This window comes from Pyxicephalus adspersus, chromosome 4 (genome assembly GCF_032062135.1).
Source record: "Pyxicephalus adspersus chromosome 4, UCB_Pads_2.0, whole genome shotgun sequence".
In the NCBI taxonomy this organism is placed as follows: Eukaryota; Metazoa; Chordata; class Amphibia; order Anura; family Pyxicephalidae; genus Pyxicephalus; species Pyxicephalus adspersus.
The window spans coordinates 38,102,452-38,174,540 of record NC_092861.1 but is presented as its reverse complement, the minus strand read 5'-3'; positions in this window follow the sequence as shown (position 1 = coordinate 38,174,540).

The following is a 72,089-nucleotide window of genomic DNA, read 5'->3' as shown; positions in this document are numbered from 1 at the left end:
GAAACATGCATTTATAAGATCCCTTATGAAAACAAATGCCAACACGCTCCTCTCACTAGCAGGATGGGACTTACCCATTCTGTAATGGATCAGGCATAACATAAGCCACTCTAACTCTTCTTTGCAGCCATCTGTCTATTTAAGGATTTAAACTGAATGAGACCCAACTGTTCTTGAGATATACACCATTTTACAATACTGCAGCTAAATATGGCTCCTATTTCTGAGATATAAATGTTATGAGTTGTAAATATTACTATACAATTATTCTCCAAAATGGCATAATCTTTCTCTGAATTTAAAATGCAAAAACATTGTAATAAAAAAACTATATTTAGATCTCTATGATACACTTTCGCTTGTTTAAACATCCCAATAATGTTGTAAGTACAAACCTAATACCTGTTGATCTGCCAGATATCCAATTTGTTCCTTATGTCTTGTTTATTATGTCAACTCACAAACCCATTAGCAGTTTTGTAATCTCCACCAAATTCTGTTCTGCAGGAATACAGAACATCCCCTGTCTCCTACTCTCTATAATATAAGGTGTGTATTGAAGTCAAACAGGGAAGAATTAGGAGCGTAATGCATCAAATACTTTCCTTTTTTTATTTTGTCCAGACAAATGCTTTAAGTAGCTGTAACCCCCAGTAGCCATAACGGGCCCATAAAGATTTATTCCACTCAATTAAGCTCACTGTTTCATTTGAACTTGACCTGCCTGACTTGGGAAAAAAGTCAAATTGTCAGAGAACATAAAAGTCTCCAGGAACAGAAAGCATGAATCCTTCTTCAATATTCCAAGGAAGAGGTGATCTTGATTGAGAGGAATGTCATCTATGAATCTTAGCACAATCTTCTACAAGGTCCATTATAAAGAGTGAGTTTCTGTCTTTGCATAGATAAGTAATGAAGTGGAGTGAATTCATCAGTTGTTATTGATGCTTTTTTGTTTTTAGATGCAACACTTGTTTATTCATTTTTATTAGGGAGATTGCAGTGTACACTGAAAATGAGAATGTGTTAAATTATGGTAACATAGAATTAATTCTGTGCAGAGGAATAATCATGCTGTGGCATTATTCAAGGGCATAGGTGTATTGGATTTGGGTTAAAGGTATATACTAAGTAAAGGCAGTCAAGGAAGTTATGGAGGTACATTTATAAAAACAATTTCATATTTGCAATCATAAGTTTCCATGTTTTTTATGATATACCATTGATAGTTACTTTTGGTATTTATAAATGTGTAACCTACTGTTTTCTGTTTGTCAACTATTTCATGCTGGGTAAAGGGTGTAAAGATACTGGCAACTGTGTCTTGCTGGAAATAGAGTTCAAAGGGTTGTTCTCTAAAATTCCAAACATTTTTTTATTCCCCTTTTGGAAATTATCTTGTAATTGACTTGAATTGATCATTGCAAGGTGCAAGGAAGTTGGTGACAATGGATCTGAAAACATAAAGAGTACCCAAACTCAGAAATTTCACTTTACACTTTATCACTTTATATAAAAAGGGTGCAGCACTACCCCCTAATTCTCGATCGCCTAGATGATGGAGAATGAATGGGAGCCTAGTGAGATCGGCAATTTTTTCCCCCCAATTTACGTCACCCGATATCGAGCCTGCGTCGGATGACGTAGTAAGAAGAACCCAGAAGAAGAGGGCAAGATGGTGGTGCCCCAGCTTGGAGACGGATACCAGGACGACACAGGACCCGATGGAAGACACCTCCGGACCGATCGACTGCGCTTTGAAGGTAAGTTTTTTTCGGTTTTGGGCACTTTACTTCCTCTTTAAATTTTGGTCTTCAGGTTCATGTAAACCTAATAATGTTGTGAGAGCAAACACTGCAAAAAACTGATACTGTAAATATTATTTTAAGAATTTAATTAAAAAACAAACTATACTGATTAGTAAGTAATTTAGCAAACCCTTTCTCCTGATAACCCTGCTACATGGACATATGAGATTCAACTCTTCTCTCTTCCAATTGGTGTTGAGCAGCCTTTTTCTCTAACTGGAAGCTGCGGAGCGTGGGAAAGGCAAGCTTCTACTGACAAAGTCAAGTTGTGAGCATCAAGGTGTGACAGGTTTGGAAGTCCCACAGAATTCCTGAAGAAAGTAATAGAAACCTAAGGGAATCTGCTTTGCTTTGTATCATATTAGCTCAGATATTTTGAGGACATTTTTTTTAACCAAAACCAATAAACATTGAAGGAAACAAAGCAAAGGGTTGAAAAAAAAGCTTCCTGTCAAATTCAGTGCTGCTTTCAAGTAGGAAATTAATAATGACTTAAGAGTATGACGTATTGTGAAAAAAAGTGTTTGGGAACTAATTTCAAATTAATATACAGTGCATAATCAGACTATATTATATCTAATACAATCTTGTAGAAATGAATGGAAATACAACACCATAGGTGGTCTTCATGTCTCTTCCCCCCAGGCTATTTCTCACATCCATGCTTGCCGTGAAACATTACGTCATGGCAGATAACTGCCAGTACTAGCCTTGTTTCAATTTAAACCTTAGGGAATGGAAGCCCACAATCTAAACACAGGTCACTTGTTCCCCATCACTCACTTGCTTATGTACAAAACCAGATTATTAAAATAGATAGGCATATTCACTAAGGAAGTATTTTCTGAACTATTGAAACATAGACATCCTCTAAACTAAACCAATCTGAAGACAGATAATTTGCTGAGTCTCTATTGTTTGTTTACTTAGGTGGCTTGGGAAACTTGAGTACCATATTGCTGGCAATGTACCAGTAAAGCCAAAAAATCCTGTGGTTCACGGAACTTTGCTGTATTCATTATGCTTTACTCTATTGATTTATTATTCTGTTTTATCATAATTTGTTACACCTAAGATGTCTGTATAATATATTCTGAATAGGATTTAAGATTGTGAGCTTTTTTGGGGGACAATTGATGAAATGACTGTCATACATACTTTTATTGTAAGTAATGTGGCCAGCTGTTTCTTGGTGCATAATTGTGTTTTTATCATTAAAAGAGACCTTATAAACAAGAACCACTTCACATGTTCTGTATGCTAAGCTGTCATCGGTGATAATGCAAGATTTCACCATCTGTAGTGTCCTCCAAGTTAGCTTTTTTCTTGCTCTTTTTTTCCAGGCTATCATTCAGTTTTTATCTGTGTTTTGTGAACGTTCTCTTCAGGTCTGGTTTCCCAATACCTATTTTTCTCTTTGATCTTGGTGTCATGTTTGGGCTTTTATTGCTTTGTTTTACAGTTTTCATCACTTCATCATTTTCCAACCTTCTCATTTTGTAATCTTTAGGGTTAGTTATTTGTGCAAGATTCTAGTTCAGTCAAATATGGCATCCTTTAGTGGAAAAAATGGCTTCCATATGAGATGTGATTGAGACATGTTTGAGATATGTTTACTGTATGTTCACATTACATTATCAGTGTCTTATATACAGCAATTGGAAAACAATAGAAAAGGAAATACTATATTTGCAAAAACAAAGTAATGCAACACAAACACAGCAATACATGGAGTTGAAAGCTGTCCCATATAAACTAGTTCATTAATAAAACACTGCATTCCAGATTTCCCACAAATATTTTGCAAGCAAAACATAAACAATGGTTTAAAATTATATTTAGTTTGCTAAAGTAGTTTATTATAAAAACTCCTTATTTCACTTTAATTTTTTCATTTTGGTGCTGCTGACTACCTCTACACTTCTGTTTCCAATTTTATATCTACATATTCAGCTGAGTAGGGTTCCCTTGGATCAGTTTCCTGGTGATGTCAGTTTTGGACTTTGCCTGCATAATGTGTGTACACTTACCTGTCTGGAGTCTAGACCAGAGGTGCATGTGACAGGGTAACAGCGTTGAAGCACAAATAGATGGGAAGATTATCATCCCACACCAATATGCCTGAAAAATAATCATTATAATACAATTCATTCACCACTGGTCATTTTTTGTATCACGGTCACCATTGGTCATTCACTGCTGTACACATGTCAGATTCTAGCCGAGGTGTGAATTATCTGACGTGTGTACAGATGTGTAGCCTTACAGTTAGTGCTTCCTCGAGGGAATGACAAGTTCCATGGTTATCCTGGATTCTGCCCAGTAGCCTTGTTCAATTGCAGCTTACTTCCCAAATGTCCATTTTATTGTCTTAGTACATGTCAGACACAGAAAACTTTACTCCAAAGACAGTTATATTCTGAAAAAAGAGGAATGTCCACACCAAGTTGTGATAGTGATATGTTCCATGAAACGTGCCTGACTATTGGTTCTATGTAAAATAGGAAACTGTAATATACCTAAAAAGGTAACTATAGATGGGCAAAATATATTTTAATATATGAAAAGCATTAGGTAGATTGTGCTAAATGTACAGAAAGGAGCACTACAAAGTGTTAATTTTGTGTAACAAACTTTTGTGCATGTTAGGTGTGTACTATTTGTACTTCAGGGAGTAAACAAGACAAAAGCACTAGACAAAAGAGTGTGCTATTTATACTTTACGGCTGGTGGGTGGTGAGTATTATGAATAGTAACACAAGGGCAAGTGCTCTTCTATTAGCTAAACCAAGTCATGACGTGTAAATTTAGACGTAGATCCTAAAGTAACCCATGGGGGAGGTGGAATCGTGACACTTCTGCCTATTTTCATACTATTGTTTTGTTTTTTAAATCTAAGTTAACTAAAGTTACATTAAGTAAAGTTAAACAATAAATACAGACTGTATATATTATTCTTAACATTCATTCATGTAAATAGGGCCAACTTATTCATCTTACAATAATTAAAAAGTGAAAGAAAACAGAGTCAGCCTCTTCATAAATCCTCCAAGTTTGCATTCCCCTGTAGAGTGTGAGAACATGTCAGCAGCAAAACAAATCTATTATACAAATGCTCAAACTAGAACCTAACAGAATTGTTCTGCCTTGTGCATTATTATTTCATAGATCAGCACTTTATCAGTTGATAGACAAGTTCAAGCAGATGCTGCAGTTAATGAATATGATCATCTGGGGAATTGAAAAGTGATATGTAGACAAAGAAGACTGTAGGGATTAATGATCCATTCTGTCCCCGAATCCCTGAGAGATTATCACTGAAACGAAGATGGCTCAGTACAACATTTCACAGATAGAAAAAAATAAAACCAACAAAATTATTTAGGACAGTTCTACACTTCTCAGAATTTCATCTGAAGCTTAAAAATTGCTTAAAACTTTTAAAAACGCTTTTCTTGGCGTTAGATGCATTGCATTTCCATCTGCCAGGTCCTAGCTCTGCCAAATCCATGATCAACACAGCAATAGAAATAAATTTGATTCTCATTTTTCATTCTAGAGTTGGAAGGTTGTGGCAGAAAACAAATGATTTATGAATTTTAATTACTATTGGCCAGAAAATCTCTAATAAATAATCCATAAATTTTATCATGCAGACTCTGCTTGTGTATCTGCCACAACATCTTAAAACTAATGGTATATGTTTATAATAAAAAGAAAACTTCTGGAATGTTGATATTTTTGTGTGCAAACATATTTAGTTCCAGTATTTTACATACTTTGTTAACCAAAATATATGCAGAATAGGTTAGTGTAGTGCTGATCTATTTCCCCTTTGAGTGCCAACTAAGGCCTACATTTGCCACCTGTAGTTTTAGGGACTAAAATGCTTTCGGCCTAGTGCATGCACACACATCCCTCCAATGAAACACCAGCAGCTCGAGTTTGGGATAAGAGACAGAGGGGTATTTGGTCTCTGGTCTGGTACGTATAAATTATGCTGGATGTGAGGGAAATGCCACTATTCAAACACAGATCCAAACATGATCCACACTTAGTGCTACATTCTGTCTGTTATATAACTACTGTTTATATATTATGGCATTAGACAGAAGAAAGTCTTTCAGCACCAATGTACTTTGAGAAGTCATGTGAATGAATGTTGAAAACCACAAAAGAGGCTAACACTGAAATATATTTATATTGTGTCACATAAAACAATGTCTTTTGATAACACCAAACTTAGTCCAAAACAAAGGAAAAAAAGGGTTACAGAAACACCAAGAATTGGGAACAACCGACTTTCCACATACCCGCCAGTCAGTTGGGCACCATGGCACATTTTGCATGTTACTCTTTGTTCATTGTAACACTGTAGATGGAACCCCTGTTAGATTCACAAATATCTAGAAACTGGCCATAACTACAAGCTCTGGGATATGCCCATACCCACTGCATACTTTGTCAGTCACTGACATATCCTATAGATATATCCTATAGAACCATGTTTTTTAATAAATGTAGTTTTCGTTATGTAAAATGTATAGGTAAGATGCGTCACCACCAAACCTATGCCCCAAATCGACTGATGTGTTTTGGAGCAAATGGAGTTCATTTACAGAGGGGCCTAAGGAGCTGGATGTGGTAAAACACATTAGAGACATAAGTCTTGTGCCGAGGCATCCTATATATAGTAGTATAAATACAAAATGTACTAAAAAAACCCAGAATGCAGTAGATGTGTGGCTTCTCCTGTGACATACATTTATTTAGCCCACAGAAATCCGTGACTACCATGAAAAGGCCAGGGGGTTGTACTTACACACAGGCCTCTAGGTTTTCTCCTCTTCCCTCATAGGTTGTATGAAAGGCTATGAAGAACAGGAATGTGATCTTTCTAGGAAATTCTTTAACAGGTGAATACATTCCCACAATTTTCTTGAATGGAAAGTTATATTGGTTGGATAAATGATGGATTTGGTTCCATATACAGGACAGTCGGCTGTTCTCTATATGATCTGGTATACTCCACACCGTTTGTTGCTGCCTACATACTCTGAGATGTCACATGAGCAAAGCATAGACCAGTGATCATATATATTTGATTCTCCTAAATAGTTGCATTTGAATTGTGATAGGTGTACTTCCTTGCAGACTGGTAGGTCTCTATGCATATATTTAGGAGATCATCCATATATTTGCTTTTTTTCCAGCACATTTAGGAAACACTAATGAATGCTGACTGCAAATTATAGCAGTTATATTCTGTTATTAGCCTTAGAAATTCACATGAAGATCTCTCTTTAAGAAATTTTTTTCTATAGGCAAAGGCCTATAATGCATAATTTTGGACCTTGGAGTGACCCCCCTATTTTGTTTTCTAATATTTAATGCAATACAAATGTACAATTATAAACAGAATCATATTAATAATTGATTCTGTATGCTCAAAGGAGCTTTCCTAATACTTTGTTTGAATGGCTTTGGTCATGATAGTGATTATCCATCCTGTACTTCAGAATAAGAATTGTGCCGGTGCCTTATATGCTGCTTTAATATTCTGCATACTGCAAAATATGTATTACAAAGCTGCATTAGTATTGGATCATTATGCATGCAAGTTCTGTTCATTTTGTGTAAGATCAGAACAGTGATTGACATATATAGACAGCCTTAGATCTTACAACATTCCTAGGTCAAAGAGCTCATGTTAAAATCAAATGCAGTATAAAGTGCAATGATTAGGTCTAAAGGGCAGCAACAAAAACAAAGCATGTCAAACCAAATCAGATGTCAATTTATGGATAGTCATTTTTTCTAAAGATGAAGTCTGACTAGCTTAACGGACAAGCTTGTATTTGCCTTTAGTTATTAATATAAAAAAGTCATTCGATTATTTGGAAATATCATCACTTGATGTTATTGGATTGTAGACATGTAATTTCTATGCGTATTGTTTTATGTTGCAGTAGGTTGGCTTGTACAGTTTTGGAATTGTGCTGTGATAATGTTTGCAATCTTTAAATCGCTTTTTTATAATAATGTGAAACAAATCATGGTAACCAGTCTATTGTAATAACGTAAATGCATTCACATGAAAAGTAAATGTAACTAGAAAGGTTGTATGATGGTTGAGTAATATAAGCTTATTCTGCAGCTTCTATTTGTGTTCTCATACATTACGTCCAGGTTTTTTTGATGTCTCGCCTTCTAGCCTGGCCATGATTTTACCCTCCCTACAGTAGTGATCTTTCCTTTGATTGCTCTGTATTTTATGCTTGTCCCAATCTGCCATCTTATCATCGCACCTTGTATCCTGACATCATCAACCAGTTCTCCATTTTATCTTCCCTCCATGTCATTATGTCATCATAATCCCTCTATGGATCTCCCTTTTAGTTTCCCTCTCCCTTCCCCCATCAGTTCATCCGCTGTGCCTCCTTTTCTAATAGAGGAAGAGACATCAGGCAGCATGCAGGGAGACACATCAGATGCTTCAGGCTTCAATTGTTTCTCTTTGTGTTTCCCCAGCTGCTTTCAGGCTCATTCACTACTAGACTGCTCTCCAGCATAAGGATGGCTGGGTATATCCATGGTCAAATATGACATGAACAGCAGAAAATGAATAGTTATTTCCTCTCTTTCAGATACTCCGCAATGTGTCCTTTTCTTTTCAAATATGTATCAATACCCCCAGTAGCCAAAACCATACTAGGCTATCTTTAATGAACATAATAGGAAACTCATAGTAACTGCACATCTTTTTCTATTTTATGTTCCACATATATAAAACTTTCAACTGAATATATCCAAAAATCATAGTTCTGATTACTTTGCAAAAATTAACCCATTTAATACTTTTTTGCCCTCTGAAGTGCAAGATACTCAATCAAGTCTATTGTCATTTTTGGGTATAGGGGACTGTTAGTACAGCCTGCAGATATTCCTGGACAATAACCAGTCCACAATGGTTCCCTCTAGCTGATAATACTGATAGAATTTCTGTTCTGTATTTAAAGTGGACCTCTCTGCTGCACGGACAATTGAAAATAATATGTCCAGAAGAGAAGATTTGGAATGTGAGTGTCACATCACTATGGATTTAGTTGAATAGGAAAGGCATTTAGGTAGGGTTATTTAAAGGAACCCCAGAGACCAGATTAAGGTAAGGAAATGCTAAGTGCATTGACAGTCAGAGAGTAATTATCTTAACCACTAGGAAATAATCAACCTTATTTAAGTTCTTATTTCCAAAGTTCTTATTAGAAGGAACCTATAGAAACTTCATACTGAACTCTAACGGATTGCTATATGTTACGGCGCAATAGAAATAATGAATGTGCTTTGAAAAAAGTCCAAAATCTTTATCTGAACTTATAATTAGGTGAAATCTAGCTGGTTGAAACTATAAAAATATTTACCTACACAAAATAACTTTTTTGGTAACCAATGTGCAAATTTGACCCAATAGGGGACATTTCCTATTTTTTAAAATGTCTTCTCCTTATCAGACTTGAAATTATTACATTTTACTGGCAGAAACTTAACTAGTTAAAAAGAGCAACTACATTTTTTTGTAAAATAAAAAAACACTTTCTGGATTTGTTCCCCAAATCATACTTCTAACTCCTGTGCTGGCTTAAAGCACATGGCTGTGAGATATAATAATACATATGCATTGTATGTCACAAAATCAATGAAAGGGAAAGAGCCTATTGCCAATGTAGTTAAAATACATAACCTGTGCAGCAGTTCATTATCCAAAATATTCCCCATATTCCACAAGCTGGCACTGAATAGTTTATGCTGTATATTGTCCCACATGGATCAATACTACATTTCATTATACCACAATGAAAGAGTTGGCTTATTGTGCGTTTGACAGCAAGTATCCATGTAACCCTTGAATGCTCTGTGGCACATTCTACTCAAGCATGTCATTACCAGATTGCACAGTGCAGAAAGGAGCGCAGGTCTAGTTCTCCGAAGAGAAAGAACACAGTCCTCCAAACCCTCTATTTTATGAAATGTGGTCATGTGGTAATGTTACAGTGGCATTGCCAAATGTTGAGAAGAAATCTAATGAGAGCAGCTGGATCTTCTCTCAGGGAGAAGCAGGGAATTAAAGGCTGCAACACAAACAGGTTACTATGCTTAATGACTGCTCCACGTTTTCTTTTTTTGTCCCTCAATTTTGTCTGTTTGATTGATCGGACTCTGAGACATTAGTCCCAAGGAGACAAAGTATTACCAAACCTGAATACAGCTTTAGTGTATTTACTAACCTAAGTCAGCATTCACTTTGCAAATTCACAACTAACCCTGCTTAGTATAGTTTCCACTTCTTTTATAAATCAACCCGATAAATTCTAAAGAGCAGAACTTACTAGAGTAAAACTGTAGATCCTGCAAACTTGCAATGGAGAGACAGGTAGGCTGCTCCTGTCCACCTTTTCTGCCAGTTTTCAGGCCTCCATTCAGATCCAGAGGTTTTAATACAGACTCAGAACTATTGAGTAAGTCAGGATATTAAAGGATTTTAGATATAATATTTAAAGAAGAAAACCTCCAACCCAATCTCATTCACTTCTGTCATTCAGGGCTAGGCTGTAGGCTCCTAATTCTTCAGCTGTATGTGTAATACATGAAATGTACCAAGTTCACCTATCTCGCCTAGAAGTGGTCTTACAGGAGGCTGGTTGCCCACCACTTGGATACTCAATGGAAAGGTGAGGAGTTGTGGGAAATATAATGATCAAAGCTTCTGGGCCCATGGGGGACCCAATGAGTATTTAAAGTATCAGAAGTATTTCATATAACTTTTATCTATGATAACATTGTATGATTGTCTGTATAGCCAAAACTTTTTGGTTTATTTTTCCTTTTCTCATCAGTGAGATTTGCTTACCTTCCTGTCCTTATGAGTCAAAAAGAAATGAGTGAAAATTCAGAAGTGAGAAAAGTATTTCAATTGTTTTCCTATTAGAGAGTTGTTGTCAGATCAGGATTTCCTGTTGGAAGATTTACTCTTACATCCTGTCCTGGTGACTATTGTAAAATTTAGGTTTCTCATCAGATCCTGTCTTTGTGATTATGGTCACCCAGACAAATAGAGAAGGTATATTTTGCCAGATGAACACAAAAAGCAATTCAAACCTTATTGTTAACCAATCATTCCCTACTTTAGCCAAAAGTTAAAAAAATATTTTAGCTAAATGGACACTTTGAAATGTTAAACTAAACAAAGATCCTTACAAAAATTTTCCTTGTACAGAGATTGTAAAGTGTTTTTTCATAACTAAGGCCTGGGGAAGTTTCAGAAGGGACAGAAATAGGTGCTAGAAGTCATCATCTTAAGATAAAAGATAAGATAAGATAAGATCTTAAGATAAAAATATCATAGTCAAAAGAAAACACTGCAAATTACAAGAAAAGTCACCAGCACCTGTACAACCCTCTATGTGTAGGACAAATAAATGTATGCCAATTATTAGAATAATTTCTAAAGAAATTACACACTTAGTGGCTATAATGTCTTCATCATTATTCTGAAGCTGAACATAGAAGAAAAAAACAAAAGCAATTGGTAACTGGGAGCTGTGACATTTCAGAAATGAATGTTAATTGCAAATATTTCCTATTTAACACCTTGCTAATTGTGATCAGTTAACTTTGTGACATTCAGCAATACACTGAAAGTAATGGCTTGCTAAAGAGGCTGGACTCTTGGTTTAATTCCCCAGTGACTGATTTGATTAGTCTATTTGAGTGAGAATAGGGCAACACAAGGCTATGCTAATGGAAACTAAACAATAAGCCATCACTAATCAGAGACCTCAAGGTTGAAGTGAGGTTAATTGTCATGCGGGTTGTATTTGGAAAAGGAGTATTGACTGCTATATTGCTCTTTAGGGTTTGTTGTATTTGAACATGTAGCCTTAGGGTGGAGGTTTTGTTGTTTTTTACCTCTGAAATGCAAAGTTACATCACTTTGAATGCTCTGTACTTACATTTCGAATAGACTTGAAAACATCAGAGAGTGGAAATGAAAACCACAAATTGGCTCATTTAATAAGTCAGAGCAAAGGACAAAGATGATGTGTGAAGTGCAAGAATGAACAGCAATCTGTCAAGCAATATCTTTTGTAGTTTCTTGTATACAATCTACAAAGATCCATGTTTACATATACATGTTCCTAATCGCTATCTTCCATGTTTGCCTGCTCAAACAGCGGACTAGTGACTATATGAAAGCAGTATTTATGCCAAGCACTGTGCTCATGTAGCTGTTACCTGGTATTCCTTTAACAAGTAAGATGAGCTACAGCAGAACTCCAGTGAGAACTTTTAAAAAAAACTTGGATGGACTGTGGAAATTTTTGGTCTTTTCTCAAGTTTTACTGATCTCTGTGTCCCATTTGGAAGATCACTTCCTCACTTCTCCCACTTCTTCTCTCCAGTGTTGTTTTAAAAAAGTGAAAATTGTCCAGAATATTAGTTTTAAATATAGAGATAGATATAAATATATAGAGAGCAGCTATAGTTTAGTGGGAATTGGAGAATTAAAGACTGCAATACAATCAGGTTACTGCACTTATTTAATTACTTTGGTACAGTAACAGTGTACTTAATTATTTGTAATTCTTCTGCCTTTTTTATCCATTCATTTGTATCTCTTTGAATCAGTCTGATATTAGTACATGAGAGCCAAAATTTTGAGGGTAATTTACTAAAGGAGTAGAGATTGTTTGAGTTAACATTCACTATACAAAAAACATACACTGAGATGTGGGTGAACTCCTATTTTCTTTAAATAATCCATTGTGTGAAAGAGAAACAAACAAAATGTGATCATGATTGTGATCATGATTGCAGTTAACATAGCTTTGCCATAATTATTATATTAAGTTAAGTGAACATTCAATTTGCAAAGTAAAAATTCATTCTTTTTAGTAAACAGTTTCTTCTCTTTTTTGTAAAACAATCCAGAATCATGTTAAAGTCACTGAAAAATCCATTTAGCCAAATAAATACAGAGAAGGTATGTTTGCAATAAATGGACAATCCCATGTAAAAGAAATAGATAATTAAAAAAAAAAAAAACAAGAAAACACAACTTCAAAGTACTCATAAAGCTAAGAGACTATGTACTCTGCAAAGTGAAAAACCTCTACTCCACGTTCTAAATCCTATTAAATCCACCATTATAAGTCATCTGAACATGATCCTGAATTAATCACATGAAAATGTATTTGTTCTCTTTAGTAGTTATGTAACAGACTAGTGAGAAGTATTTGTTCACTGCAAATGTTTGTATCTTAATCGGACTCATGAAATGAAGGCTGGTTTATTTTTTGATAGTTATGTGAAATTAAAGTTACGATTAAAAATAGTAAGGGATACAAGCATAGCTAGAAGCTGATACCTGCTGCTGAAACCAATAGCATATGTTGCATATCTTCTGCTTGTAGCTACACGCCATTGATTTAAATAGCCAGCATCGGCAGGTGTAGCATTCCGCCACTTGCAACAGTTCACACATTGTGCTAACATATTTAAAATGTTTTCAAAAGAGACAGAGTAGTGTACTTTTCTAAATATATCTACATACAAAGAGAAAACATTGTGATGTGTTAGCAATGACTACAGCAAAAACTAAAAAAAAAACTGCTAAAGGACTACAATAAAATGGGTTAACTACATTTTACTGATTTAGCAATATTTTCTGCTTCCCTAAAACAAATCTTAGAAGTTTAGCCCTGCATACACATATACTGACATTTCTATGAGGCCTGCCACATTATCATGAACAGAAAGGTATGGGGTGCCCTATACACCAACCTATGCAATGATAGGGGAAACAGAAGGTGCCCAGTTACATCTTCGCAGTGCATTTAACATAGACATGTCTGCTATGGTTTGCGTTCCCATGTGTTGCATTAGGACAGCTTTTGCAGCATTTTGGCAGCTCAACAATGCACATCCATCTGCAAGATCTGTTGGGGTACCATTCAATGAATAGATGGCACCTCAGAGCACCAACACATAACTTGTGTTACCACATATTGCACAAAGTAATGAGTGCATTACTGCAACAATATGAATCTGCCTCCAAACGGTCATAAACTCAATGCATTACAGAAATGGTTCTGTTTATAAATGTTTTGACAAGATTCACACATTTTTTTAACTGAATTCAAAGGTTGCTCTCTAGGTTGGTTATTTGAGAGATGCAAGTAAGAACATACCTAGATTTTGAGAACTAATGTGAAGTATTAGGATAAGGGAGCAAAAGTTTACAGGTTTTCAAAACATGTTTAGCCTGAATAATCAAAAAAATAGGAGCACTGAAAATCCATCTTTAGCGAACCATTGTCAGGATGTGTGCTATCTTCTATGATGTTCGGTGTCCCTTTCGGGTATCCCTATCATATGGAAGTATTTAGTAGTACATTTTACCCTTGTAGGTGCAGCAACATAGGCTGTTGTAAATTTCATCAACAATTGCCCTATATATACATGTCTATAAAATGTAATTACCCTCTTGGAAATGTTCATTTTTTATTGTCATAAAACATTAAATCATGGTGGATTTAATTTTGTTTTTACATTGGTCAGCAGAAAATTACTCTTTGATGTGAAAGTGAAAACAGATCTCAGTGAAGGGATTTTAATTAATTACAAGAATAAAACCATAAAAACTGACTGTAAAAGTATACACCCACATTAATATGAAACACATAAATCATCACTGGTGAAACCATTTATTTTCCAAAGTCAAATAATAAATTAACCAGAGATCACCTTATGTGTAGTGAAGTGTCCAGTAATAGTAAATACGTGTGTCTGGAAGAGTCAGTAGCTTGGCATAACATACACCATGAAGACAAAAGAACACTCCAAGCAACTCCATGAATAGGTGATTGAAAACAACAAGTCAGAGGATGAATAGATGGAAATGTCCTACAACAACTGTTGCCCAGGTGCTTCACTAGTTGCAGCTTTATAAGTGGTTGACAAAAGAAAGCCATTCTTCACTAAGGGCCCATTCACAACATTGTGTTGTAGTACATGTGTTACATGCGTTGGTGCAATGTGGTGACATTCGTTCTGAAAGGCACCACAATGTGCTTTGTTCGCGGACATGCTTTGCTGCTTAGCATTGAGTTGCGCTGTGATTTAAAATGCTGCATTTTGGTGCATTAGGCAGCCTATTTAAATTAGCAGGCTATCTTATATAGTTCACATCATATTGCTTGCTAACCAATGTAAACTAAGAAATCACGATAAGGTGAATTAGCAACAAAATACACATGACATCTTGCCTGGAGTCCAGTTGGACACAATAGCTCTAAAAAAGTTCTATGGCATAATGAGACCGAAACTCATTGACCATCAATCTAAACACTGTATTTGGTGCAAACAAAACACTACACATCATTATAAACACAATAATCCTATTGTGAAACATGGTGGTGGAGAATTATATTGTGGAGATGTTTTTTTGAAACAGGCCCTCAAAATGCCAAAAGAGGGTTAATACCTTGTGTGGGCACTGTATGGTAATGATAACTTTAAATAAAAATTCATATACTTAAATATGAAACCACTAGAATAATGAGTGTGGTCACACACTATATCTAACAGCATATGTGGACTTTTCATGTCAACTCTTATTTATTCCTCAACAGTAACTTGGCCAAGTATGTGGAAACTTGTGGTCAATTATGCTAATGTGAGCAACAGAAGGAACATATTTCAGCTAGGCTTTATGTGGACAGAATACAGAGAGTATCACCAACTTTAAGTAAATCTCATTTGTGTACTAGCTGTATTATGACATATATGAAGAATAATAAGTATTATCTTACAGTGAAATATAGTAAATCAGTTATTGTGCTGAGTTAGGGCATGTATGTACTGTAAAAACAATAAAAGGAAGGCAGATATTAGACTTTAGGTATGTAAACGTGAAAAACAGATTACTACTATTACATGGGGGAATATATAGATGATTTTCTGTATTTACATGTTAGCACAGATCTTACACCAAGGACAGTAATGATAGTATTTATAACATGTAGATGTGTCAACAGGAAGCTCTACTATAGCTTTCATTGTTTCTGATGGTTTGTTCTACACGTGCAGCAATGATATGTTGAGTGTGAGGATTCTCAGAGGAGTTACTTGTGCCATTCATACAAATATTGGATGTGTGGTTTTGAGGAACACATCTGCTCTTAGTGGAGCCAGTGATTTTCAGACCAGCTCAAATATTCTCTGAGTGTTTACTACAGACTGTCCCAGAGATGAGACTGCATTTTTTAAACAGACAAGCTTCATCAAAGTAAAGAAGTATTTGTAGTTTTTTTTAGGAACAGTGACCGCTTTTTATGAAATGGAAATGTTTTCTTTGGAAGTGTCTCAGGTGTTTATTAGGGAGCAGCCTTTGTTCCATACTTTCCTACATATAAAATATTTAGATGCTGCCAACTTTAGTTATTTGTTTTTGTCTTAGTTTATATCTTTAAAAAAATTAAAGAAAAAAAATGAAATAGTCTAATATGAATTAATAAACTTTTCCATGAGCTCAGAGTAGAATAAAGCTTGTAATATTTCACACATTTTTCTGCATATTAGATTCAGGTCATATCATATGAGTGTTCTTGTTTGACATTTAAGCTGATATTTAAATAACTGCTGCATTTAAAATACAAAAACATTTTCATTTGCTAATATACCAAACAAAGTAATTGGAAAATAATGGCTTGTGGTGACCTAAACAGGTTTTTTTTTGTATTAGAAGACTGAAAAAGTTTAACAGCTGTCGCTGGAAATTATTGCATATTATTTCAACTCAGTGATTGGGGACACATATTACTTATTTATCCTAAATTCTGTGCAATCTGAGTATATTTAAAGAGCTACCATTACCAAACCATTTGTTTGAACTAAAATCTTCCCAAACACTATTACTGTACATTTGACAAATGCTATTTACCTGTAAATCTTCCCTTGTGTAGACTTCCAAAAGCTCAAAGGCCAATGGTAGGTGCCTTTATCTTAGATGTGATGTTAGCAGCTCTAGCAGACTCCAGAAATTCTCATCTGGGTTCCCTAGAATCATCCAGAGGTTGCTAGGGGTTCTTTGACCGTATTTCATGGTTCTTTAACCAACGCCACATTTCAGGGCCAGGAGCATGACAGCAGAGATCAGTTTATCTGTCTTTAGGGTGGTATTCAGACCAATAAATTATTTCTGTTCACCACTAATGTAGTGAGCATTAATTTCTTGCATGGGCTCACACAAGTGTTCACGTTTATCTCTTTGAAGTTTACATTGCATTACCATTGTCTCTTAAATACTTTATCTAAAATTATTTTTAAACAAAACATTTGTTGGTAGTTAAAGTAATTTATTAAGCTGATCATTGATGTAGGTAAACTTACCATAAATAGGAGATACCCTACCTATGTTCTACACCGATGACAGGTCCAGAATCCCATTTAATGCGAAGGTGTTCTCTTTGTTGCAGCAGACTTCCAGGTCTTTTTCATGATAACAAAGAGAATATAGCACATTATATATATAAACAGCTACTTTCATTATATACACACAATCCCACCCAGTTAGAATAATTTATGTATCTATGAATGTGTCCATGGAAGAGATGGGTTGTCACCCCTGGCTCTTGGATCCTAATTTGTTCTACAATATCTCTCTGGCTTTTCTTCTCTATTACACATGGGCAAGGTTTTCTGTAGTTCACAGAGGTGAATTGGTCAGGATTGATAACACTGTTGAGATTTTGGTGCAGCACTGGATTTCTACAAAGGTCAGCAGGTATATTTTACAGGTCAAAAGGAAGCAAAGGTAAAGAAACATATAACTGCACAGCTAAATTAACCCCATTATGAAAAGAAGATAGAAGGTAATCAATTTTTAGCTGCCATTAGTTTAGAGCAGACAGAACTATAAAAAGCAGTTGTGATTGGTTGCTGTAAGTACCTCTGCACGTTGCTGTTTTCCTTATTTAAAAAAACAAAAAAAAACAATTTATGTAACTTGTGTTATTGGCAGCTGTACAGAAGTTAAAAGTACATAATACAACTCAGTGCATGTCAGTGATTAAATGCACATGCTTTTTTAAATAATCCAAGAAAATAGGCCTGCAGGGATTGACAATGTTTAGTGAAATGGCATGTTCACATCACTGAAGTTTCAACAGACTTCCAAATTAAGTTCGGCATCTGCTAAATTCATCTTTGGTGTATCTCCCTGTACAAGATGTATGTTCCTTGCTAAGGGTAATTGGCAATGCACACCATGCTACTGAAAAAGAGACAGTCCATGGGGCCTATGATCTGTCTAAACATGGTGGTCACTGAAAAAAATAAAGTCTGTATAAAAGTAATTGCACACTTCCATTTACATATACTTGAAACAGAGGACTGTGGATTGCTGTAACCCTCCAGGCTTCATATATTCCATTTACTTGTACTCTATATTTTGAATTCTGAATGCCTTCATTGACTGTGCAAATTTTCCTTTAGTATTTCTATCATGCTTAATTCCATGAGGGCTGTGATGTTTTCCTAGTTACAACATGTCAACAGTTTTCAAGAAATGATGAGTGATGATTACAATATATTATCACATAGCATAACATTTCATTGGTTGATGAATTGTCTAGCCTCTCCCTACTTGTACTTTGTGAACTCATGGAAAAGTCTAATAATTCATATTACACTTTTTCATTTCTCTTTCATTTTATATAATTCTATAAAGATGTGAACTAAAACATAAACATAACTAAAGCCGGCAGCATCTAAATATTTCAGTCTATAAACCTGTATGAGCCTAAAATTTAAATAAAAACCCTAGCACCTCCCAACTCGTGATAGAAATGATTGGGATTATCCACTGTTTTTACTTAACTTTTTCTGTATGTCTTTCCCTACTTGGAGAAGGTTGTGCCATGTCTCCAAATCCTTAAAAAAGCCTAACTTCTAATTATAACTAATTTCCTTCAACCTTCACATGGAAGGTTTAGTTTTAATTAGTTTATATATCGAACTAGTAATATATAATTATATGTAACTAGTTTAAATATTAAATATGAATATTGGTCATGTGCTTTAACATAGAAAATAATTTGGTAGATTTTCTGTAAATTTATAAGACTTTACAAATGATAGTTGGGTGCTAGATTTGCTTGAGGGCTGCTGCTGGACCAGATCCATTCCAGGTTTGCTGGATCACCCAGTTTCATTGATGAAGGTGTAACCTCTCCAGCAGTGGAGAGCTTTATTAAATCAAGGCCAATGTAACCATACCTTGTCCACCAATGTGTTTATACCAATATTATTGGTAATAATATTGGTTTATACCAATATTATTGGTCTAATTTAATAAAGCTCTCTATTACTGGAGAACATATCTTGGGAAAACCTGGGTGATCTAGAAAACCTTGAATACATTTCTTAAAATGATTTGCTTTTATTTGGCAAAAGTTTTCAACCCTGGGACAGATAAATTCCAGGTTTGCTGGTTCACCCATGATATTCTCCAGGAGGATCTTCTAGAGCTCAGGCCCACTGTTTGCAGTTGTTTGAAAATAGGTTCTTTTGATCCTAAAGAAACCATCATCTTTGACCAAGGCTGTTTAAAGGGCTTCCGAAATCTCCATAAGCCAAGATAACGTTCTGCCCCTTTCAGTGCTAAGCCATTCATCCACCACTTAACTGTCAAAGCCAGAGCTAATTCTTTCCTCTGAGGTTCCAGAAGTGAATATTTAAATTAAAAGGGGTGGAATTTAATCTTCTCTTGCACATAAATAGAGTTCATGCATGCAATATTTGTCTTGGATCTGAGGTCCTCCCCATGCATGCAGGACCTGATATATGTGCAACACCACAAAAAGCTTATATACTTGGGTTTATATACTTTGCAGGTCATGAGAAGCTTACTTTATGTGCAGTTAGATATTGAAATACAACACCAATCAATCAAAGAGTGATTATTGCATGCTGCAAAAAGTGAAATAAAAATGATTAAAAAACAGTTCCTTTTTTCATGCAATTAGACCAGTTACTCAATTGATATGCAATGTGCTTTGTTTCTTCTACAGAGGAGTAAAACCATTTTGCACAAGAAAAGGATCCTGAAAAGAAAAGGAGGTACTGTTTGTAATATGTGACCATGAACAGCACTTTGTTCTCTTGTTTGTTGTTTATTATGTAATCAAGTGCAATTTTTGTTTCTTCAAGTTTAAACAATGCATTTCCTTTGTAAAAGAGAGTCACCTACATATAATGTATATTCAAAAGATTACAGGTGACTTGCTAAAATATTATGAATAAGAAGAATGAGTAAATATAAGTTTCAAACTCCCTATGAGAGTATAAGCAAAATGGTGGATTCAAAAGAGAGAACTTACCTGAAATTTTTGGTATGCCTGTACTTTTAGGCCTCTTGTGATTTATTTTTGTACAGCATCACATGATTTAAAAAAATGAATAAGTCAGATGACATCACTTTTTTTTTTAATCGCTAAATGCAAAGTTCTATTATATTATCTTCGGTAAGATTAATTCTGATTGGTATTTGCTTTATATTTGTGCTTAATGCCCTCCATCCAGGACTGTTTATTATTAATAACATTATTATTATTATTATTATTATTAATATTATTAATAATAATAAACAGGATTTATATAGCACCAACATATATACTCAGCGCTGTACATTAAATAGGGGTAAGTGATTATAGCTAAAGAGTACACACACAAATTTAGATATACATGTGTATGTTTAAAATATTACCTATTAAAATGTACCAGAATATAAAAAGCTGGTCAGAGGGAGAACTGCAAAAGGCCTTACATATTAAAAATACACGTATGAAATGTTAATGCAATATAAAACAATGCAATTAATTTTTTTTTTTATATTTATTCATATATAAAATATATATAATACGATGCATAAGAAACCTGCTGATAACCAAAAACTGGTCCTATCTTATGAAGACAATACTTTCCAAGTGTTATACTTATTGATGTTAAAGAAACAGGAAGCAAAAGGCATTTCTAAAGTTTTATTTTACTGACTAGGCAGTTGATACAAAGAAGGATATTATTGTAACTATATTAATTTTATGTCATTTTAAATTTTGGCCAACTCATGAATGATTCTGAAAGAAATAATGCAAAGTTTAGCTAAAAGATGATCCACAAAAAAACCCACACTGGCTTTTCTGAAATGAAAACATAATAAAATGATCCTTTAATGTAACCAGAACATGTGTTTTTTCATGAAGAAATAAAGGCCATTTGTGTGTAATAAAACTTGAAGCAGTTTTAATAAAGTTTTAAAATTAAAATAAAGTAGTGCATGCATGCATGCAAATTTTTTACACTTTGTGTTTTTTTTCTTTGGCAGGAGGTCTCCTTGATGTGGAATTCTTTATGACCTTTTGGTTTCAGCACAACAAGCTGCACAGCCCAGAGGCAGTAAAAATCTCCACCTCTCTCTCAGTATGCCAATATTCACCTATAATTGTCTAGTGGGCAGAGACCAATACTGCACAGATCAATGTAACTCCTCCCAGCACTGTTCTGTCTTCTCCTTTGAAAAAGATAGCTACATTAAAGAAGACCCTTGGGCTAACCATAAAAAAGTCAAATATTCCACATGAACACTAGTTATTGTACGTTGTTTCCAATAAATATGATGTACAGTTTTGAAAACATATCTTTAAAAACTCATAAGTACAACTTTTATTACATCTTGTTTTAATATGGCAACCATTGCACTTTATCAGCACAGCATTATATGAAATAATATATCACCAAACCCCTTTTAGATGTGCCTGCACATTTCTGTTAGAAGATTGAACAGCAGATTTGCTGATAAGTTGTTTCATTGCACAGGAATGAGCAGGCATGTCTAATTGGATGTCAGGGATGTGTACATATACAATGATGGGCAGAGTGGTGAATGATGTGCTGCGATACGTCGTTTGTGAAGGCATTTCCTAGACTTCTAAATAGAGGGCAGATGCTGAACAACTCCTCCCAACAAAACTTTTTGACTCAAAAAAAGAATCAGAATCTGGAAAAGTTCATATATATGCTGATACAATGTCTCAGCAATTGGTAACCACTTGTTAGCTATGGCCTAAGGAGGGGAAGAGGTGGACCAAAACTTGCAGCTGGCCTTGGGTTTGTAAGTACAACTTGTCTTGCCATCTTCTGGCAAAAACTGCCACACTGTATTTACCAAAGATTGTTTTCAGATTTTATGAAATTAAGTTTTTAAAAGAATGGACATAACCAACATCCTGGTTATAGGGGAAACTGAACATGAGGGAATAATTCAACCAACCAAGGGGGCCTACTCAATGGATGACTTGGTCTTTTGCTGCTCTTCCATGTTTCCATGTCTAAGGGAGAATTTACCAAAAGTTAGACCACTGTTTCTCTACCTTTTTTTAAATCAGGGGAAATATTTACTATATTCACAGCTCACAGTATGGTGGTCAGAAGTGGTGGTCAGCAGGAAGAATGCCTCTTACATTGCAGGCCAGGGGGGGAAATGTCACCCTTATAGATAGCCAAAAAGATCATTGGTGTCCCTTAAACTGACCTCAGAGGTGCAAATTGTTTATTGCTCAAGGGACCCCTAACATCCTCTGGAGAAACCTTGCTTGAGAAACAGTGCTTTAGAGAGTAAACCTCTCACTTCCTATTTTATCTGTTATACATTATCTATTATATATAGAGGACAAGCTAAGAAAATCTTCCCAATGGGACACAAGCCTGAAAAAAACTTTTAACACTTTTCTACTTTATCCAAAAGAAAATAATGGGCTGTAGGTACTTTGAACATTTCTCTTCACCTTCTGTCCTGCTTTTAACAGGTACTCATAAAGGAATAGAAATCTGACAGTGGCTCTATCCTTTAACTACTTTACTATACAAAGCTTTTTAATGTTTGTCTGTATTGCTGTTGGAGAGACCGAATAGAAGTGAAAACCTGACAGGGGATGTGATCCTTACTCCCTCTGTCCAAAGCTAAAAAAAAATTTGGGCTGGACACACAGTTTAAGAAAACATTCCTATTGGTACACATTACTAAACTAAAGGTCTGCACCAAGGTTACATTTATTGGCCAGAAAATACTTTGTGACTGAGCAAGAAAAGATTCCAGAAACTAAATCTGCACAGCCCCGGGCTTTCCATTGTGCCCAGAAATTGCTGTATTAACAGGTAAAAGATTTCCACCATGTGAGAATACTTGCCACCTGTCTCAGAGCATTCACAGCAGAGACAGCCAACAGAACAGCTTGCTGGAAGGACTAATGTTAGCATTTGAGCTCCACAATGAAACAGCTAGGCAAAGCCAAGCCCTTCTCCGCAATATCCGCAACATCCTGGCAATATTATGTGAGCAGATGATCCAGTGATTAATAAGTACTCATTGGAAATTAGGTTTAGGTAGACAGGTATAAACCTGCTGTTTTGTACTAAAGTCTTGTAAAATTGCTATATGCACATATATATTCACACTAATAAAGTTCCTATTGTTTATTTAATCTTTTGTTTGTTATTTTATGAAAAAGAGTAGCATATTCAATTATAAAATAGCAGTCTTGCATAACCTGTAAGACAAAATTTATTATAATGCAACATCTTAGTGTTTTATTATACATATATAGGGACCAGATGATTTGTGTGACCTTGTATAACGTGGTATGAAACCAGACTAGTGCACTTTTTGGTAATGTTTGTACAGAAATCTTAGTAAAATATCTACTTCCAGGTAAAATTACAAGTTAAACATTAGTTATACAGGATTTTGAACAAGGGGTGATTAACAACAGGAATCAAATATGCTGAGAATGATTTTACCCTTTTTTAAGTGTTACCTCTTTAGTGCCAATCAGAGAAGAGCAATATTGTATACATAAAAAGTGGATTTGGGATGTGTTCTTTAACAAAACCAAGGCCACTTTTCAAGGTGTCGTCAATACTCCTAGTTCATGCACATTGTCAGGTACTCTGTGTAGTTGTGATATCAAGAAATGGAGACTCTATTATTAACAAATCAACAGATACAAATGTACATTTAATAAAATGTAATAATAAAAAATTTGATTAATATCAGTGCAGTATAGTAACAGGAGACATATTAAAATTGTCTTCATCAGGAATCCCACCTATCCTCTGGTTAACACCACAACAGTCACATACCTGGTGGATGGCAATAGAAGCAATAGAAGGATTTGTCTGTGTGTGTAGAAATTTATGCAGACATACCTTGGAGAACCCATATATGCTAATAAGACTAGCTGAAGTTCAGGCAGACAACTCCTATCTGTTGTCAGTACACTAGCGAGGGGACAGATGGATAATGCATTTCTTCAAGCCATTCGCAGCTAGGGTTCTATGAGACCCTAACATTCCAACAGAGGTTGCTAGGGGATCTTTGAGCTTCGACTCGTTGATCTTCTATTTTATGCTTATTGTAGTGTTTGGAGATTAATACTATTTGGCAGAGCCAGCTACAGGATACCAATGATTTTTGTAGATGTTTGTAGGGAGGCATTTTTTCAGTGGGCACAAATGTAAGGGCCATTTTGCTAGTGACCTTTAATAAAGTGGTCAAGATAAATAAAGTATTCAAAACATTCTCAGCCAGGGCCCCAAAAAAACCCTAGAGTTCTTTCAGAGGTTCCTAAGGGTTCCTTGAGTTGTGGCTGATTGATTTCCAATACCATTTGGCACAGCCACTGTCAGGACACCAGGTATTCTTTTCAATGGCCACCAATGTAAGGGGTATGTTTCCAACTGACCTTCAATAAATAGATCAAGATTGTTAATGCATTATCTATTCAAGATATTCTCAGCTAGTTTTCTATGAAACACACAGTTTATCCAGGGGTTTCTAGGGGTGTTTGAGCTGTGGCTGACTAATCTCTAATTTAATGTTGACTGTAGTGTTTGGGGACCAAAACCATTTGTCAGGGCCAACTGCAGGACACATTATTTTAGATGTTTTTCGGGAGGCATTCTTTCCAGTGGCCACCAATGTTTTTCCAAATGACCCTCCATAAATTGATAAACGTAGGGGTATCCTGAAACATGAATTATTTCAAATGTCTGTTAGGTCAAGGCCAAATAGCACAGGTCTCTAGTCTGCAACCATGCTATATAATTTCCCCACACAACACTGGGAAGCACAGGATGCAAGAGGAGGTCAGGCTGAGGAGTCAAATAGGAAGTGAGATCAAGGTACATAACTATAGGAACTTCTATTACAGAATATCCAACAAGTTCTAAAAATGTTTAGTGCATGTGCCATTATCAGAACTATTGTATAGCCTTATGCACATATTTGTTAATATACACATTCCCAGCTTTTACATATGTTAGCATATATGTAAATGTTCTAAGCTATTACATATGTTTAATTGAATTATAAGCTAGTCCGCATTTCATTACATATGGAAATATCTGTATCAAGGTACACAAATAGCTTTTCATTTAGTTAGTTGGGTATTAGTTTGTAAGTTGGTGAATTACTTTTTTCTCTCTATTCATTCTAAACTTTAGAATTCTGGATATCCTATCACTTTTCATTAGGGAATGTTTTAGAACAAAATGAGGCCCAACACAAATATAAAGTGAGAGCCCCAATTGCACAGCATACGATCTATTCACATCATTATTCCAATTTGGGTCCCGGAGAAGGTAGGGGCCTAGGACAAATGGTAGGTGTGTACTACTCTAAAACAAGCCCTGCTTTTCATACTAGTGAGAATGGACATTATGACAGTTATAGAAGGTGAATATATCCTTCATTGCCTATCCATTCTGTAGATACTTATGTTTAATCAAAGTCGAATTTAGAAGATTCATTTATTCAACAGACCATAAACCACATGTTAAATAGTGTATGAGGTGAAATTTTTTTTAAATCAAAGTAATTTTTAAATACATTTTTGTCATCTACTTTTTGTTATTTTTTATTTTTTTAAGATCGATGATACATACTGTTTATAAAATATATTTTTTCATGTCTGTCTTTTTATTATTGCTAACATGAACAGTGTAAAATGGTAGAGTTATACTTTAACACTAAAGTCACTACAGTAGGAAAAAATGAGCTGGGCCTTTTATGACAATTTTTCTAGTTTTAGGATGTCATTTGACTTTATTATTTTTTTTTACAGCAATTTATTTTTCCAAGTAATACTCCATTCAGGGAGATGGACGTCTTGCCACTTTTCAAAGCACATTTCATAGTGTATAGCAATCTGTGAAGAGCTTCTCATATATTCGAACTCACAAAATGATTTCATGCATCTCTGATATTATGAAAAAGTGATAAAAAAGACATCTTCACTCATTTGTTTGTTTCCTACCACTAATGTATTCATGCTTATATATTTGAAGCTTAAAAAAGTCTATGAAGTAATTCTACAATTTTATCATTATAGTAAATCTTCAAAAACTATACAAAATGCATGTTACATTTTAAAAATGACACATAATAGTTTTCTGTAACAGGCTAGCATCCTCCTTCATATATGTCTTTGAGATCAGAAGTACTGTTGTGTTAGTTTCATTCTATTTTATGTTAAAGCTAAAACATATACTAGCAAATATATTTTTGTGGTGTCCTTAAAATTATAACATTATGCAGAGATTATGTTTAGACTGTGATTATCAAAATATGTTTAGATACATTTACTAGATCACAATAAGCTATGTACTGGCACAGATTTAAAGTATGATGTTTTTTATTATAAAATATTTTTATACAAATTTACAGTAAAATAATGTATATATAAAATAATATTACAAAATACCAATATTATGTCACACTTGTAGGGCTTGGTTTTTTAGTATCCAAAAGTTAAAAATGCAGAATAATGGTAGAAACATTGGGGGCCACTAATGGCTCTTTTCTACTTTAAAGATGACCTTTGTGCATAATGTCATTTCAATCAGCAACTTATAGAAAGCCCATTTTACTGCCTGAGTGATGTAGGTACCTCCCTTAGTCGTCCTTAGTCACAAGAGACACATAACAATGAAATTGGGAAAGTACAAGAGACATTTAAATACTTATTTTAAAAAAATGGTGAATGGGTGGTAGAAGGGTGGATTAGGGGTTGAAGGTATGGATGTGGAGGTGTTTAACTTTGCTTGAAAAGGTTTTATAGCTTGAAAAGTTTTATATAGATATTAAATTAATAAAATAGCTATTGTAACCTACCTACAGTTTTAAGTCTCATACAGACTCTGGTTACCCAAGATGACTGCTAGCAACAGCTTTTGGGGAGGATGCAACAGGGGACCCCATGCTTGTTCTCCATCCCTCTTTTGTCCTAGAGAACTAAACAGTTCTGTCAGTCCATCACTCATATGTGTCCACAATTACTTGAAAGGATTGTTTCAAGCATCAAATATTTGGCATGTTTTAGGTCTTAGGTTCATAAACATGCCATCTGAGCCACGATGGGCGGTACAGTGGCTCAGAAGGTAGCACTCTGACCTTTGCAGGGCTAAGTCCCAGGTTCGAATCTCAGCCAGGACATTATCTGCATGGAGTTTGTATGGGTTTCTTCTGGGTACTCAGGTTTCCCCCCACATTTCAAAAACATGCAGTTAGGTTAATTGGCTTCCCCCCAAAATTGACCTTACACTGTATTAAAGACATATCACTGAGGTAGGGACATTTTGTTAGCCCCTTTGAACTTTGTAAAGCACTGCCTAATATATCGGCACTATATAAATATTGTGTACTAATAATATTAACTCTAGTGATATTCTTCTCGGTTTTACAACGTCTTAGTAGCACATAGCAAAGCATTACCTACTATGCCACCAATGAAATAATTCTGACAAATCTTAGAAATGAGCCATGAAATGAATGTTCACATTCACATTAACAATAAAAAGGAGACATATTATTCCAAAGTTTGCATTTAGTACATAGCAAATTAGATGTCATGCTCAACAAGCAGAAGAGAGAGGCTAACTTCCACTTGCAGCATTTCTACCATCACCACTTTCTTTAGGAAAACCAAAGAAAAAATCTTGACACAGATGTTTTGTTCATAAACTATTGTGTAAGAATGACATTCTGCAAAAATGGTTTAGTATTCTTCTTTCTTCTTTATAGCAAACAAAGTACATCAGTAAGTTTGGCCAAATGGTTTCTAGCAATTCTTCATTTGTCCCACAATAACATTACGCTATATGACATTTACAGAGGAAATCTCACAAAAAAACACATTGGCGAAGGTGAAGTGCAGAACTATTTATCTTAAGTTAGTGACATTGAAACAAGTTTCATTCTGCAGGATGAAAGCAACTAGTTCACTGTAAAATATATAAAATCAGAAAAGAATTCCACAGACACATCATTTTCTGCAGAACTGTCCATGGTAACTTGGTGGGAGTAAAGGAAATTGATCATCTACTGAATAATTATTAAGTCAGGGCTTTTTGTTTAATATTGTTGAATGATCTCTTCAGTACTGATGCCATAATTCAAAATTTTTCAAGAAAACACATAAATCTATGACACTTGTAATATCAAACAGCACTTGGTGACTATGTATGGAAAGCTGTATGTGCAGGCTACAGCTCCCAGCCGCTTGCTAGTGTAAACAGTGGAGCATGTTCCTATTGGAATCATACCACCCCTAACAACCAATAATCAATGGGGAGAACCAATTCAAATGAGCAAATCTGCACGCTAGTTTATTAGGTCTATTAACCTTCCTAGCGGTTCATTTCTTTCCGGTTTTATATGTCTAAAAGCGGTACATTGTTTTTCATGAAAATATATTTTACAGTATAATATAAAAGTATGAGTATAATAAAGTTTGAAACACACAATTATGTAAAAATAATAAATGTATTAAATATAAATATATATATATATATATATATATAATTTATTTTTCTAATAAATATTATACTAATACTATTATATTATACTGTAAAATAAATGTTTATGAAATACAATGTACTGCTTTTACACATATAAATACAATGTATTGCATTCAATACAAATATTTTGTATTGAATGCAATACAAATGGATTTTGAATTTCCTGCCTCGCCAACAACGTACACACACACACCGGGAACTCCCCCGGTGATTCAACATGTGAAAGAAGAAAGAAGACAGGGATTGAGGTGATGGACGACGTGGGAGGCTGGTGGATCAGGTAAGGCTGTATTTACTAATACTTTCCATAGGTTTGCCTACATAAATGTGACTCGGGGTTACCGCTTTCAGGAACTCTTTTCCACCCCGATTCTCACTCAGGGTTACGGCTAGGGAGGTTAAGTCTATTAAGCAATGTCATGGACAATTCTCTGCAGGAGTCCTCAACTAACAGGTTTGCCAATGTTAAGGACAGTTTGCTGAACCCATGAAAAACATTTCCTGCTGAGTTTCTCCATACCTAACACTGCAGAGAGGTAAATTATTAAGGATGTTAAACTCTTTCATGGCTCTGCTATGTTACTAGGCCCATTGGCAGGGAGCAAAGGTTAAATCTTTTCCGGTGTAGGTTTCTATATTGTGAGATCTACTCTCACCTTTTATTTTCCCTGGTTGCAAAACTTTTTAATTTCCTATCATTTGAACATCCCAACTTCCCTTTGGTCTGTCCAGTGATCTTGTGCTGTGTTCCACCACAGTATCACACCCTGTTTATTCTGTCCAGCGACGTCCAACCATGTACTGGGACAGCACAACTAACCTCCCGAGGCTGATCGGGGGCTTGCTATAGGCAAAGACTGGGGTGTTAGATTGGGGGACTGGCGTTTGGCAAGCACTGGTGCTGAACCAGGGGCTTACAGCTATTCTTTAAATCCAGTACAACCTTTTTTTTAGAGTTTGGGTTACAACTATTGAAATGCTGTCTGTACTTTCATTAGGTAATCTGATTTTAAAAGCTTGGAAAACAATGGTTAGCATGAAAATGCATGGAAAACACAGAATGGCTAGCATGTCAAAAAACTACTACAAATCTAACTAGTGTTAAATATTATATAAACACAAGAGGCATATGTAATCTTATTTGAATATTGTTAATTTCCTTCAGATGTGTGCAATAACCCAATGTGACACTATGGGCCTGATTTATCAAAGCTCTCCAAGACTAGAAAAGATAGACTATCAGGGGAAAAACTGGGTGTTTCAGCAAACCTGGAAAGGATTTCCTAAAATCATTTGCTATTATTTGGCAAATACTTAAATCCTGGACTTAATCCTGGAATAATAGTAAATAATTTTAACAAATCCAGTCCAGTCTGTGAGAACTTTGATAAATCAGGCTATTTACCTCTGCGCCCTATGTAGTTTTCTGAAGGTGCCATGCAGTGACTGGAACACTGAACACACAGTTTAGTATTAAAATGGCTACAAGGCTACAAATATGTTTTATACTGCTAACACTACTTCGAAAAATAAAAAAAAACAACTCTCCTCTGGCCTTTTCTTGTCTCAAAAATGTGATTCCTCTGTATTATGTTAAGGCTTTTGCGCCACATTTGTTTATTATTACATTGGCGAGCATTGTGGCTACGAAGAAAACCTACCTAAACACCTACAATATTTACCATTTAACCAATCCAATTATTAACTGGAACTATATCATTGAAATCTTCCAGACGCCTATAGTTTGGTAAGAAGTCTATAAAGCGTGTCTTCATTTTCAGCTGGGAAATCTTACTGTAACATACTGGCTTATATGAAAATGGTAAGGGGTCTTAATGCTGACTTTCTCTAAACAACAGTCTGTGCAATGTGCAATATTTTGGCCTTTATTCTGGGGGTCGGGTGAAATCCCGATGCCTCTTTTATTAAGTAAAACAATGTAATTAGTTTTGAAAATTCCTGCACAACTATATCTATAGTGCATATTTGCTATCATATTGATATCATTAATTTTTTTTTACTGCAAAATTGTTTTTATTGTCTTCTGTGCATTTTATAAGTTTAGTACACATGCCAAAAATTATTATTGTACAGATTGGGTTATGAGGGTATGTGTTTGTATTTATAAACACATGGTTGCTTTAGGCAAGCTTAAATTCAGGCAGTCCAGTCGTGGTCTGCATTCCATATTTGAGAATTACATTAAAAAGTGTGGGGCTTTTGTATTTATATAAAGACATAATTAAGATTTCTGTTTAATGTGGATGGCTAGAAATACCCAACAAGCTGATATGCTGCATCACATGTGCACAAAGGATCACATGTAGCTAAAAGGCATGTGTTGTGTCCTAGCCCACATTATTACCTAGAGGCAGAACAAGCTCATAGACACTTGACTACAAAGAAGATTGACCACCTAAATGATACATGTTTCATTAGGTCCAGATACTTTTGCTGTTATATATATATATATATATATATATATTATAGAATTTGTCACAAAGAAAGAGATACTTTTGCAGAGATACTGTGTCTTCTATTAAGTCATCACCTGCTCTATTCAGGGATCTATTCGGTGGCATCTTGTCCAGCACTATGAAAGATGGGATAAGGTAGGTATACATCTAATTCTTTTCATTTCAAGTACATATAACACTCACTAACAGTATGTAATTTGTAAGGGGGGCAATTTTAGAACCTTTGGCCATGTTTGCTGTAAGAATGTGCATGTCCTGTTTGGTTTATGTAAAAGCTTTTCAGTAAAGTGGAAATGTGGCCTATACTTGAATATAAACCAAAGTATTTTTTTCTTAAATGTGAAAATACAAAAAATGCTTAGATTCGAATAAACAAAATGCATCCATTACTGCTTACAATATCAATAGAAATACAATTATTGTAAGTAAATATATTCATGGTGTGATATTTTAGAAAGGGGGCAAATACAGTCACATTGAGTCTGCATATATTTCTCTCCCTTCCCTTATAGTTCAAAGTATTTCATACTTTTGAGTTGATTGTGATGGGTCACTTACTCATAAATGATCATGGTATTTTGAGGGAAACAAAATCTGCTTTATACTTGAGTATAGACAGTACTTAGTGGTTCTGCTAGTAGTTTAGACTTATTTCTGGTGACAGTGCAATCATTCCACTGCAGTGCTGTCATCTGTCTGAATAAAGAATAATATCGTCTGAATAAATGTCACACAAAAACAGGAGTATAAAGTCTATACAAAGAGAAATAAAGCCTGAATAAAGTTTATTAAAGAAAGGAGTGCTGTCCTCAGATTAGACCTACCCACAGATTATAAGGCATAGGAAAGGGGACAATGAAATTCATCATTGCTGTGTTACATACTATATAAATAAATATTTTTTTTACAACTAATATACCTGGATGTGTGTGGCTGGGTTTACATACAGTACACTTTAATCTTTAAGAGTGCTTTTATTTTGCTTGTCCTTATCACACCAAATGTGTAAAGTTATTCTGTTTAAAGTTTACTAGCACTTGAAAAAGGTAGAAATGTCTGTAAAAGCTGGCAGTAACCTTTTAAGGCAAACTTATTTTTGAAACTTATTCTAGCTTTTAGATGATGCACTTTATGTTAATTATAGACACCAGCATGACAGCCAAATATCTGGGGAAATACAAGTTTGTGGAAGAAAGCCTTGCTTTAGATTGTTTTAAAGCTATTGTGCCGATGAAACAAAGATTGAAACTACATTCCCAGGGCTCCCATCAAAAATAATATTCCAGATCCCTGAAATAAACAGGAGTGGCACTTAGATCTTGAAGTTTTCTTTTAGCACCGGGCTTATTCGCGTTTCATGTTCTCTTTCTGAAAGCAGAATGTAATTTCTCACATCCAGATCATTGGTACTCTCGTCTTCCCGACATAAATATTTACTATATGAGAACAAATAACTTCACAAACTTCAGTACATAAAACTGAAAAAAGATTTGGCTTTTATTAATAGAGCTGCAGAACCACAAAGCATTGCAATAATACGAAATGTCTTTTGCGATGGTCCCCTTGTTATTATTTCATTTGTGCTAAATGAGGACAGGCCAAGCAAACGAGTTACTCATATAATGTGCAGAAGAAATATCGTCGGGTCTTAGAACCCCTGCCGATTTTAACAGATTTTACCAAAATATTTTTGCAGATTCCTATTGTTTTTTTACTTAAAAATGTGGCAGACATGAAGGAAACGTATAGGTCTTTTTCAAGAGTAACAAAAATTCAATTTCCCTGCCCAGCATGGAACTTTTTCAGTATATTTCATATATTCCTGAAAACCAGATCTGAGTCTTTTTAGAACTGAAGTCAGAGACTTTGAATACAAAGAGAGACGGGAAAGTAAAAAGGAGACATGGTTTTCTTCTGTGTGCTCATGTGAAAGTTTTCTTATTGTGTAAACAAGATAACACAAATCAGTAAGGATTCATACACAATTCATTACCTCTTAATTAGAGCCAAGTAAACAAATGTTGGTATAATGTGGAGACCAGACACGTCTTTTAGAGCGAGTTATTAATGTGTTCCACAATCATGTCAATATAATTGGTTATGCAACGGTAGCTGCATGATATTATTGAGCTTTTATGTAACAGGGATATCTAGGCTGTAAGTTCGTAGCAGCAGATACCATTGTCTAATTTTTGTGTCTTGTTGTGTCAGACATAAAATATCACAATTTATTCCAGGCATGTATTTCTTTAAAAAATAATATTAAATATAATTAAAGATACAGCTTGTATATGTACCAAATCAGTGTTATTAGCTTCTTGTAACTCTGTAATGTAGAATTCAGAGGGCAAGGGGTAGCACTTGAGCTAACCAGGCTATTCTGCATTGCAAAGTGCTTTCAGTCTAATACTGACACCTTGCTGAGTGACGACCCAATCAATTTTGGGGCATTTGGATACAGAGCTGTATTTTTTAGTGGGTTTGGGGTAACTTTCCCCTGACGTACATTGCTTCAACAACAATTAAAATTTTTACATGCTCTTATAGTGGGACTCCAGTAAATGAAAATTTGTAGTACAATTTCAAGATATCATGTAATATATTGTTTTTTTCTTTTGTTTTGAGTTATACAGTACCTATACATGCACAGGACTAAAAATAAACGACCCCTGAATCACTGCATAGTTAAATAACCTTTTAGGTCTAGTGGGACAGGAAAGCGGACTTTCATTTACATTAGCCCTCCCTTTGTAGGCATTTTTAATGTTCCAAACAGAGGGTTGTTTTCTTCCTTTTTTTTTTTTAATGATGATTTTCAACAAAAACTGGATTTGGGGTTTAGTTTGTTTTGTCATTTTTTTAAATAGTGCTACTTGTTGCTCAGAGGCATAGTAATTTTTTTTGCTGCCCTTTGTTTGCAGCAGTTCAACACATATTGTTGTGGTGAATATGTGTTAGCCCAAGCACCTCATTGGTATCACCCCTATGGCCAACATTTCAAGATTTTGCCGGCAGTCATGTTAACACATAATTAATACCACATGATCATGAGTCATTGAAACAGCGGAATTTTATTGGCACTAATTTTTATTACATTATTAAGATTTCTTTAAACATAGGAACATCGAAAACACATTTTACAAATATTGTCAAATGAAAGAAAGAAAGAAAGAAGTATAGCTTTTCCACATTCAAATATCATCATGCAAATGTTTGATTAACATGTATTCCTCAAAAATTTTGCATCAACTTCAAAATTTGTCTACATTATTTGAAAGGGGATTATGGTATCAGTGTTAAAAGTGTAAAACGTTTGAGAAGGACTGGTCTAGAGTCCAAGCATCTGCGGACAATATATTATTATTGTTTTGTAAATATTCTTTGATAATCAATCTCCTTTGTTACATAACCCCTATTTACCAAAAAATAAATCCAAGTGGTCTTGACTGCCTTTTCTTGCCATGTAGACATGCCATAGATTCAGAGCATGCACAGAAAGCAGTGGATAGAATGACCTTGCCTTCCTTTTCTTCCTCCTCCCAGAAACAGAATAGCCAGTTTTCTGTAGCTGCTGCTAATGCACTCTTTATCTCTCCTCTCTTTTACAATGGCCAACATAGCTCCCAAACCAGTAGAATTATTTCCAATATTTGGGCATTGTGGAAAAGGATCATCCGATAACTGTTAACAAAAAAAGTGCACAACAACTGGCTAATGATGCCGATAAACGAGGAATGTCGCTGGAAACGAATGACCGCCCCAGCGGATCAGATTGGGCGACGATCGTTCTTTATCTATTGTGTGTACGGTTGTTCAGTGATCTTGGATGGTTTTGTGATACACTTTCCACAGTACACCTCACTTCCTGCATCATTCAGACGATCGTATCTAGTGGTGGATTATATTTGAACGATCATATCGTTACAACATGTACAAAATCGTGCACAATAAGATTGTTCAAAATAATTGTGAATAACTGTTGATTGGTTGTTTATCGTCTGTTTTTTAATGACAAATATTGCACGTGTGTACGTAGCCTTAGGCAGACTGATCAGATATTGAGAGAGTGGTATACCAATAGAAGGAGAGGAGATTTTTTTCACATATCAGTTAGAAGACAAGGAGGGAGAAACTGGAGGAAGAGATAAAGTACCTGCTGTTATGCACTGTGTAGTTTGTTTCAGCTGGTGTTTCGGCAGGTCAACTCCTAAGGCCTAAAAATGCTTTATAAAAAATAATAATAAACCTTGTGATGCTTGTCTCTAAAAAGACAGTCCACATGGTTAATGATCAACGCTTGGGCAACATTTACAAAGCAAATCTGTTTAAAATGTGTTTAAATTTGTTTATAGAAACCATAAGTAGTGAAAAAATTGATTTATCTATTGACTCTCCCATGAATCAATCTTAGCACTAACATATTTATAACCATATATCATAATGCCACTGACATGTATGAGTAGAATGGCCATTTTGTATACACATACATGGCTTTTTAGAACCAATCATTCTGCTAGTAATACAGTTATTTACTTCAATAGAACATTGGCATTCTTTGGACATGATTAACTTACGTGTGAAGTGAGGTGAACTGAGATGAATTAAATTGAAGTGAACTTGTAATTACGGCAACCAGCGAGACTCTGTGTGTGTGTTTTTTTTTCCCCCTGCATACGATTAGAGGTAACTATTTGTTAGTTGTGATGAGTACCTACACATTTTTTTACTTTTTTAAAAATAAAGTTAAAACAAAGTTACAAAATCACTCCATGGTAGGTCTCTAGCCAACACAAATGTGGCATATCTGTAGGGTCAGATAAAGGTTTATTGGGCAGAATAAACCCGATTTAGATTTCCCATTGGCTAATTTTAAACGTAAAGCAATAGCCAAGATGATATAGAGGTGACCCTGCAGAGAAATTCCTAAGTTGCAGGTTGGCAGGTTAATGATATGGGCACTATGATTTGTCATAGATTTGTTTAGCTTCTCTTTAACATTTATCTCATAAAATAAAAAAGTGCCAATCTTTGCTTTAAATTTTAGTATGCTGCACCAAATTTAAATAGTGTGACGCAGGAAAAAGTTTGGTCAACCTTAAGATTGCTTTCAGGAAGGCTTAAGGATGAATTAAAGGACAAAATTACTTTAATAAGGCATAACAAACTTAAAAGGATTTTATTCCAGTGTAACGGTTGTTGCAGTTTAAATTAGTAATGGCAATTACCTCCAATTTATCAAGTTATATCAGCAGTCTGAAGCTGAAGTTAGCAGACTAATAGGGAAAATATGGGAGATGGCTGGAAAAATGATCACATACATCACAACTCTACTTATGTATATTTCTTTGTTATGTTAACAAATGATCAAATGCATATTCAGCATAAAGAAAATTATTTGCTGTGCTTTCTGTCAGGTTAATTGCTTCAATTACACTAAACAGGTTTTGGTTTACTTTCTTTTACTTTGTTAGAGAAATTTCACTGAAGATTTTATTTGACCTGGGACTGAAATGTACAGAAAATTACTGTGTTGGGCGCTACCTTATATGACAGCATTTTGTCACAAATTATAAATGTGCAAAAAAAAAGCATAAAAAGTTAAAAGCCTCAATTGTATAACCGTAAGGCCAACACTAACCAACATTTTTATTAAAGGTTAGTGACTGGTTTTATAGTTCTCTATAATTCTCTCTTATAGCTCTCTTTAATTCTTTACACTTACTGTTATAACCAGAAATGATGTTAAGTCTCTCCAACGGAAGACAAACAAAAACACATTTTTGGAAGAGTCAGGAAGGGCTTGAACAATGACAGTGTCATGGAGGGACAGAATGATACAGGTGTTACTTATGGAGGTCTGCATGCAAATCATTGGTAGAGTGGGAAAGGGCTGGAACAACACACTGGGTCTGATTTATTGGCTATTGCCATTGTTTGCAGAATTCATGTCATCGAAGAAGTAGCTTATACCCTATTATATAGCTGATGTTTCCATTTGACAAATGGAAATACAAAGCAAGCTTCTCTGTTGTATTCTCCTTTTAGATAAAGGTTATCTGCAGACTCATTTCATGTTTATTTGAAAAACAAAGAGTTATATTAACAGCAAATAAAGATTAACTAAACAACAGCCCAGATGTATAAAAACTAAACTAAAACATAGCTAAAAAATAAGTAGGTTTTTATTAAAGTTCTCCAAGACTCGAGAACATAGACTATCATTGGAGAACCTGGGTGATTTAGCAAACCTGGAATAGATCAAATGTTTGCCTACTAAAAGCAAATTAAGTTCATGAAATCCATTCCAGGTTTGTTGAATTACCTAGGTTATCAGATGATAGTCTGTCTTCTCCAGTTTTGCAGAGCTTTAATAAATCCAGACCCATGTTTTCTATGTTGTTTGTAACTTCTTATCCTGGCAAAGACCACACTTCATTTTTTTTGTATAGGGAATATGATATAGCAAAATCATTATGCTTTTAAAGCCCAAATCCAGGACGTTTTTTTGTTTATTTGAAAAGTTGCCCTAAAAACCCATCTCAGGCTGCAAAACTCACCGTCGAGCTGGCCTCATAGCACCTATTCTTTACCACAATTACTTCTCCAGAATTTTGAGGATGTGCTGTATGTCTTCCCACTAAAACGTATGTAACCACAGTGCCCTTTGTTGTATACCGATGGCACCATCAATGAAAACCACCCATTATGGAAAAGGGGAAAAGGCATTGAACCATGTAGTATTACATAACTGGTATAACATCTAGGCTTTAACCTCCCTGGTTGTATTCCTGAGTGTGGCGTGGGGTCAATTTTCACTACCAAAAGCGATAACCCTGAGCCACACTTGGGGGGGAATTACAAGGGAGTTTTTAAGTCCTACCTGTGCCCCACGTGCCGGCGGCATTCTCCCCGGAGATGTCTGGCGGCCATCTGTGTAGCCTAAGGATGCCCAGACTGCATCTATGTCCCCAGTGTGTGAACGTTGGGGACGCGAGGCCAGGAGACACAGATGCCGGCCGGGCCGTGCGAGCGTGCGGCTGGGGTCTGGGACTCTGCGGCTCGGAGGCCGGACCAGGCAGAAAATTTAAAATAGTAAGTATTTTTAAATGTACTGCTTTGACATTTAAAATACTTATTATTCAGACCGCCAGGGAGGTTATTCAGAACACTTTTTAGTTTTAAATTTTGGGTGGCATAAGTGTTTAAACCCCACCCTTTTTAGGTTAGTCTCTGATTGTTAAGAATTAAGTTCAGTGATCAAGTTACAGTGAAATTAAGAATAATTTAATAAAATAAGACAAGACTCCTGGTTTTCTTTTATAATCTTTTCTGCAACAATGAATATTGCAAGAAATCTTATTTTATATATTCCTCAAACTAAAATAATGCTCCATTATCTTAGCTGCTGAGTATATATATAAAAGTCTAGTTTTGTATTCATTTAAATCTTTTGTGATTTCACGCTCTAAACAAATGTTTTAATTGTGGGAGTCCCATCTGAGAAAATGTGCCAGTTGTAATACACAGTATTCCATAGTCAATTTCACATACTGATATAAATGAATGTAACAACCAAACACATTTTCAGTATTGTTCAAGCAGATACATTTGTATATTGCACTTTTCCTTTTGCACTTTTGTACTGGTAATGCTGTCGTACAGACAGTTTTAGTCTTTCACATTGAAGGTGCTATTGGCATATTACTGTATGCTAGAGAAACAGATCCTTAGTTTATGTTTTCTTGTGATCAAAGAGACTCTTCTTGTCTACTCCTACTCTTTAGAACAGTGTTTTTAAAATGAGGGACCCCTTGAAATAACTTTAAGGCCTTCAGGGAACCCCTGCTAAATTTAGTACATCCACAACTCACAGTACAATAGTTAGGTGGTCAGCAGGAAGAATGCCTCGGACATTGATGGCTACAGGGAAGAATTAAATTACCAGTAATGAAATCTGAGTAGATTAACAGATTTTAGGACACAATATGGTTCAAGAAGCCTTTGACTCATGATTTCTGGTGACACTAAAAAACAAATCCTCCATACTAAAATATATCTTTGGTAAATGGACCCTCACATGTGACAATGCTTACACACACTGTTTTAACATAACTGTTTTGCATCAAACGGAAATGTTAATGGAATGTCTGATTTGCGTAAACCAATAAAGTAATTTTTAAGAGAAAGTGGAAGAAGTGTTGAGTGGCCTCATGTTTTGTTATGGTGGCATTTCAGATTTATGGCTTTTCTAACTGTACAAGCAATAGATTTATGTTCCATAAATATTAGACTTTTCTTGTTTGTTTTTAGTTTTGAAGAGCAATGGAATGTTGGCATCTTTTCTGTGGCATACACAAATATAGCTATTGGTTAAGAAAGAAATGTAATGTATTTATAATGTTTTCCATACTTTTTTTTAAATATTGCATAAGCTATTAATATTTGGAATACTAAATACTTTGCACACACATAGGCATGAAAACATGAATACAGCTTTTTCCTAGGTCTCATTCTAAATATTTTACCCAGCACTCTAGCCTAATATGTGTATCGGTATGTTCAGAAATGATTTTTCACAATATGAACACCTCTGTGGCGTTCATTCATGGGCACTAATTTTGATTGACAAAGAATACTCTCAGAATAGGCAGGAGCATCTGCAGATGTGCAGATTGATAAACCCTGTTTTGCCAAAATAAGTATTAAAATTGGTTCATCGCAGATGCCAGTCAGTTGTTCAAAAACAATCTTTTACATATATTTTGCTGTTCTCAGCTATTACCAGCATGAATAATAATATTGAAAAATATATATTTTAAATAACTAGTTTTAAGGGAATTCACTTAGCATTCATTTGCTTTGGGAACATTTCGGAGTGATGATGTATGATAACATGTGGAGCAATGACTTATTGTAACACTTTGAATTGGTGACCTATGGCCTCATTTGGGAGCAGTGATCTACGTCATTGCGCAAATGTGTGTGCCCTGCAGCACAACCCAACCCTGGAACAGAACCCAATGTAAGTGGATTATTCCATATTTCTGGTAGTAGGAGGAGCCATGCAGTTCTAAATAAATGATACCATATTATTAGGCTGTGTCTGTTCTATACACCAGTGGTTCAGGATGAATATTTAGCTATGGGGCATAAAAGAATGATTTTCATGCCTCTGCTCACGCTCTGAAAATTATGACCGTGCACAATATTGCAGTGCTACATCATGCTCTTAAAAGACAATAAACCTGTCCCATGCAAAATTTAGGAATCTGACTTAGTAATGTTTAAAATTGGTTCAAGCAATGCTTCAAAAGCTCTATTTTTTGGATTAATTTATTAAAGGGAAAACTTATTAGTTTTGCATTAGTTTACTGGGCCTTATTTATTAAATACGTATGTTCCAAAACACTGGAGATAATAGGCTATCATGTGTGACCCAGCAAACCTGGAATATTTTTAAAATCATTTGCTATTAATTGACAAATATTGTTAGTCCTGGACCAGATCCTTTCGGGTTTGCTGGATCACCCAGGTTCTCCCATGATAGTCTATCTTCTCCAGTCTTGGAGAACTTTAATAAATCAAGCCCACTGCGTTGGAAACCTACTTTTTTATCTAAGTTTTAGTTTAGTTTTTATACATTTGGTGTGTTGTTTAGTATATATTTATTTGCTGTTAAAATAACTACCCAAATGAAATGAGTCTGTAGATAACCTTTTATTAAATAGACAATACAACAGAGAAGCTTGCTTTGTAGTTCCATTTGTCCAATGGAAACATCAACTATATAATAGGGTATAAGCTAGTGCCCCAATGACTTCTGCAAACAATAGGCACTGTTTAGAAACAAATGATAAGTAGGTGGAACTGAAACTAAAGCTCCACTTGCTAATAAATATGAATGTGCCAAATTTCATACTTACCTAAATAAAACAAAAAATACATTGCATTTTTTCAGTCTTGACCATAAAAGAAGGAAAAAGTATATAGAAATTCGCTATACATTCCCTTTAAAGACCCTCTGCGGTGTGAATATTTGTGTGACTACTCACCTTCTTGCTTAGGGTCCAATGTATAGTTTATTATTATTTAATTATGCCACCTATTGCCAGTGTCAGATATTACCAGCTGTAATTCCCTTGCCACCTGGTACTTCAAAATATATACATTTAAATGACTCCTGCAAATAATTAAGTTTATGTTTTGTTTTTTTTGTTTTTTTTTTCATCATGTCTGCGATGCTATGACAGTCATGATATTCATATGGATGCAGTAAAAACTTTTAATCTTAATTACTAGAAAAGACATCAAGTAGATTTAAAAGTAAATTCACAGAAAGATAGTGTTCAATATGTTCGTGTGACAGGCATAGAAGGATGAGTATGGAGGAATATGATCATCAAGACAAGATGCTGGTTACTTGAGAAGTGTCAATAATTCTTACAGGCCTTAAAAAAATAATTAAACTAAAAATTAAAGGTTTTCAAAGCATTGTATCATTCTATAATTTTGGATTACTTTTGTAATATAATAATAACTATATTATAATTATTATAATATATATAATAATTATACCATTATAATTTTGGATTATAATTTTTGATTGACTGTATCAAACAATGGCCAAATGACGTTTGCTAAATTACTTTCACCCATCTACGTCTATTTTTCAAATCACTTTCCATCATACCTCACTGTATATATTTTTCTGACCCAATATACTAAACTTGTTTACCAGAACAGGACAGGTGTGTAATATGTTTGATTGTCTTTTAAATATCTTTTTTATCTATTAGAACATAACAAAATATGTATTTTTAGGGTAAATGAATCTTACTTTTGACACCCTAATAATAATAATGATTTTGCAGCTGAAAAAAGATTGAGAATGAAAAAAAATAATTGACCACAACCTAGGATAGAGCACTATATGCACTAGCAATATATACCTACTCTGCATAGGTTTAACACTTATATACATATATAAATACTTTTTGTTTATACACATTTATAATAAAAAATGTACATCTTATTCACTGATAGAGAGGAATAATGTGTAAAAAACACGTTGGTAATATTCGTCAGAGAATTGTTCTTTTTTTCCTGATAGGGAGAGAGAATAGGCACAGTTGGGTCTCCTGTGTCCTAAAATAGTGATCACTTTGATATGGAAATATAATGATGACATAGTCAGAAGCTAAAACATTGCCCACTTTATAACAGATTCCGAAATATAGATTTCCAGTTTATGTACACTTTAAAAATATTTCTGCAGTGTCTTGGTCTGCTGTGCAACCCTGCGATCTTGCCTCATAACTGAATATTTTACTTTTATTGTAACTTGTATACTATTCTTTACAGAGCAAGCAGAGCCTGAACACACATATTACAATATCACAGTATAAAGATATACAATGAACATGGGTACATTAACAAAACACATACAGAGTGAAAGTTCCACTCTGAAATCCTTAATAATACGTTTCTAGTGCAGGATATAGAATAAAAGTTGGATGCTACATACCCAAATATTTTATAAAGAAAGAAAGCACATTGTTGATATGTTTTGTTCTCCAGAAAAAAAGCATTACCAGGGAAGGTTAAACAAATACAGAAGACCTTTATATGCCCTCAGCATCAATCATTGCATTAATCTCCTCGATTCACAAATACTTGTGTTCAGATTGAAAATAAAGGATTTTGTCACACATTATAAGTAAAGCATGATAAGAAACACGCATCTATGGCTGAACAAACTCATTTAGAAGCAAAGGACCTGTAATAAAGCCCTTAAAATATTTGGAAGCTTGCGATTGCTTTCATCATGGACCAGTTGAATGAACCTGTTTGTTTCCATGCTGCTCTAGCACCTAGAAGTGGACAAGACTTGGCAACGTGCTATTTTATGATATATGGATCATGAAGAAATTGGAACATCTGGCTCTGTCTTTTCCTATGTGTGCTGTCTGTGCAGTCTAAGTAGATAAAATTCCTGCTTTGTTGAGATCACATATAAAAATCTAGATTGCTGTAATTATGGTGGACATCTCACTGACTTTGAAGGAAGAAAAAAATGCTTGCAATCCATTTTAAGAATATTTGTTACAACTGACAAGTTATTTTTGTGGATTCATTTCCAAGATATCATCAACTGAAGATCTAGGATTTGTATAGAAATTGAACTGGCTTATTTCTGCCAACAATATTATACCTACCATTCTTCAATTTTATATAGAGGTGCAAGTTAGCTAGCACAATTGTAAAAAAATAACCTATGGCTGTCATATAATAAAAACAATCACACACAAAGATAAAACCCAATTTTAGGGATCACCCCAACTAATTAATAAAAAAAAAAGAAAAAAAAGAGTAAAAGTAGCTCTGGCTGCAATACTTGCCATAAATTTGGAGCTAACTCTTGTAGTACTTGTTTTAGGCCTAATGATGTCCATATTCTTTTAGGTAAATGATGCTCACTATCATTCAAATTGAACACTTAGGGGAAAGTAATAACCCGAGGTGTTGTCACCTTGATGCCCTGCACTTACAGTGTATTACTGCACAGAGTGGTGCTATTATCAGCTCCACTCTCTGCTCTGGGCAAACACTCTGTTGGGAGTGCACTCAAGAAGACCATGTTTTTCTTGTGACTTGCTTAAAGATTTCAGGAAAAGGTAAGTGAATTAATAAAAAACAGCATGACATTCGGCTGGGTGATGCCAGGGAAGAAGGGGGGCTATTAGTTGTTTGAGTCTAGAGTTTGGGCCTTATATAATTGGCCATTAAAACCTGGTGTTTGGAGTCAGAAAAATGAAACTTGCTTGTAGCAACTTTGTCAGGGGTATAATGATCACCCTGGCCCTAGGGAACAGGGGCTTACCTGAAAAGTGTTCCTGCTGTTCCATGCCTCTACTAGCAATAGTTGCTGCAAGCTACTGCCTCTTCCTGTGTTGTTGAGCTTGGACTGTGGGAGCTAATGTAGTACAGGGGAGCTTACAAGGTCAGAGACAGACAAACAGGCAACTCCATGGGTCTCAGGTGACCCCCACAGGCCAAGGGTTTGGGCTGGTGCCCATGCAGGGAGCCCATTTAAAGATATGCTTTGAGAAAGCTTCAAGTTACACTCCTGGACTTTGTATGTCTCTACTGGCAAAACTTTATTTAATTTTTGTTTAACTTGATTTAGAACTGGGTGCCCTATGGCACCAGAAGAAGATGCAACATTAACATTGTAACAAATGCTCCCAGCTGAATTTCCCCCTTAAGAATGCAGAAAATTGAATAAATAAATAAAAAACTAAAATGGAATGTAATTCTGAAGGAGGAAATTTTGGAATCAGTCATTAAAATTCAGTAATCCTAGGAAGAACTTTATTTCTGTTTATTTAAATATTTATCTGTTTGGAAAAGTGAATGACCATGCAGTGTGAATTTAATCTTGTAGCTTAATTAGATTAATTAACTGAATTAAAACACTGTTACTTTTGTAACTACATTGCACACTTCTCACGTAGTAAATGTGAAGTATCAGGTAATGTTTTACAGGTTTTTTAAATAATTTATCCTCTATAGATGAACATGGATGCAAAAAACATTTCCATTTTCTCATAATTCCCTCTACAATACAGACCATACATCGGGAGCTAGGTGAAGATAGCTGTCTTGTCAACAGTTTTAGAGTCAAATATCTTCCATTGTAGTTGTTGAGTGTCAAAAATGAAAAAAAAAGGAAAATGTTTCTAAGCGTAGGATAAAGGAAAGGTCCTTTTTAATAGATATTGTGGAGGTAGAATAGGATTTGTAAAATCATACATTTAGACTTCAATGCATACAAATTGAGACATTGTTGAAGTCAATTCAAAGCTATTGTGGGTTTATGTGATCAACATAATTCTTTTGGTCCTTTTCATAGTAGAAATTCTGCTACTGGTATTTTGTGGCCAACATTATGCACATTACAAATCACTGGTATTGTATCTCTATTATATAATTATTTTTCTGATATTGTAATTGCTATTTTTGTTTGTAGGCTGAAATTTACTATTTTCCTGCTAAATATAATTGTCCACTCATTCCAATCAGAAGTCATTTCTGTTGCCTGCAATGAACAAAGTAAAAATTTAATTTTTTAAACTCTCTTTCAACTAAATAGATTACATATCAAATATCAGTCATTGAAACTAAAGCAATATCTGTTTTTGGGTCTGAAGTCACAATGCACCAAGAGCAATGCCAGATGTTTACTGTCATGACTACTGGATTTGTCAATTTCCAGTCCCCTTACCTTATAACTCCAAGAAAAACTCACAGACTGCATGACATGGATTTGAAATGGTCACAGCAGCCATTTATTTACCATCAATAAAACACAATAGCAATATTATCATAACGAAATCCAGTGCAACATATTAAAAGGGGTGGGGGACAATCCACCATATGGCCCAATAGATCCCCACACATTTCAATAGCCATCTACAAAATTACAGAGACACCCAAAGATACCCCAAACTGCCAAGCTGCAATGACAGCCACTCCAACCTAGAAGAAAATCTTCCACAGCTCCTGCCATTACCTGACCCCTCCTGTACTTCCACTAAAATTAAAATCTTTTTAGTTAAACTCTAAGGGCTCTAATATTAAAACAGGGAATCTGAGAGTCCCTCAAACACTTTCTGGTGGGAAGATTACTGCCACTGAAAGACATGGACCTGGAAGATTACCATAAGGGAATGTTTGAGGGAATGTCTGATTCCCTGTTTTATAAATAGAGCCTTAACATGTACTGATTCCTCCCAGAGTCAGCCCCTCTGTGCTGATGTGTTAACTTAAATAACCTACCAACATAACTAATGGTATAAATATAGACTATGACATTTTTTTTTTTTTTTTACAAACTGAGCACAAGCCCAATATGACATATTATATGGACTGTGGTTTTTAAAAGTGAAACATGACATACATATTCACGTATTTATATATTCCTAACCAGCAGTAAACAATAATTAAATCAAGCCCTCACTGGCCTCTGTAGTTATGAGCAATGTGTCGTAATACTTAAATTTCTCAGAAGAATTTGTTTCCTTTTATATTACAGGAGGTGCATTGTACCATTGCTGCCTTCTTCCTTCCAAGCCATGTCCTAATTATAAAACAATAAATATTTTACTGGTTTGTCCTGAAGCTTATGATTACCAGTAACTTATCTCATTATCTCGTTATCTTTAACTATAACATATTAACACATTAACTAACACATATTATTTGTAAAAATTATCAGTATAATACAAATTGCTTTTTTTTTTTTTTCTTTGTAACTTCAGTGTAAATTGCACTGTCTGAAATAACACTAAAAGTTCAGTTTGGCCCTTAAGTTGGCAAACTGTATCCATAAATGAACGGTTTACAGATTTTACTGTATCCTTGCACTAAAAAACAATATTGACATATTACCATTGGTCAGGTATGTTTGTTAGGCTACTAGGCCCACAATTATTATTATTACATTACATAGTATTTATATAGCGCCAACATATTACGCAGCACTTAACAAAGTCAAACGTCATGTCACTAGCTGTCCCCAGTTTACAACCTATAGACGATTATGGGTCTAGGAGCCTAATCTAACCTGTCTTAAAAAATACCTACATTTGTACACTTTGCAAAATACAAAAACATGTATTACTATGTTGTAATTTTAATAATATACTGAAATATACTAAATAAATCATTTTTCTGCCTTCCTAGGAAACAGAATATAAATATATATCTACAGATAAACGTATAGTTATGGTATATGTTTCACTTTCACTTACTTTTGTACATGAAATTAAGCTCTGGAGACTTTATTCTTCCACCTTCAAAAAAAAAATAAATAAATCCTTTAGCAAATCACCCCTCTTTATCAACGTTCAGTATAAAGTGAGGCAATACTGTAATTGTTCTTAATATGAAGCACGCCTAATGTAAGTTAAAGACGTGTAGCAGAAGAGCTCACCACAATGTGTATCACCAGACGAATTAACCTAATCACAATACACCACAATGCAGTATACAATGCCTCATATGCACAGTATACACACTTTCATACTACTAATGTATTAATGTGTGTTCCCATAATCCAGGTTTTAACTCAAATTGTTGCAACAAATACGTATGTTTTTTTTATAAACTCAGGTATGTTGTCAGTTTTTAGCCAGGACCTTTACAGCCTTTGGAAGTCTATGTTAGTGGGTTAGTGGGTTTCTGGTAAGCAGGTTGTACCGGAATCTCTGAAGACAATACATTCACTCCCTAATAGGTAGGAGGACTGGGCAAAAGTGAGATAATATTCAACAACCTATAAACAAATGTTTTTTTTTTTAAGTGCAGGAAAGCTCTGACTAATGATATTAGCTCAAATGGAGATGGAATTTGTATTTTCTTTAAAAAAGCTTAAAATGACAAGATTTTGTGGAAAACCACTAAAATCGTTTTCCCTAGCCATTAATATGTCTGCATGATAGGGGTTGAATCTGATTTTTTCTTTTCTGTTCACCGTTCAAATAGGGCGAGTTTTTAAACCACAATAGGAAAAAACTTCCTGCGTAAAACTGGAAATAATTGCTGTGATTTCACTTGCCTAACAGTCACACCAAGCATATTCCCCAAAATATTTTCTCCCACATACTTGAAACATTGGGCCTAATTTATTAAAGTTCTCCAAAGCTGGAGAGGATACACTTTCATCAGTGTAGTTGGGTAATGCAGCAAACCTGGAATGGATTCCTGCAAAGTAATTTGCTGTTTGCTAGCAAATGTTCTGAATCTGGACCAGATTCATTCCAGGTATGCTGGATCTCCCAGCTTCACTGATGAAACTGTATCCTCTCCAGGCTTTGAGAGCTTTAGTAAATCAGGCCCAATAATTCTGGTTTTCTTTAATATCCTCCCTAAAAATATGACACAGATAATCTCAGCACTCGTTCTATTCAAAATAGAAACAAGCTTCAGCAGTAGTGACAAGCAGACTGGCAGCAGCAAAGCATATAATAAGTACTGTTCCAAATTAGCATTTAAAAGGCCTTTTTCTTCAAATTAATTTTTCTAAGATTTGTAACAAATGTGGTCTCAAACCACAATCAGGCCCATCTGATGTCCCAGCAAAGAGTTGTTGACGAAAAGGATGCCTTTACTAGGAGCCAGGTCACCTCTTAATCCTGTTTTACCCATGTTGGCTTTATATATATGAGCCTGCAGTGCCAATCCCCTCTGTGTACACACAATCTGGGTTTTGTAAGCAGAACTGACACTACTGGGCTGTCTTTTATATATGTGATGCAAGTAAGGAGCATCAGACGCCACAAAAGATTTACTTCTGTGATGTAGGCATATAGGAAATGAGCAATCTGAAGATGGAGTGGGATCAAAATAGAGGAAACCAGGTCAAAGGTATATGCGTAGGAATAGTATGGTAAAGTTGGTACATTTTATGCCTTGGACAGACTTTGTCTTGCTTGGTTCATATATTATTACATTATTATTGGTTATATGTTACTAATACAACCAGTACCAGTAGCCATTTATTATTGCACCTATCTAAAAAATAAACAAATATATGTACTGTCCTTATTTATGTACATATCTGAAAATATTTTTTTATCGGTCATCGCTTCTGCTATTTGTTTGCTGACTACATTACTACCATTCTCTAGCATCCCAAGAACAAAAGTTTTATTTCATCACTTCCTTGTCTGGATTCCACCTAAGTTTATAGAAATGTTGCTCATCAGCCAAAAAAAGACTATATTTCACTAGGCTACCTCTAAATCCTCATATTCTCAGGCAAACCTATGAGTACACTTGAATAACTAGAATGCAACCATAAATAAGAATTACCCTGCAGACTAGGCAGAAGGGGGGACTAAGGACCACAAAAGCCCTAGGCATTGTGCTCAGCCTTAAGCAAAGTCATTTTGTATACAGGAATCGAAAGCAATTTTTTTGTAACTTGCTTTTGTTTCTCACATTGAACATAACTTATATTTTATGCTTAAAAATGGTTATATAAAACCACACAATATATTATCCCTTTATATTTATTTCAAATATGAAGCATACAATTTATTGTGTTATACAGAAATTGTAGAATGTATTTAGTTGCATATCCATATGGCTGCATATATTTAAGATAGTGAAAATGTTGAATAGGGAACACAGTAGCTTTCAACCTACTTGCAAGAAGAAATAATTCATTTTCAATGCTGACAATGTGAAATGAACACTAGAACCGAGCGACTTGCATTTCCCCATTCAAGTCTGGGTTGATCCATAGCTGACAGATTAGTACTTTGCTAAAGCCCTGTGTCATACACTACATGGCAGGACTCTTTCTAGCAAACAATCCCCTAACATTAATTCTAGACAGCAGAGCATCAATGCACAGACATGTATTGCACAGTTACTGCTTTATCCTCTTTATCCAGCTGTAAAATTGTGTTGGCACACAATCCCTTTCTGTGTATTTTTCAGTCTGTTCTTTCTGCAAATTTTGTAAAATCTGATACATACAATGTCAATTCTTGCCTTACATTAAATCACAGGCTTTTTCCAGTCTCCTAATATAGAACTTTCCTGAAACAATACAACATGTAGATTTATGTTACAAATCTGCTTGAGCCACTAACTCTGATTTTTAAGCTACAGGAAGAAATTAACATCAAAACTTGGTAGGACATTGTTTCTTTACTGTGGATTGCACCTAAAATAATTCTGTTTAGAACATTTCAAAGTGCGAACTTGTAAATTTAAAGTCTATGCAGTGGGTTAATATAAACATTTCCCGTTTTATTGTGGGTGCTGAAAAGAACATTTGAGATCTTGTTATTTGAGGTGCAAGGCTTACTAAACTACAAACGTGTTTTTGTTACATTGTAATCTCCACACCTTAAAATTACCTATTCACACAAACCAAAAAAAAGTCAGAACAAAAAAAAAAAAATGATCAGTTTTACAATATCTAAATTTGAGTGAAATTATTACATTTTAAGAACATACAAGATCATTTTTATTAATTCAGTGATGTGTTGCTTTTGTAGTTGTAACAGCAAGATCTCCCTACTGGATTTCTCAGTTGTGCTTTGGAAAGCTTTTTTTATCTGCTATATAGATAAAAGGTGGCAATCAGCCCTTCAGTTTATAACCAGCTAAGTATATATTTGGGGGGAGCAGTTCACAAATGCACAAACAAACAATTGCCCTGGAGCTACGTACACACTTGCTATGCTTCTCATCTGATAATCGGCTCAGGACCGATATCAGACGAGAATCTGGTGTGTGTACAGCGCCTGTCGTCCATCGTCTGAACGACTGTCCTGGCGGATTCACGGACGATGGACAGTCGTAATGGAGGCGAAGGGGGAGAGTGCACAATGGGGTGCCACTCCATCGTTCTCTCCCTCCCCTCTCCATAGAGCAGAACGGTGCTGTATGTACAGCACTCATTTATGCATTGTGCAGTGCTTTGTCGCTGGAAATGATCGTGAAAGATCCTTTGCAACGACAGTTATTATTGCACGTGTGTACCCAGCTTATGTCATGTCTGTAGCAAAAGAAACATTGTTTAAAACCTCTTTCTAAATTACTTATTATCTACTTTTGGTTGTCAAACCCTTAAGAAAGAACTGTCAATTAAAAAAAAAAATGAAAACCACTTTTACAGCTGGAAAGCCATTGATCCCTTTGCGATGCTGGGCCAATCGGTTCTATGCCATTGGTGTGGAATATAAACTGTGCGCATAGCAAAGTGAATTATATACTTGTAAGTCATGTTTTATTTAGCTTAGCAAATAAGATTATGCTCCACTGCCTTTAACCATCCAGTCACGTTCAAGTAAAATTTTTTTTTTTTTAAAGATTTCCTTGCAAGTGATTGGGTATTTTTGCAAAGTGAACTGCCACGGCATTCACCAAGCTAGGTGAATTGTCCCTTGCAGGGTTGTATATTACCTTGGTAAGTGAATGGCCTAAATTCCTTTGGTTTATTTTCTCCCATAGATTTAAAGTGTATGTAAAGACGGTTAATTTCAGATTTAGATTATATTGGGGAAGGATTGGGCCCATTGCCAGTTTTTGTTGCTGTCTGATTGTTAAAAATTACAACAATGCAGTCTGATTGCAAGAGACTGTGGAAGGGACTTCCTCTTGGCTGAAAACTGAAAAAATAATTTTAGCCAAGACACTTGAATGGAGGACTGGTTTCAAATGATAAAGGGTACAGCCTTTCATAAAATCTTAAACTGAACTTTCAATTTGAAGCCCGATTTAATTCCAATCAAAATTAAATTTACAAAATGTATTGCAGGTGCATCAAAAGAAAAAATGTGCAAAATTTGCTTAAAAACGTCACAGCTTGTGTAGAACCAACTGTCTCCTGCCAGCATGCTGCCAAAGGAATCTTTGCACTCTTTGTAGAAGCAGTGGCCTTTCTGCACCACTGCCATTTGATCTGTTCTCTGCAGTTGCAGTTTCTTCAGCAAAAGATTTATGGGGCATCTGCAGAAATCCGTCTGCTTCCAAAGAGAGAACAAAGGTCCTACTCTAATCACATGCTGGCTGGGGACAGGCTCTGCTAAGGAAAATTAACTGTAAATCTTTACACACCTGTTCTAATGGAAAGTATTTAGCTAATTTGAATAAAAATTTAATTTGGGCTTCAATTAAACTATATCATTGCACCTGTGTTATAATTTCTTTATTTTCATAGCGGGCTCGTTAAAATTATTTTTTTATCTATAAAATAATAATTTTAATAATTTTGAAAGCTTCTCTTAGCAACAAACAAAACCGTAATATTTATCGGCCAAAATAATACTTTCAGCTTATAGAAATATAACAGATAACATTACCTTGTGCATTTTATAAGGTTGATTATTTTGCTGTCTTGTGAATTTCCATTCTTATTTTAAATGCTGAACCCTACAATATTGGGGAAACCTGTGATTTATATAACTGAAGAAAAAAAAGATGAGAACAAAAGTTGAACAGTCACCCATGGGGGCCAATCAGAGTTGTTGCTTAATTTTACAAAGGATTCTATTGATTGTTATTCACGACAGCTCCACTTGTGTTCTATTTTTCTTTTTGCAGTATTTAGAAATCAGTCCTACAACCTATTTTTTTTTCAAATGTGCCCTGGATTTGATTTTTGGTTTCTTACAAGGATCCATAAAAGCCTGCAGGAGCGTGTTTTCCTGGGTGATATACAACACTCAGCAATAATGTAACATGATGTTTCATTATTTAATCACCTCCCACGCTATTGGCTCTAAACTGCTCTGGCAGAGGGACTGCGGGTCTCTGATTGGCTCAATTATTATAAACACAAGACTCAGCAGTAAATGCAAACTCATTTCTTTGTGTTTCAAATGAAAATAAAGCAAAAAGGGCAAAACCACAATTTGGCAGCAGAAACTGTATGTCCTCTATTTAGCCATTTTATATAGTAACACGGTATATCTCAGTGTGCAGATTAAACAAACACAGTATGTGACAACCGCAGACTAGCAAGATTAGCTGGGGAATGTGTAACACATTTATTTTTGTTTCTCTAGAATTAGTTTGTGACTCATGCCGCCTGGAATCTGGCCATGTTCAGGTCTGTCAATGATTTCTGTGCTCTGACTTCTGTGCTGCTTTGTGTGTCTGTCAGCAAAGATGATTTTCCAGCTTTTCCTAAAACCTAAAATGCTGAATATTAAGTAATGCAAGATTTTCCTATTGGCATGTGTCCAGCAGGGCTAGCAAACGCTATTAGCACCTTCTGTGTCACAATCAATATCAATGTCAGAGGGCTTCCTGTCCTGGCTTCTGGGGTTGTTAACAGAGATGTGAGAGAGGAGGAGGGAAGGCTGGGCAACGACTTGATTTACTTCCAATAAAGCACCATGTTAAGGCCTGAAAGCATTGGCCTCACACATGTTTGTAAAGGTTGGAAAAGCTTGATGACTGACATGCTTGACATGATTACCACACAAGTACCACAAATTTCAGAATATCACAGCCAATTTATTAGGCATTAAACTACCCAGATATCTGGAAACCCTAGAGGCAATTAAAAGCACTTCCTATTTTCAAAACTATGTCCAAGCCTACAGACATGCTCAGAAACACGAAAGTAATAACGTTTCAGAGTTGTGTAGACATATCAGATATGAGATCTTTTTAAATAGTTACTAAATCATCAAATCAAACCAAATTACTAAAAATGCATTTTAATTACAATGGAAGAGTGACATTTTGAAAGTTTTGCCTCGTGTGATTTATTGGAATTTAGACCTCTATCTTCATTGTGCTTTGCTAATTAAGTAAGCCTTTCCTGCCCAAAGTCCTTTGCAGCATTTATTCAGCAGGGTTTAGGTGTTGAGCCATAGCCCACTAAATAAAATGTATAGAAGAGCAAATTGTTTGGTGCTGGATACTTAGCTCATGGTGATATTGAAGTCTGTGGTAAATATAGAGAAACCTCTGAGGCCACAGTGACAGACTGACATGTCAGGCGTCTGGTAAGTGACACTGATATAGTGACAAACAAAACCTGGAAAATTATCCAGAGACAATGCTGCTTCTCAAGTCAGCAGCTAGTGCATTGATTATGATGTGTTGTGGCTTACTCCTAAAACTTTGTAATGTACATCAATGTCATTATTGCGAGCATCTCCAGCGAAGATTCTTTCACACAGTTAAAAAACATATTCTCTGTGCAATATGTGCAAAGGCTTACTTAAAGTAGTCCACAGATATAGGAAAATTAGCTGTTGTTCTGCATATTAAATAACTAAATGGTACTCCATGGAGAAAACACATACCAAAATAACATTCAGCTCATTGTCTTTTTCCTTATGTATAAATAAATAATAATTCTCTCTGTATAAAAAAATTCCATTCTCTTCCTGGCCTCCTTATACTGATAAACATTTGTTGGGGGTGGCAGGTAAAAAAAGGTACACAGTCATTCACCATAAGGTAAATGTTGGGGCAAGTTATAACAGCAAAATTGTAAGGTGCCACAGGAGGGGAATATCAAAAGGGATCATGTATAGATCCCAAAAAAGTAAGGTGTAAGAAGATGGAGGAGAACAACTGTTGACTACCTGGTTGGAATAATCAGAAGCTGCTGCACACTCCCTGTCCAGTTGGAACCATCAGATGATCAGCCCAAATTGGATTCCTAAATAACTAGAATTTGACAGTACAGGCTCTGGGATATGCCCATATCCACTGCATACGTGTCAGTTACTGACCAGGAAGATATATATCCCATAGCTCCATGGTTTTATTATATATTGTTCACTTTATGTAAAATGTATAGGCAAGACGTCTCATCTTTAATATCCCTCTCCTGTGGCACATGAAAATTTTGCTGTTACAATTCGCCTCAACTTTTACCATCTGGAAATATAATACTTACCCACCTCTACCTCCCCTGAGGAAGCCTTGTTGGTGAAATGCAGAACAACCAATTTAGCTTTTATTGCATTCTCAGTATATTCTTTGACTTTGGTCCACCCAGAAACAGAGTTACATGACTCTAACAGGAGAACTATGATCATCATGTAACTATGGTCCTGTCAAGCAGCAACTATGGCCAGAAACAGCTAATGTAAGCTACTAAAATGTCCACTGTAATGTTTCCAGATGACTTCTTTCTGCCCTCTCCAACTAGAAAAAAATTCCCATAAAACAATTGTACATTGCATTGTTAGACTCTATGTTTTCAAATTCGAATGAAACAGCTGTGACAAAGATGGCCCTTTGGACTTGTACCTACCTTTATCCTATTTAAACAAACCCTGAAAATTCACCTCTTTAAAGGCATCTCCTAAAAATCAGCCACAGTTTGTGCCAATTTTATGCCCCTACCCAATTCTTATGTTTAAAACTTGATTGGACCCTCTTTTCCATATGTTGGTGCTTTATAAATAACAATGTTAGTGCTCAAATTTCATATTTGCACACCTATTCATCCAAATATAAAGGGTGAACATATCTACAACTTGCAACTCCTCTCTTGATGCAATTCCCTTGGTGGAAATTGTGTGAAACTCTATCCACCACCCATGCCAACATTGAAAAGTGGTCAGCTACAATGTTATACACTATGGCAGCAAGAAAAGAACTCCTGAATCCTGAGTTTGTCCTGAGGCTGTCATTAGCTGAAGTACAATTCGCAGAGGATCTTACTATTGCATTGCAAGACTCAAGTCAACTGCAAGAAACCAAGGGCCACATGCTGGCATTCAGAGCAGTTCTTTAACAGGTTGTTAATGTTACCTGACTAAAGCTGCTCCTCCTAACCTCTGTCACACGGTCTCTGCTGGAAGACATATAGACTATACACCAATCTTGTATATTGTAATGATATCATCTTTTAGAAAGAAACACAACATATTAATTAGCTATATAAAATTCAATTCACTATCCAGTTTTTCCACATTGATGAGCTATGAAAGCAGACAAAGCAGCATCTTTATATAGGAATTAGAACATACATCATAAACTCATTTATATAGTATATTTTTTATTATTTATCCTAGATAAATAAAACAGCAAAAATGAAAAGGTTCAGATTTATTTTGTAACGTGCATGGCACATGTTTGTCTTCATACATTATACATCATAACAGTGTGTACTACAGATCAAATTAGATGTGCAGCAAAAAGACAGCAGGGGAAGGAAAGTGTCTGCCACTTATCACTTCATATAGATGTGCAACAAGGGACAAATATGACCTCTGACTCTTACATCCACCATTTTGTATGCAGGGCAGAGGGATCACAAGTCATTTCGCAGAATACCACAGTTACTATAGGCTCTGATGCCAATAACAGTTTATTAGAACTGCATAAAAAAAGCAATAAATGACAATTTAGCCAGGGAAGAATCCCTTTTCTCTCAATAAATGGACAATTTTGAGTCTGCTGCTAGCTATTTATATGAAATACTGGCTGTCATGTTTGTGTTTAATGTGAATGATTTAATGGTGTGACTTGTCTAACAGAAACAGTTTGTGCTGAGAGAACCTCTTTGTATTACCCTCTGAAAATCTAAACGGCATACGTAACTATGCTAACTTAGAATGTTTATACATGACCTCATAAAAGTAAGCAAAGTAAAATATTACAGCATTGCTTGCAAAGATCATGTAGCAACGTAGTAATAAGTCTTTTCAATTGTTATTGTGTACAGAAATTTTTACATAGCGGTAAATCTCATTGTGACCAAGTGCTGATTGTTCCCTTTAATGCAGAGGAAAGGAGACAACGTTTACACCAGATGTGTACTTTTATCCATTAACTGGATTAAGAATCAGATTACAATGTCCAAGCAATATAAGACCAACTTGAAGGCAGGTGGGTACTTCATTACCCATCATTTTCAGGCATCTTCTTGTATGTTGCCATCCTTGTCCATACAAAAATAAGAGTTTATGTTACTGGTGACAGACTGCTTGTCTTTCGGGTGGTTTATTTCTTTACAAAGATCTTATATTTGAAATAAATGTTTCAAGTTACATTAACACCCTGGCTTCAGTTTATCTTATTTTTTGCCCTCAAATCCATTAAGTAATTTGTTTAAAACTTACTTGGCTGTCATTTTTAAAAATACTTTTTTTTAATGAAATAGCTACCTGACTCAGAATTGAGATTTAAAGCTGCAGTAAACCAAACGTTCTTACTTTTCCATTTAAATGCTTTTTAAAACCTTTTATTTAACCCTAGATATTTAAAAACATTTGTTTACAAGGCAGTGACGATTTTCATATTACTAAAAGGCCAGTGCTTATCAAAAATAGGTGCAGTTTTCTAAGGTTGGATTTACACCTTATGAATTTAGCACGTTCATTGTTGCTTTTTTTAACACGCTTCCTGATGTGCATTAATATGTGACACCCCAATGCACATATGCAATGTAAAGAAAATCCCCGTGGTGAACCACAATACACAGATATAAAAGCATTGTGCACTGTGGTGCACTGCATTGATCAAATATAGTGTGGTTAACGGTACAGCAAGTTCGTGTTAACATGCATGGAGATGTGAATGGGCTCTTAAAGATAAGAAGATCAATGTATGGATTAGGCAAAGAGAAAAGATTAGAAATTTGCTTGATTTGTACAAATAAATGCCTATAGCTCTTCTTCATTACGTATAAAAGTAGGATCGTTTAGGGTTACTTTTTATCATTTTCGTAAAAACTACAGGACAAAAATAAAAAATGTTATAGTGTCTTTTGGGTGAGGTATAGGAGGACACATGTCACTGCAATGAACATGAAGCAAACCCAAGCTTTTACATGAGGAAATTTGGCAACACTGTCAAACCATACCACATGAGTCAACACAGATTTGATCTGCGCCATTAAATAAAATATAATGTTTTTATATGCAGTTTGTGGTGCTTTACTGAGCTAAACCATTCAGATGGTATGGGGCCTTTAAGTAGGTCTGGTTTTATCAAATGCCAAAGAAATGCCAAATATGAATGAATAAGGAGATATTGTGCATACTTCCTAAAACCTTTTTATTATGTTCAAGTACATGATCAGAACACAGCTTTGTCCTGAAGCGGAACTAAACCTTGCATTACCTATCTGTCCCTGTTCCCTTGCAGGCCACTGCCATATTCTTCTTTTGAAGCAGGGAATTCTGTGTATTCTGACAACCAAAGCTGCTGCTCCACAACAGCAGCTCTGCCTTTTTGCCAGAAAACTGAAGCAATCAGGCAGGTAGGAGGGAATATTTCAGAAGCGACATTGTACCTGTCTACAATAATGACCTGCCTGATAATGTATTCTTAAAACTGGAACTTTATTATTGCAATCAAGTTAAACTAAACTAAAAGCTGCTGTCTTATCTGCAATAAAACAAACATACCTGTCTGTCTGCAATCTTTTGTAGCACGCATAGCTCAATGTACAATCTTGGCATATATTGGTGCCATGAATGAATGAACTCCAGTGTACCTCCACAGCTATGTCATTCCAGCCCGGCTAATTAAGATTGATTAAGTTCCTGAACCCAAATAAGAACTGGGTAAAGATGTTGGATGCAGATGAAGGAACGATGGGAGGTGAGCTTAGTTCTGCTTTACTTAGGTAAGTGAACATTTAGTTTGCAAAACAAACCACTCCTTTAAAAAACCAACTAGAATATCTATAGTTAGTGCGAGATTTCAGTAAGTACTCCCGTAGTCCATAGTTTTAGGCTGTTTCACAAATGCTGTGTTTATGAATAAATATGAACACGTCAATGTGATTAATGTTCATTACTGCTTTTTTTGGCAGGTTTACATGGGAAGAAAGAAAAGTCAGAAAATTAAAAAAGAAAAAAACAACATGGGAATGTTGCCACCCCACATGGCACAGTAGGATTGGTATTTCAAGACTGTAAGTAGCTAAAAAGTATAGCATTATGCTGCTGATACATTGTTAAAATAGGGCACCTAGTGCCCTGAAAACTTGTAGTTAGGCATGGAAATTTTTACCTTCAAAAGTTAATTGTGCATTATGTATATGTTTGCTTTTACTCCAGCTGCACAGATTTACATGGGGCTTATGGAGCTCCGCCTGACCTTACTAGATAAGTGATGACACTAGAAGTGCTAAAGGTGAACCCACATGTTAGAGGTTCATTCAGGTGTGTAAAAGGTGCAGCTCAATTACCTAATGTTTTGTGATTTGTCTTGTTTAACAAGCCTTCTTCTATTCATTGACCCTGAAATCACTGTTATGGTATTCTGTCTTCTTACTCTTTTAGTTGTAACATTTTCCTGTCTTTAGATTAAGAAGATTGAACACTGTATCTTTTATTCATATCCCCATGCAGGTTCATTAGATATAATGATATAAAATGCTAGCTCTCTGGTCAAAGTTCAGACTCCCACAGCAGCCAGTCAAATTTAACGTTTATCCTCCTTTCAGTACTGTAAACTGAAATCTTATTGCTTGCTGTGGGTTATTGCACTTGGCATACAGTTATTGGATTTTGCTTTGTCCTGCTAAATAAATCTGACATGCTTTAGATTCTTCTCATGCTGTGATTGATGGCTCAGTTAAACTTTTATAGAAGAATGTATAAAGTATTTACAGCAATGAAAGAACTACAGTTATGGGTTTGTATACTAAATTTACTTTCAGGATTCAACAGTGGGTCTTGTGCTCAACTAAAATCTGTATGTATTGCCCGTGACTAATCAGCTACTCCTTTTCATGCTGGATGGCCATTGATAATACATTTCTAATTATTTTACTGCTGAACGACAGTACCACTTATATTTGTAAAAATTATTATGCATCAATAGGGTGGTGAAAGAAATGAAGCAGAAGTAACTCAAAACAAAAGTTGTTACTCAATTTCATAAATTCAGATCACTAAAAATAATTGTTGAATTGTTGCCACTTTTTCTTCATTAACATGATAGCATATACACTAGGAAATGATGTCCAAGAAAAGTGCTCAAAGACAACCCAGCCTAAATTATGTGAACAATAAGAAACTTTATCTACTTTTGGAAATGTCCCAACTTTGATTTTAGCATTATATTTTTCTTTAGTAACTTAACACGTAACTCATAGACCCTTCTCCCAAATCACTTTATTTATGTCCTAATGCTGGACCTGTGGTTATAGCTGAGCAGGGACACCAGCTGCTGGCAAGGGGCACACAAATACTGCACAGCTGTTTTTTTTATTATATGAATTCATTCCTATTTACTTGAGAATTAAAGTGTATTATTTTATGGTTTTATGAATTGCGCACACCTTTTTGAGAGTATTGTATGAAAAAAAATATTTTCTTGAAACCTTTCATACCTCCATGTTCAAATTTGCAGGAAACAGTTGATTGGAGATTTTGTTTGTTTAAATAGTTCTATGGATTCAGAAATGAAAGAACAGTCTGTGTATGTCTATCAAAGATCATCATAAGATGCATGCACAGTCATATAAATCAGCTCTGGCTCTGTAAATTGGGATGAATAAGCCAACTTGGACAACGTCCAAACCCAGCAATTTATAGGGTCATAAAAACTGGTTTGAATCATGTTACAATATTGTTTTCAGCAAGGCTCTGTCACAAAATTTTTGCTGCTTTTACACAGAGACCTTCCCAAGGACTCTCTGTCTCTGCATATCTCTCAATTTTGCTCTTGTTTTCTTACTTTTTTTAAATTCTTCTTATCCACCATCCTAGTATCTCCTCATGAGACTCTTTTATAGTCCTACCGTTGTGTTTTTTATCTCCCCTAAAATCCCTGTCACTCTTCCTCTCTTTCTTTTTCATAAACACCCTGTATCACCTTCATCTATTATCTGGATTCATCAAGAGAGATAGTATGGGGTTCCTGTTGCTTTAGCTGCAAATGTTGGAAATAACTGTTTGTGCATATTGCTATTAGAAAATATCTCTTTCTTCTTAGGGCTCCTTTTTGATTTTTTCCCTGATAAACCAAAGGCATAGATCTTAGATACAGGGCAGCGCTTCAAGGGAACAGTACTTGGATTCTAAAGGCAAGCTTGATGTATGTATGGGTAAGCAAGGAGCACATGGTTACTCCTCCTGGGAGAAGATACTCAAGCAAATTAATTGCAATCAAACAAGCAGCCTCATGACTAGAACTCTTTGAATCTCAATTCTAACCACAAGGTAAGTGTTTTAATGGAGTTTCATTCCCACAATGTTTTATTACAAAAAAAAATAAGAGTAATAAAAATATGTTAGCAAAAAAGTCATATTATTGTTTGAACATAAATACAAATTAACAAGAAACAAACACTCATTAATATTCATAATGATGCATGCATGTGCATGAACATATAATATTTAAAGAAATGGTGAACAGCTTCCAATGGCTGGTTCTTACTATTGAAAGAGGTGCCATGCAGGATTACAAAACAGTGGATTCAGGCACATGAATCTAGATAATTAGTTAAAACAAAGGATTTGTTTTAAAAACTAGGTTGGTATAAGCATAATGTGAACGGGATTCTTTTGGGTAAGTATAATTATAAGGAAAGGTCCACATGTCTGATGCAGATCTTTTCAAGTACAAGGAATGAAAGGGAAATCCACCACTTTTAGCTGGTTTTTAAAAAGCCTGTTTGCTGAACCTGACAGCAGAATGAAAATGAAACTTTTGTTTGTGTTTTAATCTATACAGTTTTTTTTACAGCTGCCATATTTAAACCATGTAAAACCATCCAGCGTAAAGATATCTACCCTTCTGCACCTACCACCCAGACCCTTTAACCAATTGCTGGCAAAAAACAAACTTCCAGCAATCTTAAATTAATTTGTATAAGCTATTGTTCCTAAATCTGCAATTCTCTTGTTTTCAGTGCTCCATTAGGTACCCATATTACTGCTTGCTTGATGTGGACGCTTTCTGTTCGTTCAACCATAAATTGTTATGGCCATCTAAAGACGAACAACAACTCAGTAAATCTAGCTCTTAACTATAAGAAAGCCTTAATGTATATACAAAACACTGTGAAAATTAAAGAAAATAATTAGTAAATGCCCTATTATTCTATTAAAAATGCAATTATTTTGGAGTGCATGTCCAGAACATCCCATGGACCATCAATTTACATTTTTAAATACCATCACTGATGCCACTGAATATTAAGTTTGCACCCTGAAAATTATACGTAGGTGTTTCACCTCTATGTACTAATGCTATGTCTTGATATACTGGACGAATTACCTGGATCCAACTCATCTGAATCATACCATATTCTCAGAGATCTGCCATTTAAAAACCATGCAATAAAAACTATGTATTATATGCAGCATCTTTACAAAAAAAGATTTTCTATTACAGTCTAAGCAATAATTAATGTTATAATACGTCCATGGAATTACAGACTTAAAGTGTGTCTAGCTTAAGACAACAACAGTAACATATATATGTATATATATGTTGGTCCCATGCATTCTGTGCCCACTGATGATTGGTTTCACTCATGTATGAAACCAATGTATGCAACCATAATGATATGCATATAGTAGTCAGTCCCCTATATATACTTTGGTGACAAAACACTACAAAGGTTTATATCTGACACATGTGGGATCAGATGTCATGTCATACTAATTCTAATCTGAAATAGACCTTGCGTGTACAAATTAACTCAATTATCCTGAGTGGAGAAGATAAGTACAGACTACAGCCATAATGTTACCAATGGTATTATCTCATGCAAACATTTCTGTCCCTCTTTTTTGATAATATGTTAATCACTCTTTTAAACATACAATTTGACAGGTCCCTGGCTATAAATCTTTGTTGTACATGTTGTATTTTTATGAAATAATAGGAAAGAGGAACAACACCTGCTACCCTCTTATCAATTCACCTACTGGAAAAGCAATATATATACAAAGATATGTTTGGAATGACAAGTCAGCCCTCAATATTGAACTTGCCAAACACATATTTCTATATATATATATTGTTTGGTGTCATACCTTTTAAAACACTTTAAAAACACACAATCTAAAACATTCAAACAAATTACATACATACATACAAACAATTTAAATCATAAATTGAAAATATTTTATTATTAATCCGAAAATTATAGGGTAAATTTATATATGTTTTTCAACCAAAACTCTACCCAAAATGTTTTCAAATTGGATTCAAGTAGAAAATGTGTGAATCAATTTTTACTCATAATTCATACATTTTTTAAATAAATCCAATTTAAAAAATGTGTGAATTTTGAGTAAACATTGGGTGAAAACTCCTATGTTTACTTTTCTTGCAGTTCTTTCTGTATAAATTATACATAATTATTGATTAATTATCAATACCAATGACTGTATTGTTCAAAGATGCAGATCACTGCCAATTCATAAGAGTACTGGAGACATAATACCTGATCATGATTTTAAAGTGTTTTATGTCTTCTAAAAAATAAATTAAAGATATCATTAGCGATGGGTGCATTTGTATAACATGTAGGCTAATAATGTTACTATATAATAAATATTCTCATACAGTTGGCCCACCAATGCTACAGAAATTGGAAACACCCATCTCTGACTACATATAATGTATATTTTATGAACTGTATATAAATTAAAAACAAAAAAAAATAATAAAGTTTGTACTGGGATGGGATTGCTTGCTGTTATAAATACTTGAACTGGGATTGGATTGGTTGCTGTGGACCACGCCTATACTTTTTTTGCCCTTCATCTTTACAAATAAGGCCTATAGTTTTCTAAAAGAAATTTATACTTGAAAAACAGGCCTATTCATCCTAGATTGTGAAGAATAATTAAGCTATATAAGTGTTTTTGCTATCAGTGTCTGTACTCTCCACCTTAGGCAAATGCTTGGTATGTCTAATGGTTGTTTAGACTCTGTATACCACTCAGGATGTTTGATTTTGCAAAGATGACTCATATGGCGGTAAGCTCTAGTGACCAAAAAAGACTTGCAAATTGCTGTTTTCCATGTTAATAACATCCCTTGGCTATTACTAAATGATTCCTTTATTTTCTTCAAGATAAACTGTATACCTATTTGTTTCGTTTGACCAAAGCTGGATTTATTTCAGCCTTCAACCTGCTTCTAAGCATTAATAATGATCCACTTGGGAGAAAGAGAAGCTAAATGAATACACAGGGAGACTTATAATATAATTAACCTGTGTAGTAGCGGGCCCTGTGACATTTTGGGAGTTAATTTGTTATTTTATGCACTGCCAACTGCAAAGCAACCAAAAGCGTCAAAACAGAATTAGTTTATATTAGTGGTACAGTGAAAATATATTCAACAAGGCTACTTTTAGTTACAGTGATAGTAACAGAGCTGAACTTTGCTGAAAAGAAAAAAGGAAATTATAGAAATAGAAAATGCCAGCATTTTCCTTTTTTGACCTTGCTCTAAAATGTGTTTGCAGTGCAAATATGGAAGTTCATACAGTAGTAAATACTGAAAAATCTTCCATTACTGATATGGCTTAAGTGATACCTTGAAATTCATAATCCCTACATACCTTTCATAAGAGTCCAATATGAAATTTTCACTGTCCTTATTGTTCTCATTAACAGGAAATTGTAAACTTGAATCTGGATTTTCTTTTTTACAAAAAGTTTAAAAATATTATTTAAGGTGAAAAATTACTAGGAATAGTTTGTTTTGCCAATTTGAAGAACAGTGGCAGCAAGGAAATCTCAATTGATTTTTCTGATTAGTTTACCTCTAATTGTGCTTTTAGTAGTTGTGGTGGTGGTTAGGAATGAGCAAGCAAGAATATTAAGTTCAATCTTGCAGCAAATTGGGCTTTTCTTGCTTACCGAAAATGTTGAGCTCTAGCTGAACAGAAGGATTTCCAGGGCTGCATCATCTTAACTAACCTCTAGTGCCCCGGGGATCACACACTCTTCTCAATGAATACAGCCACAGCTGCAATCTTTGAGAAAATGCCCAGCACAGGAGAACCTCCTGACATTGTAATATAAGTATCTCTTACAAATCATTCATTTGTATCTGTAACAAATGTATCATTTGTAAGAGATACTTATATTACAATGTCAGGCGGTCATACAGCCCTGGGAATCTCCCTGTTAGTGATCGCACACTAAACTCATCAATGATTGCAGCTATGGTCATTGGTTAATAAACTTCTAGTGCCCCAGGGATTGTAGTGGAACTGCAGAATTCATCTGCAGTTCAGTTCCCACGGTCACGTGACTGTGGGAACTTTGCATTAACCTTTCTCATTAACCTCTAGTGCCCCGGGTATCACACACTCTTCTCAATGTTGCAGCCATAGCTGCAATCATTGATGAGCTCAGTGTGCGATCGCTAACAGGGACATTCCCAGGGCTGTATGCACCTCTGGGAATCCTCCTGTTTTAATTTCCTCTTCCAATGGTTTCACGAAATCGGTTAGCCGAAATTTAGCGGAACCATTGGAAGTTCGAGAACATTTTTGGGACAATGCCAGAGGCATTCTCCCTCATCCCTAGTGGTAGTGGTGCAATTCTTCTTTGGCATCAGGAAAATTTCCCAGTTACAATTTTTTTATTGAGTTTTACAAGTTACAAGGAATAAGGATACGAAGTTACAATAAAAATGAAGTAACATGAATTATTGCAACTTAAGTTATAACTTAAAAAAAAAGAAACATTCTCATTATAATGAACATCAATTGGTCCACACTGGTTGTGACATTTTAGCCAGTTCTGCACCATCTTTTATATTGGGCTGCACTGACCTCATTCCTGATGTTAGCCACAGCCCTTTGTAGAAGATAGGTCAGTGACAGACATGTAATACAGAAGCCTGTCATTGGATGGTCCCAAGTTTGGGCATTTTTGCTGATCCAACCTGAAGTTGCAATAGCTCCATCAACTCTGATCAGAACTATTGGATCACCACTAATGCTGATCAATACATGTAGGGCCAACTACAGTAAACTTTTTGACTATTAAAAGTCAATCAGGATATTGTAGTACATGATGTGGAATTTTTGCAAATATCCTAAAAGCCTGAAAAATAACTATATATTTATGTAGAATACATACATACATCTACCTGAAAGAAAATTGGGTTTATTTAGGAATAAAAACTGTTGACTTTGCAAAGGTAAAGTTCTCTAAGTTAAAGCAGGACTAAACTGAAAAAAAAAATCACACTTAACTTAAAATTCTGCAGATCCCCTGATAATGCTAGAGAAGTCTCTGAATGGGTCCTGCGTCGTCCTGTAATTCTCCTTGCTCTATTTTTGCATGTTATTGATATATATATAAAACTGGATGTATGTGTGTATGTTCCACCATCACTCGAAAACGCATGGATACATTTCAGCCAAACTTGCTAGACATATGACTGAGACTCATGTGAGTGCACCAGTCATCTTTGTACAGTACCGTGCTATATGTCAGGGCTATATTTGGATGTATGTGTGAAAGTCATCGATAGGAAATGCATGGATACATTTCAACCATACTTGCTATGTTCTACCATCACTAGGAAACTCATCGAGATATTTAAACCAAACTTGCTAGACATATGACTCAGACTCATGTGAGTGCACTGGTGATCTTTGTACGTCGCTGTGGTAAATGTCAGAGGTATATTTGCATGTATGTGTGTATGTATTGCTCAGTGACAGTGTGCATTTTGCTTACATATATACTTACATACTTTTTTTTAACTCTTTTACAAATTTCTGGCCTAAAATAATGTCTTCGAGAAAACGTAAGGTAAAAAAATGAAACAACACTGTAGACAAGACAATCCTGAGGACAGAACTAGAATACTTGCCATGCTGCGCAAGAGAGCTACTACATCTAGAGCTTCAGAGACAGTACAACAGCATGAGACCCGAGTACACGAAATGAAAGAAAGAGCCAGACGATCACGGACTGCAAAACATTTTAGCTTAGCATTGGAAGGATTCCACTATGATCCACATAAAGACTACTCACGGCATGCAAGTGTTACCATCTGAAAAATGGAATTGGTTTGTAGTTACTGTCAAGCCAAGAAGTTTAAATCTGAGTCTCCTGGTATGTGCTGCAAAAAATGGAAAGTCAAACTCTGCCAACTGGAAACACCACCACAAGACTTTGGAATTACACATCAGAAAATACCTCAAATAGTCAAAGCATTTTCCTAATAACATCTGAAAATACAACTCATGTTTCCAAATGACATCATTCAGCCCCACATCAGTTATTCAACAGCCTGGATTTCCATCCACATTCACGGGGGAAGGGCAAATTTACCATAAAGTGGGATCGGTACTTCCGCTGCCAGATCAACCACCAAAACTTCTACAAAACTTCTACTATATTTTATTGAAAACGAACTAATAGAAACTGACCAGAGGTGGACCTACATCTCAGGAACAAAATTTCAGATTGTACTAAAGTTACAAAGGAAGTTTTATGAGCACAACTCAGATGCAGTTGAACTGCAGACTTTCAGCTTTATTTCAGTGGGTTGAACAAAAAGATTGCATAAAAATGTGAGGAACTTAAGCCTTTTTTTACACAATCACTTCATTTCAGGGGCTCAAAAGTAATTGGACAATTAACTCAAAGACCTGGACGTCCATGGAAGACAACAGTGAAGGATGATCGCAGAATCAATTCCATGATGAAGAGAAACCCCTTCACAACAGCCAACCAAGTGAACAACAACACTCTCCAGGAAGTAGGCGCATCGATAGCCAAGTCTACCATAAAGAGAAGATTGCATGAAAGTAAATACAGAGGGTGCACTGCAAGGTGCAGACCACTCATAAGCCTCAATAATAGAAAGGCTAGATTGGACTTTGCTTAAAAACATCTAAAAAAGCCATCACAGTTCTGGAAAAATATTCTTTGGACAGATGAAACCAAGATCGACCTTTACCAGATTGATGGCAAGAAAAAAGTATGGAGAAGGCATGGAACAGATCAACATCCAAAGCATACCACATCATCTGTAAAACATGGCAGAGGCAGTGTGATGGCTTGGGCGCGCATGGCTGCCAGTGGTACTGGGACATTGGGGTTCATCCTGTCTGCTCAAATCCAGCTAAATGCAGTCACATTGATTGGGAGGCGTTTCATAATACAGACTGACAATGACCCAAAACATACAGCCAAAGCAACCCAGGAGTTTATTAAAGCAAAGAAGTGGAATATTCTTGAATGGCCGTCAGTCACCTGATCTGAACCCAATTGAGCATGCATTTCACTTGTTGAAGTCTAAACTTTGGACAGAAAGGCCCACAAACAAACAGCAACTGAAAGCCGCTGCAGTAAAGGCCTAGCAGAGCATTAAAAAGGAGGAAACCCAGCATCTGGTGATGTCCATGAGTTCAAGACTACAGGCTGTCATTGCCAGCAAAGGGTTTTCAGCCAAGTATTAGAAATGAACATGTTGTGAAATTTTATTAAATTAAGAGATTGTGTAAAAAAAGGCTTTAGTTCCTCACATTTTTATGCAATCTTTTTGATCAACTCACTGAATTAAAGCTGAAAGTCTGCAATTCAACTGCATCTGAGTTGTTTCAATTAAAATTTATTGTGGTAATGTACAGAACCAAAATTAGAAAAAAAGTTATTTCTGTCCAAATATTCATGGACCTAACTGTATGCCATTAATTTAGGTTAATTTAGTTTAATTGTATTTTAGTTGTTTAGTGTACTTATACTTTTAAAACCTGTAATCCTGTATAATATACGATTGCAATAAATAAATACCCGGGCAACGCCAGGTAATCAGCTAGTTTATCCATAAAAGCCTCTCTTGAAAACCTGAAGGACAACCCAGCTTACAATATGTTCCATTTAGACACTGGCACATTTTTATGTTTTAAAAACATACCTATTAGCTATGTCCTACATGTTGTTAGACTGATCTAGTACATTCCATTACCATTTACATCCTTTCCTGTGCGTGTATATTGAAACTGGAATATACTTTGCTGATGGAATTATCTGATGCATCAGCTTGTATATTTTTCAGAAATTACTTTTTATTACACATAGTAATTCAAAAAATAGTTCTTATTCTTTACTGCTAATTCGAAACTTTAGTTAACCATAGCAGCTACTAAGAATGTATTCTTTTTTTCAAACCAGTACAGAGTGGACTTGGATTTCTTGCTATGGGTTACTTCTCTGTAAAAATAGACTAGAGTTTAATCTGTGACAAAGTAATTGTACAGTTATCAGAGGTTCTCTTCTACGAACACCAAAAATGCAAACAAAACCAAAACACTTTTAAAGGAATCCCTGGGTTTTTGGTATCTGTATGAAGTGTATGTATACCTAGAGACCAGAATATCTATGGAATGGAATAATGTGCATTGTAAACTGGTAGTAGTTTCTAATTGCTGTTGTCAGGATCTGTCTTAGGGTCCTTTATATTTTACATTTCAAATATTTTTGAAAAAAAATATGCCATTTTATTATGTACCTTTTTAGAAAGAAGTCCACAAATAATGTTTAACTTATTTCGAAATCTATCCCATTCTTAATCATACTGTGATTTAATAAAAATATAGAACACTCTTGGGCTACAAGTAGATATCATTTTCAGGCCCATGCATTCTGTGCCCACTGATGATGTACATTGTTCCCGGCATCTAGGTCTATTGTCATAGACATGGAGAATAGAGCTGGGCTCAATACTGAAACAATACAAAAAGCCACCAAGAGCAGGCAAAAAAGGTTATTTCTTTTTTTTTGGAAAAGAAGACTTTGCATTTTTTTTTTGTGCAAAAAAAAAAACTCCACCTCCTGCTGACTTTTTTGTTTTTGGGTTTATTTTCTCTTAACATTTGAACTATTGTGTCTTTTTTTATTCATGCTGCCCATGACTATCTCTGTGTACCATGTTTGATTTGTGTAAAGTGCAGTTCTAATAATTGCTAAAAAAAAAAAAATAGGTTCAAGAAAAATTGTGAAATTTGTATGTCCTCTTAGGTGTGCAAAATTACCATTTATCATGTTTATCTCTTCAATACAGATATTTGTGCCATCTACAAAGTTCTGTGCTTCAGATGGCATGGATATATATTATAAAGGTTTTTTGGAAGAGATGGCTTCTGGTACCAGCCATGTATTCTAACTCCAGGTAAATTATATATAAACCTTGCAGTAGATTTACCTCCAATAATGTTTTATGTCTAAAGTGCCTGTAAATAAATCAATTTATTTATTTTATCAGTCAAAGATAATGTATGTATCTTTCCACAGGGTCCTCCTCTGTGCTCACTGTAGTCATTTCTCTAAGGCACACCGTTCTGCAGTCCCAGGTTCTGACGTTATCCTGCACAATTCAGGCCCAGTAGAGCAAGGGAGCATTTCTATATCAGAAAGAAACACTAAAACTCCAGGGAAATGAAGTAAATACCCTTGCAGTTGGACTACCCTAGCAAAGGTAAAATGCTTATTTATGCCTAAAGGATTGTCAAGGGGACTATTACTCACCTCAACCCTTGCTCCCCTTTTCTTTAATGCTCGGAGTTGTGGGCTGACCATCAGCGTCATAATTAGCAGTAATGATTTAATGACAATAGCTTTATCAAATATACAACAAAAATAGAACAACAATAATATTATTTATAACAAAATTAAAATAAAGAATAATTCCACATTTAGAATCATATCATCTTCAAAGTTTCATTTTTCATTCCAAGCTCCAAGAACTTGTTCCTACAGGAATGTATTCACAAAAGGATAGCAATGTTATGGATAAAAATAATGTCTTTTTTCACTGTAAAACATGTAAGAATACTTCATACATTGAAGTGAAAAAGTTTTCCTTAGAGCACTGCATGCCTCTTTAGTTCATACCTATTGGGAAAAGAATAGTGAGGTCAGTTTTAGGTCATGTAGCAATAGGGGTTCCTACAGCATCCATGTTTGGCTCTCTGCTGTTCACCTCACAGAATAAAACTAATCTGCATGTGAAAAAAAACATTGCTTTACAAACAGATGCGAGAATACTGTACTTTGCTTTCAACATATTTACTTGCAATTCCAAAGCTGCATTAGATGTGAAGAGAACACCAAATAGTATCTTCTGGTAATCGAAAATATATTTCAATGAGCGTCCAAAAAATATGGAGCATGAGATGTGTTTAAATTTAGTAACAGGTAATTCTTTATGCTTTTCTTGATTGACTTACCACAAACATTGATTATCATATTTCTAAATTAATTAAACATTAAAGGCAGAGCAAAAAAAAGATCAAGAGCATTTGTAAATGCTACTGCAGAGCTGCCCTTTACCTCTATTATTAACGGCAAAAATAGAATCATTTACATTTTCATGTGTTGAAGCAGGAAGTGATCAACAGTTATGCTAAGAAATGCTCAGTAATTAAAATATTTCTAAAGCCTTAACGTTTAAATAGAGTAAGGCATGGGTATAGTTTTTTTGCTGTCGCCCATTGAGGAGATTTACTTTCACTGTCTTTCTTGAGAGGGAACAGGGAGAGGTATTTCCAAATTTATGCATATCCCTCTCTTAGTTGTCATCAAAACAGATGTCCCCGCTAAAAAAATTACTTTTTAGCTGTAGTTTTTGCCCTCACTTTCAGTTTCAATAACAATAGTAAATCTTGCCAAAAGGCTAAAGCCCTTCTGAAATACATCCAAAAAGAAAAGAAATGCTTAAGATAAAGTTACAAAAAATTTGAGCTACTAATATGAAGTTTTACCTGATATATGTATCAAATTATATTGTAAAAAAAGAAATAAAAAATTAAGCTAAATGAGGAAATAAAAACATAAAATAGATAGTTAGAAAAGTGTGTATTAAGCTGTGCCCAGTGTTCCTGGTGCTTAGTTTTGGGCAATTTGCAGGAGATTGCCAATTCCTTCAAAGGGTTACAGTACGTCAGTGTTGGTAAAACTACTTGCTAGAGGGGGGCTCAAATGTGGCTCTGACATCACCAAAGGACTACTCATAGGAACAAATTTATTAAAGCTCTCCAAGGCTGCAGAGGATACACTTTCATTAGTGAATGTGGGTGATCCAGCAAACGTGGAATAGATTTCCTAAAAGTCATTTGCTATTTGTTAGAAAATGTTTTAAATTCTGGAGCAGATCTATTCCAGGTTTGCTGGATCACCCATCTTCACTGATGAGAGTGTATCCTTTCCAGCCTTGGAGAGCTTTAATAAATCAAGGTTCAATAAATGCAAGGTTACACAAAAAAGTCAGAAACTTGCCATGCTATAGTAGATGGTCAGGGACTGTGGACATGGTCAATGGTTGGGGGATTGTTAGAGACTAGGGACATGTTACATGAGCCAAAGCCTACAACAGG